The sequence below is a fragment of the Octopus bimaculoides genome, chromosome 3 (genome assembly GCF_046866305.1).
Source record: "Octopus bimaculoides isolate indiv1 chromosome 3, ASM4686630v1, whole genome shotgun sequence".
NCBI lineage: Eukaryota > Metazoa > Mollusca > Cephalopoda > Octopoda > Octopodidae > Octopus > Octopus bimaculoides.
Window position 1 is genome coordinate 19245399 of NC_142930.1, and position 72089 is coordinate 19317487.

Consider the following 72089-nt stretch of genomic DNA (forward strand, 5'->3'; position numbering starts at 1 on the left):
ACAACAACAACAACAACAACAAAAACAAAAACAACAACAACAACAACAACAGGTATACCCATGGCTAAAGAACAACAAACTAAAAGTAGAGAGCTTGATTATTGCACAAGATTAGAGTCTCACAGCCAGATCCTATCACCATCAAGGATGGAACTGATCTGCAATGCAAAGATTCCATCCACCATATTGTCTCTGAATGTGTGGAACTGGAAAAGACTGAATACATTCACAGGCGTAATGAGATAGTTGTATACCTTCTCTGAAAAATGTGCAAGAAGTACAAAATGAAGATGACTCTTCACCTGTCCCTTGGGGACCTTTAGCAGAGTCCATTCAGTTGCAAACAAGGTCTCTAGCTTGTGTATAATTTCTTCCCTCTCTGTCATTAGCCTTGGAGACCTTGTAGAGGATTATGAGCACTAACTTCCTCCTGACTAAAAAGAAAAATAAATAAATGAATGAATAAATAAAAAATAAAACTTATACAGTTCTGACTATTAAACATTTTTTCATGTTAGCATAGGTGTGATGATATTTGCAAATTTGGTCATTTGAATGTTGATGTTTAACCCAGGTAGATCTTGACCGAATTGATCTAAGACTAAACACATTCCAACTAAGAGCATCTAATTGTTCTTTCTTCTAGACAGAGTGTATCTAGGACTGCATTATCCAACGTATCCTTTCTTTTAAAGATGGTGGGTTTAATTTGAGATAGATTTGGCTGCAGCTTCTGGGCAGAAATGCTTTCACTTCTTAATGCCTTTCTTACTATTATTCCTTTATGTCATTTCCCACAACCATTGCAAGCTGATACTATATAAAATGATTAAAACAGGTCTGGGGGAAACATTTGGTAAAGATCAGTCTAATGAGAAAGAGCTAAAGTGTTTGTATTCTTTTTAAATCAGGCCGAATTTTTTTTTAAGTACAGGCTTTTCTTTCTTGCTTGGAAACACTATAAGTGAACTAAATTCTTCAGCGAAGGAAAATGTTCACATTTAAAAATACAGTAATGTTAGCAATTGTGAAATTTTGAAATGCTCACAGTTCTGTCTATTCACAGATGTATGCCAGATTGAATTTTAGAAAGTACATTTAGATTTGACAGGACAGTGGCATAGTGTTCTATTTGATAACTTGATACTTTAATCATTTTAAAGACTTGAGCAGCTGGCAATGCTCACAATTTTCTGTCATAGCAAATCACTAGAAAATAACAGGGTCTAATTTGTTTTTGTCAGTTACTTTATTCTTCTTCACATCAATTTAACACATTAACAGGGAGAGTTATATGTGAGCAGCACAGAACAATAGGCAAGCTTCTAGAAGGTAAAGTTCATGAACCAATTTGGGTCTTGGGTTGAAGTTTTCTTCTGTTCCTTCAGAAAAGCATGAGCATGATACAGTCTTATTCACTCTGCTGTAAAGTGTGGCTTTGTGCATAAGTATTATCAGCTATCACTTTTGCTGGATAATAGAGTTGTGCTAGCAAATGTCACACAGAGAAGAGGTTTGTGCTCTTGGATATACTTTAACAAAATTATTACCAGCACATCCCTATTCTTTAAATAGAGACATACTACAAGAAAATGTGAAATTTGAAAGTCTGAATACGCAAGGCAGTTCAGCATTGTCTGGAATGCTGCTCTGGTAATTTCTGTGACAATACAGTACCAAAGAACATTTTAAAGAAGAATTAGATCATTCATTATATTGTCTCATATTATGGTATAATGTACACCAACCATCTAACTCAATTAGAAACTAAATATGTTGTTTAAGGTTACTTATTAAAGCATTAGAAAATTACCTGTAGGAATTTAATTACGTTAAATTAATTAAACTACTGGAAAGTTGGAAATTTTCAGTTCAAGATGATTGACACCTCTCGTTTTTGATGATTTCTCAATATTTCATCAGAAAAAATACCTGTTTTACCAAATCTAGATTACTTACATGTTGAAGAAAAGCTCATTAAGTATTTGAAGCATTAATAGTTATTGTTGGGTTTAAATGAGTATAAAACTTTTGAAGAAACCAAATCTATTGGCTCCAATTCATCAATTTCATCAAGTTTTGTTAAATTAAGCAATTTAATGAGTAAAGACTTGCTAATGACTGTCAGGTCTTTAAGAAATCTGGTAATTACAGGGTCAAGTTCAATCACATTATTAAATTAGTTAATTAGCTATTTGGAATTGATTCTCTCTATTTAGGATATTAATGTTTTAGTACATGTCAATACTATTATACTGAATCTTGCTTTTAATATTCAGGCACAGTAAGGTGATGAGCTGGCTGAATCATTAGCACACTAAAGAAAATGCTTAGTAGCATTTCTTCTAGCTGTATGCCCTGAGTTCAAATGCTGTTGAGGCTGACTTTGTCTTTAATCCTTTTGGTGTTGATAAAATAAATACCAGTCAAGCACTCGGGTTGATAAAATCAATTTGCCCCCGCCTCAAATTCAGGCCTATAATAGGAAATTTGTGCCTGTAACAAAAAAGAAAAAAAAATTAGAAAGTGTTAGAGTGGATAGGCCAATCCTACCCTGGCTTAATTTCCAGGATTGATAAAATATAGCACTAGTCAAGCATTAGGGTTAATATAATCTTGTGGTCTTATGCCAAAGTAAAATATCAGTATTAGTCCACACAAAGAGCTCTTGTAGTAGAACAGAAATACTTAAGTGTCTTAAACAAATTCATAAGTGTTTTATTCATAGTTCAGTCAAAAATAACAATGATAATATTAACAAATCTAGTAACTAATTTCTTGAAGCATTCACATATATTCTTGAATTATTTATCCTTCAAATATATTTCCAAGATCCTTAGTGAAATAATAAAAAAAAAAGAAAAACTACATTTTTTTAGTCATGCAAAGTTTTCTTAACTATTTTATTTACAAAGTTTTCTTAACTATTTTTCACAATTCTCTCTTTCTTTTTCTTTTTATCAATTCAAAGATAAAAAGAAAGGATTAACTTTGTTTTCTCTGAAAGCTTTAGACAGACTAAACATTTCCCCAGTTTTAGTTTCATGGCACTCTAGCTTAATCCATTTTATGTATCAAACAATTTTGTGTAGAGCACCAAAAAAAAAAAAAAAAAGAAAAAAGAAAAAAAAAAAGAAAAAAGAAAAAAAAAAAGAAAGAAACCTTTATGGTAAAGTAATTTCAAATAGTTCATGTCTTGGACGAAAACATACCAAAGCAAATCAGCTGTATAGTCAATAGTCTAAAGAATATTTCAAACATTATTTTTGTACATCAATTAGTGTTTAAGAAAATAGATGTATAGGACTATTGTGTTAGTGTGTTGGTGTAAAAATTCAGTATGGGTCCAACAGCCTTATTTTCTCAAACTGTTATCATGATTACATCACATGTGTATGTGTGTGTGTGTGTGTGTGTGTGTGTGTGTGTGTGTGTGTGTGAGTGTGAGTGCATGTCTCTGTGTGTGGGTATATACATACATACTCTCCCCAGACACAACAAAATATATGTATGTATATATGTATGTATGTATGTATGTATATATGTATATATGAATGTATGTATGTATGTATGTATGTATGTACGTATGTATGTATGTATATGTAATCAGGCACATCTTTTTATGCCTGTCTTCCATGCTGGTATGGCTTCGACTGTTTGACAGGATCTAATGGATCCTGTCATACTCCAGTGTTTGCTTTGGCATAGTTGCTACAGCTAGATGCCCTTCCTAATGTCACCCACTTTATAGAGCGTACTGTATGCATCTTTTGTGATATCAGCCTAGTGAGGTTGCCATATGACTTGCAAGACTAAGCATATATGTTTAATCTTGCAAAAAATTAATTACCTACATACACTATAGCATTCACGATGAAATTAATGTAGTTCATGCTTAATTAAATATGATGCAGGCGTAACTGTATGAAGACAGCATTGGATGTCAAAAATATCAAAGAAGAAGCCACTTCACTCTCATGTCCAAGTACACTTAATTGTAAGTAGACATCATAGGGTGGAATGGTTCACTTAAGAGTGGAAGCATTGTAAAATTGATGAGTGCTTTATTAACTTCCAGAGCTGAATTCAGATTACATTGTGGGCATAAACCATGGTAGAAATATTAACAATACAGCTCTAATATAAGTTCTTTTATGGCTGCTTTAGAGTGGGCTGATGTGGAGGCGCAATGGCCCAGTGGTTAGGGCAGCGGACTCGCGGTTTCGATTCCCAGACTGGGCGTTGTGAGTGTTTATTGAGCAAAAACACCTAAAAGCTCCACGAGGCTCCGGCAGGGGATGGTGGCAAACCCTGCTGTACTCTTCCACTACAACTTTCTCTCACTCTTACTTCCTGTTTATGTTCTGTCTGTAATTCAAAGGGTCAGCCTTGTCACATTCTGTCACGCTGAATATCCCCGAGAACTATGTTAAGGGTACATGTGTCTGTGGAGTGCTCAGCCACTTGCACGTTAATTTCATGAGCAGGCTGTTCCGTTAATTAGATCAACAGGAACCCTCGTCATCGTAAGTGACGGAGTGCCAACAACAAGACTGGGCTGAAAGTCAAATGTTTCTAAGAGAGTAAAGCCATTTGGCTGCAGTTTAGTTTCATTCTATATTGTTAAAGAATGTTGGTATATTCCTGAATGCAGTATTACTGTTAGAACAGCAGAGATAATGGTTAAATACCCTTACAAGGTGGAAAAAGTTGTCAACAAACAGCCATAGGACTTGAACCCACATCACCCAAGACTCTGGGCTGAGTGCTTTACAATTAAGTTAAACTGCCTGCTGACACTTTTATCCACTGATTATCATACAATTCACATTTTGCCTAAGCTGCCATGAAATGGGACTGAACCTGAAACCATGTAGCTGAGATGCAAACTTCTTACCACACAGCCACATGTATACACATTCATATATATGCATGTGTGCGCATGTGCACATACACACACACACACACGCACTTTAGCCCCTATCACATAAAATCAGCTCTGTGCTTGAGTAGCATTTCCAGTTATAGTCAATTTGTTTTTAATGTAGGGTGTTATGGCCTAAAGTTCATTACTGAAAAGAGACACAGCTGTAATATTGAGAAAGTCAAGTGACTGTGTAGACTTCCTTTTAATAGCTGATAATGCCCTGTATGCACATTTGAGCACATATGTGTATGTGTGCATGCATACATGCTGTGGTAATAGCATATATATTTTGTGGTATAAAATGTACGCGTTTTGTGTGTATTCCTGTATATATATATAGTGATGAGCATGTATGTTCTGCGGCAACGTGCATCACAAGCAATAATAGTGTGTACATGTGTATGCATTTAGTAGTGACAACAATGCAGTGTGTGTATGTGAAGGCTTAGCTGTAATTGTGGAGTGTGTATGACTAATGAATGATTTTTCTGTGTGTATGCATGTTTTGTAGATAATGTTAGATGTCACTTTTCTTAGTTCTTATGACATTTATGCCATTGAAAAGGCATAAATGTCACATGTTCTCATCAGTCATCCCCCCAGGCTTTGTGCCTGTATCAGTTATTCATATAAAGTTCACTTTGACATGTGAGTGATGATAGTAATGGTTAAGCAAGGTTATAATGAAAGTGTTTTCATGAGGGCTCAACTTGAAAGAATGTTAGCTAATGAGACACTTGTTTGTAATGCAGTACTTCTGCTATAATACAGCAGTGAACTGTATATAATGATGGTACCTATTTATTGGTTTCAAATTTTGACACAAGGCCAGCAATTTCGGAAGGAGGTGGTAAGTCGATTATACCGACCCCAGTGTTCCACTAGTACTTATTTTATCAATCTCAAAAAGATGAAATGCAAAGTTGACCTTGGTAGTATTTGAACTCAGAACATAAAAATGGATGAAATACCCCTAAGCATTTTGCCAAGTGTGCAAATGATTCTGCTTGCTTGATGCCCTTTGGTACCTATTTATTGCAAGATCATAATGGTCATTTTTTATTTTCCTTTCTTCATTTCTGAAGTCCTCAACTCTCGATTGGGTCATAGGGGTGCTGTCAAAACATAATGTCGTGTTTTGGGCATTTAAAACCTGATAGGTCCCTCCTCTCTCTAGATCTGAAGGCAGCTGATTTCTTCCAGAAGCATCTATAAGACTGGTACTTTATTTATCAACCCTGCAAGGATGAAAGGTAAGACTGATCTAAGTTGAATTTGAACTTGGAACACAGAGTTAGAACAAATATAGGTTTCAAATTTTGGCACAAGGCTAGTAATTTTAGGGGAGGGCTATGTCAGTTACTTTGACCTCAACATTCAACTAGTACTTATTTTATCAACCCTGAAGGGATGAAAGGTAAAGTTGACCTTGGCAGTATTTAAACTCAGAACGTGAAGACAAACGAAATGCCGCTAAGCATTTTTCCCAGCATGCTAACTATTCTGCCAGTTTACTGCTTTAGTCAGAACAAATATTGCGAGGTATTCTCTTAGAATCTCTATTAACTCTGCCAACTTACAGCTTATGTAGTAATGTTATCAACTGTCATATGGGTAGGTGAAAGACTAAACTGAATTTCATAAAAATCAAAACTCAAAGCTTTTAGATTTTGATTGAGACTGTGTCTACTGATTAATGTGGTGCAAAGTAGGGCTATACTTACTCATTGCGGCTAGGAGTTAATAGTACTTATTTTATCATCAGGTAGGATAAACGGTTATGATGTCAAATTAAATATAGGCACTTACTGGCTATGGTGTTGCACTGTACCTCATTGTCATCGTCATTGTCATTTAATGTCCATTTTTCCATGCTTGCATAGGTCAGACAGAACTCGATGAGACAAATTTTCTATGGCTGGATGCTCTTCCTGTAGCCAACCCTCACCTCTTTCCAAGCCAGGTCTCATTTTCCCATAGCTAGACATATTTTCACATAGGATAGGAAGTGAACAACCATGCTTGTATGATGATGCTCATTTATAACAATTACTTACCCACATACAATGGACTTCTTTCAGTTTCCATCTACCAAATAAACCCATAAAGCTTAGGTCAGTCTAGGGCTATGGCAGAAGACACTTGCCCATGGTGTCACACAGTAGGACTGAACACAGGATCATACAGTTGGGAACCAAGCTTCTTAACCACACAGCCATGTCTGCCCCTATACTACACCTATATTGTTTTTTTGTCAGTTAAACTGTGTTGTTTGTGGAATATGTTCAGTGTTTGTGACAGAATATAAGTAATATGAATATGAATATAACCATGCCGGAGAACTGTATTGAAGGGTTTTTAGTCAAAACAAATCAACTCCAGGACTTATTTTAAAGTCTAGTACTTATTCTTTTGGTCTCTTTTACCAAACTGCTGTCAAGTGGTGATAGTGTGGGGGACAAAGGCAGACACACACACACACACACACACACATATATATATATATATATATATATATATATATATATATATATATACTCTTAATAAATATCAGGTTAGGAAAAAAGTTTAGAAATTTTTTTTACTACCAGTGGCCTAGCATGTAGAAAACTAGTCAATAGACTATATATTATTCATATAAATACAGTGTACATTTAAACACATAAGAAATGACCATCAAAGAACACCTAACGCGCTAGCATGTTAGGTGTCCTATGATGGTCATTTCTTATGTGTTTAAATGTACAATGTATTTATATATATATATATACATTTATGCATTTGTTTTGCAAAATTCCTGATGTGAAATCATGTGTTGAAACAGATATTGTTATATTTGGCTGTATATATATATATATACGTGTGTGTGTGTGAGCTGTAAAAAATAAAAACCATGCCAAAACTGACCTCACCTGTGCTGGTACCATGTTAAAAGCACTCAGTCCACTCTGTGGGGGTGGTTGGTGTTCGGAAGGGCATCCAGTTGTAAAAACCTTGTCAAAACAGACGGAAAAGTCTGGCGCAGCATGATGCTGAGCAAGCTCCTGTCAAACTGTTCAAATCATGCCAACATGGAAGATAGACATTAAATGACTATGACGATGATGATGTATGGATCAAACAGTTTGATTCAAATTCCTTTAGTACTTCAAGTTTCAAGCATGATGCTAGTCTTCAGCCATTGGAATTAGAACTAGCATCATGCTCCTAATAAATGTGTTGAGTGCCCTTCTTTTATTTGTCTGCACACTTGTATTACATACAGACATACATATATGAAGATGCATGGCTCAGTGGTTAAAGCATTGGGCTTACAATTGTGTGGTTGATGAGTCCAATTTCCGGACTATGCTCTGTGTTGTGCTCTTGAGCTAGACATTATTTGACATTGCTGCAGTTCACTCAGCTGTAGAAATTAGTTGCAAAGTCATTGGTGCCTTTTGTCTTTCCCTTAGACAACATCAGTGATGTGGAGAAGAGAGAGTGATATGCATGGGTGACAATACATGTCTGTACTCTAGGCACAACAGCCAGGAACTGACACAGCCTATTGGCGCGAAAATTTTCACATGTGCAGGAAGGGTGACGTCATCTCCCACTCAGAGGATTTTGGTGGAAAAATATAAAGTTGGTTACTTTTTGAACACACCGCATATATCTATATATGTATATATAATGTTATATGTTTATATGTGTCAAGCTTAATCATGTTTCTTTGCATCACACTCCCTCTTACAGTGTGTGTGTGTGTGTGTGTGTATATATATATATATATACATATACAGGGTGCAATGAATATATTGTCACCTAAATTATGCAGAAATGAAAATAACAGACATCTCATTTTAACAGATATACTTACTAAAATTACATAGAAATATCTTGAAATACTAAAGAGTAAATTTATTTAATAAAATCGCCATTGACTTCAATCTCAGCCTTCAGATGACTTCAAAATCTCCTGCAACTCTTCTGGTCTCCTTGTTTAAGCTGGTGAATGTTGTTATAATCCTTGCCTTCAGTTCATTTTCGGTGTTATCAGCAGTTTTGTTGGTCTCTTGCTCAACTGTGCCCCACACATAATATTCAAGGGGGTTGTAGTCTGGGGAGTTATGTGGCCAGATGTTAGGGGTGATGTGGTCACCGAAATTGTTTGACAGCCACAACTGGGTTCTCCTGCTTGTGTGGCATGGTGCAAAGTCCTGTTGCCAGACATAGGATATTCCAGCAGCCACTCTCTTGACCCAGGGCAGTACTACCTCCTCCAAGCACTTGATGTAGGCCTCTGTGTTGAGTCTGAAGCCATATGTGAAGATGAATGGAGGCATAATGACACCGTCACTAGTGGTCACTCCAAACACCATGATGACTGGATGTTTGATTTTTATCACTCTTGGTACATGCACTGTCCTCAGATTGACTCGCAAACACTCTGAAATGCTTGCATTAGAGCTTCTGGTGCAAATGCCAAGTGGTGCAACATGTCGTTTCCAAATTTCTGACAGAGTGAATTGCATCATGGTACTGTTTTTCTCACAGATGGTGTCCAACTGACCCTACTATACTGTGTAGTTGACAAAGTCAAAACCAAACAATGCACATGCATGAAATTAAGAATATAAAATGGTGACAATTTACCCATTGCACCTGGGTATGTGTATATGTGTGTATATATATATATATATATATATATATATATATATATATATATATATATATATGGTTGAGCATTGAATAAAACACCTGCAGGAGTTGGTTTAGAGTTTAAATCCCATTCAAATCCACTTTGCTTTTCATTCTTCTGAAGTCAATAACAATTAATCCTTTCAATTATAGGCACAAATAAATAATACCAATTGATGGAAATAAGTACTGGGCTTCAAGCATAACTGTGGTCCAATGTGTGAAACTGGTAAAAAAAAAAAAAAGAGTATGTATCATCATCACAACCTACCAAATTGTGAGTTTCATAATCCATTGAGATATGAGACTCACAACTTATTTTAGAACAAGGACCAAATTCTAGACTTGTTTCTGTAGTGTTATTTAAATCAAAACAGTCTTTTCTCCTTCAATTTTTGCTCACAGGAGGAATGGAATGGTATTGCAAGTTAATGAGACAAATCAATTTTGTAATATTGCTGCTGCTTACAGTGGCTATTTATTCCTATTATGGTATCTCTTTACAGTTAAATGGGCTCAGCTATTTGGAAGTTAGGCATGTCATTTAATGTCCATTTTCCATGCTGGCATGGGTCAGACAGCTTGACAGGAGATGGCAAGGCCAGGTTCCATATTCTGTTCTTGGTTTGGTTTCTACAGCTGGATGCCCTTCCCAATGCTAACCACTTTGCAGAGTGTACTAGGTGCTTTTCATGTGGCATTATCACCAGTGTTTTTTACATGGCACTTTGGTCTTAGGATATCAATTCTGTTGTGGGTGGATCTTGTAGTTATATATAAAAAAACATGGTGAGGATAAGACACAAATTGCTGACTTCTCAGCTGGGTTTCTTGTATTCTAGTACATCAGCAATCCATGTTCTCTATAAAGACCATTATGCTTTGTTGAAAAGGAAACCAACTTTAAACTACAACAGTCAATATATGCTAGTAAAGTCTAGCAAGCATAAATGGCTTCCTATTATTATGAACCTACCTTACTTGATATGACACTGATGAAAGTGTCTATGCATAGAAAGAAGTGCAGAACGACACATATACATTGAAAGAGCTGTACTTCAGTAAATTTTAAGTGTAAACCTCTTGGAGACATATTTGTCAAAGTACACTTGCTAAATATTTGTTGCTGTTTAGTTCCAGTTCAACCTGGACTGAGCAGACCAATGATCAAAGACAATCCAATAGTGACCATCCTGCCTCTTTGTTTATCAGGAATGAACATTTTCCAATGTATCTTTATTTAAGATGGTAGGATGTGGTTTGTGTAGGGAGATTTGACTGCTATCTCTTGGTTGAGCAATCTTATTGAGTTCTCTTGTGACTTGAGGCTAAATATTTTAGAAAAGGTGATGTCTCCATCAAAATTTTATGTAAGAAAATCAAACATTTCAGGTTTTGGTAATTATTTTCAAAACATGTATGATGACAACAACCTCCTTTGTGAACAATTTGACTGAATTGATCCAAGTTATTTTACTGGCATTATTTTATTATTCCCTTGCCCATCCTGACAGATGGTAGGCAAAGTTGGCTCTAGTAGAATTTGAACTCAAAGCAATTATGTGCAAACTTAGCCATTTCTATCATTCTTTATTCTTTTACTTGTTCCAGTCATTTGACTGCGGCCATGCTGGAGCACCGCCTTTAATCAAGAAAATCGACCCCAGGACTTATTCTTTGTAAGCCTAGTACTTATTCTATCGGTCTCATTTTGCCGAACCGCTAAGTTACGGGGACGTAAACACACCAGCATCGGTTGTCAAGTGATGGTGGGGGGACAAACACAGACACACACATATATATATATATATATATATATACATATATACGACAGGCTTCTTTCAGTTTCCATCTACCAAATCCACTCACAAGGCTTTGGTCGGCCCGAGGCTATAGTAGAAGACACTTGCCCAAGGTGCCATGCAGTGGGAATGAACCCGGACCATGTGGTTGGTAAGCGAGCTACTTACCACACAGCCACTCCTGCGCCTATGATATATATTGATATATTTTTTTAAACTGGGAACAAATTACTAGTTATATGAGATTGTGGTGCTTTTCTGAAGAATATAATGGAAGTCCATTTCAACAGACATTTGAAATTTTGTGGCGGTCTCTATTCATTAGATTTCATCTCTTGCATTATGGCATCCGGGGAAGAAAATATACGAAAAAGAATCATTCATCAGTACTTTTTATACTTATTTTAGCGACTCAGAGAGAGAGAGAGAGAGAGATGAAAGATAAAGTCAACCCAGGCGGGATTTGAACTCAAAACATAAAGGGGCGTAACTAAATACTATGCAGTATTTAGTCCAGCAGTCTGCTGCTTTTGTCACTTTCTAGTGACAATAATAATAATACCGAAATAGCACCTTTTAAAGAGCAGTTAGCTAGATACTGGTCAAGATGTAAACATATATGGGTCCAAATCAGCAACCGGACATCGGTCACTAATTCTTTTGTGTGTATGAGGCCAAAATAAACATGGAATAATGTCTTTTTTTGTTTTTAAATCATTACATCAGCTGAAGCTCGAAGAGGTGGGAAAAAGGAAAAATATTAATAATGAAATGAGAAAAAGAAAAGGGAGGTATAATTAAAATAAATAAATTGAAGTAATTACAGAATGAATTAAAATATATTTTTATAAGAAATTAAACTGAAGGAAACGTGGTTAGGTGTTACTAATTTTAGTGATTGATTGATTGGAAAAACCTTTGATAGCGTCCAGGTCCAGGAAAGATAAATTTACAGGACAGATAGTTTGATATGTATATTTGTGTGCGTGTGTGTGTTTGCAGATACACGCTCGCATAGAAAAAGATGTAGGAATTTATTTAGAAGAGGGGAGTAATGTATAATGAGGAAAAAAAAAATAAAATAACAACACATGCACAAAGGCAGGAAAAGATAGAAAAAAGTAAAGTAACGGACGTAGTATGAAGCATGAATAAAAATGATGTGAGAGAGAAGAGAGGGCAGAGAGAAGGGAAAAAAAAATTGTGTTGAGTGCAAGGTCAGCCAATCAGTTGGGAACGGCTTGCCAATGTCGGCACTTACATCGTCTCTGGCAGGACGGCGCCGCCTTACAAGCTAATCTGCCTCTGGTAAGTCGAACGACACCTTTCACATATTTGGACATAGTTGGGTTGTGTGTGAAAAAATTTTTTTTTATTTGTTTATTGTTACTTTTTTTTTGTATCTAAGAGCTTGAGATAAAAATTGGCCAGGGTCAGTTCAGTGGAAGAAGAGTTGAAACAGATGAAATCTGGACGAGCGATAATTTCACAACTGCATTTGTTTTTGTTTTTGTTTTCTTCGGTTTTTTCCGGCCCGGAAATGTCTTTCTGGTGTATGTTGTTTCCAGGAATGAGGTGTGTGAGTGGCGTGTGGTATGTGATGGCGTGTGCTGTGGCGACGAACAGACAGAGTGCCGGCAAAGGGCGGCCATTGAGAGAGAGCTACAAGAGAGAGACACACACACACAGACCAGATGAGATTACAAGATGGCTGATCTATCAATTCACATCGAGCGAGCATGCCTTCTGTTTTCCTCTCTCTTCTCTTTCTATCCCCCTTATGCATAGTTGCAGCTGTCAATTTTCCAGGCTAAACATCGCATCGTCACCTTACATTCACTGTCCAAGCAATGTTATAATTTCATATTTCCTCATGCCTTCTCCTTCATCATCATCACAGCAGAGACGATCGTTTACGAAATTACTTTAAACTTTAATCTTATTGACATATTTCTTCTTTCTATTATTCTATAACTGCCAGTTTTTTTTCCCTCTCTCTTTCTCTTGTATTCAATATTTTCACCAAACATCTTGTACATTATTTCAGTAACTCCAATATTTTTTTTTTCATATATATTCCAACACATCAATCTTCTCCATATTATTCTTAACGTTTCGTTTAGTGTTCTTCTTCTCAGAATTTAGTTTGTCAATCTCTCCAGAGAGACTTTTACGGAAATTTCCCACCGTGATGGCGGAACTTGTAAGACTTCAATCAAAACAAGCAACATTAACAGCAAGGTGATGGGTGAGAGCTGGAACCGATTTATTATGTTGGTGGGGCATAGGAAATTTAGTTTCCTTCTATCAATTTCTTAATTACTTTCGTTAAATTAGATTGTCATCTCGACATGTGTTTTATATTCCTCCTCTTGTTTCTTTCGTGTCATTTCGTTACAATGTCTTGGGGTATTGTTGATCTTTATTTTCTTCTGCAAATATTTGCTTCATTAAGATATCTTTCGCTGAAAATCACTTTGATGTTTCTCTTTGGTATTTTTTTTTTCTTTTTCGTATCTTAAATGAATTTAAATCATATCTATAACGTTTTTCTCTATTTGGATCGACTAATGATATGTCTTACTCCAATCAATCATAAGTCTTAGAACATCGTAAAGCGATTTATCAAACTTATCTATTTTGCATCCCTATAAAATATATTTCATTCTGTGTTTGAAGTATTAAATAATAATGAATCACGAGAAAAAGAGATATTTTTTTTCTCAATAAAATTATTAGGACCAAAAGAAGAGGAATAAAATGAAGCAAACGTCAAAATATGTTTGAGGAAGAATCTCTGTAAGGTGTCATGTCTGAAGGTTCGGCGAACTGTCGAAAGTAGCTGCATTCATGTCCACTGAAGGAGAAGGAGAGACATTCCTTCCGAAACTGATCCAAACTAATTGTAATCAGTAGTTTCTATTCTCATTCAGATTCTGTCCATTTCATTTAAATACCATTCCTTTTGGTTTAGGTTAAAAAAATAAAAAATCTTTCAGTCTTTCCAGCCGGAGAATAGACTGAATCTGAGAGTCGTCTTACCAATTCCTTCCTTGTTCGCTTCCTCCAGCCAGACTCCGGACCAAAGTTATGGTCACTTCGGCCGGAATGTCCACTTCTATATATTCTCCTCCCTTTCCCACTACTCTCTTTCTTCCATTCCCTCTCTGTTCCCTCCCTCTCTGTTAATATTTTATGTAGAAATCCTACCATCATCTAAAGCTGTTATTTCCCCATCTTTTTTTTAACCACTCACGTACATAGACACTATCACACAAGCATACTTATTACATATATGTAAATAATATTAAATTTTTATTTGCTGAGAATACTGTAGGAGTTGCTGAAGAACCTAGAGTTTCGGTTAAAAACATTTATCAAACTTATTATAAAAGTGTGACTGTGAATAAATATATATATTTCACTGTTACACATTTGGTATTGAGTTCTTCATCAAGACAATATTTCAATTGGTTTTAAACACACACCTATGTATGATTAGACACCTATACGTTTCATTTACACACACACACACGCATATACACACGTCGATATATAAACATTACTTAAGTATACGCATACATATATATGTAGGCGTATGTATCTACATATATTTACATACATACACTGACAAAACTACACAAAATACACTCATTCATATATATATATATATATGTACCCTGATATGCATCTATATACACATGTAGATGTAAGTATGTACATATATGTGTGTATACATGCATATATATTCTTTGTATATATATATATATATATATATGTAAATTTGCACGAAGCGTAATGATGCTTATACGTACGTACACACACATTACTTAAGTTTTGGCCAAAAAACCTGAGGTGGCCAACTCGTTCTTAAATGACAAATTGTTAAATGAAAATAGTTTTTATTTCCTTCAAATTACAGTTCAACAATTATTTACCGATTAAAAACAGTTTTTAACCATTCTGATAAATATATTAATAAAAATCTTGAATTTACTTAGGTTTTGAGACAAAAACTTAATGTCAGCCTTACCTATATATTATGAATTGTCCATGCCAGCCAAACCAGTTTATAATAAACATATGATGTATTTTCGAAATTGTTTTAAATTTTATTTTTCCCCTCCTACTAAAAAGAGATTCTCATTATTCTCATTGTTTTATGCATACAGAAAGGCCACACTAACGTTTGTTTCATTTCTTGTCTTTCTATCATTAAATCATATATGTGCAGTTATTTTGTTTTTGTTTTTGCTATTCAAAATATTTATCATTGCGGCTGAATGTGGAATGTTTCTGTGAGAAGATACAAAAGTGCAAAAATTAAAAACAAACATTATTAATAATAATAATAATGATAATAAATAATGATGAGTTTGCATTATTAGACCCATTAAATGAAGTATAGTGTAATCATTGATTTCTTACATAAGCATAACTACATGACTGTGTGTGTGTTGTGTGAATTCCTGACATAAGGAATTATCATTATATATTTGGACTAGTGTCCACATCTCGGTTGTCATATTCATGTTTCATTCTCTGTATCCACTGTTTTCTTCAGCTTTGCTGCATTAGGTTACATACGTGGAATTTTGAACTACACCTGTTATATTAAGACTACAATGTTCTCATTCCATTATCCATACCACAGATATTCTATTAGTTATGATTTAAGGATTGAAATCACATCCTGTAGCTATACTTGACACTTAATCAATGTTTTTATATATTATCCCAGTGACCTGCAGGGCAATTAGTTAAAGAAAATTAAGAACTTTAAACATAACTTTTCATGGTTGTAAATTTCATGTTCTTTTTTAATTAAAAGCTCTTGGCTGTATGGTTAAGAACCCTGCTTTGCACCCATATAGTTTCAGGTTCAGTCCCACTGCATGGCACCATGAGCAAGTGTGTTTTACTATAGCTCTGGGTTGGCCAATGTCTTGTGAGTGAATTTAGTGGATTGAAACTGTGTGGAATTCTGTTGTGTGTGTGTGTGTGTGTGTGTGGATGGGTATATATATATATATATATATATATATATATATATATAAATTTAAGGAATGGAGGAAACACATGTTATAATTGCATACATTATTCCTACATATGTTTCAAAGGATTACAACCTATGTGTTCCATAGGGATCTGTGATGTTAAAATTGTAACCTTCTCTTCAGGGAATGCATGGGAATCATCTTAAACGTAAGACATTATGACCGAGTATGAAAACAATAGATGGATAAGGTTATGACGTGATTCATTTGAAAAAAACCGTTAGAGAATTGGACGCTACCGGATAGTGGGTTTGGCAACACATACATATAAATGTATATACATACATGCATACATAATTATATATATATATATATATATATATATATATATATATACACACACACATATACATATATATATGTGTATATATATATATACACACACACATACACACATATGCCCACATTTACACATATGCACATACGTACCTACGCATATACAAATATACACATGTGTGCATGTCCCCATACACACATATATACATATATATATATATATATATGTATAAATAGAAATAGACACATACACATACATATACATGTACGCCTATCACAGTTATTTTGTGTTCTTTGCTACATTGGTTTCTATTAACCCATTTATTCTATCCGAAGAATTTTTATTCATTAAGATAGAAGAAATACATATAATTATATATATATATATATATATATATATATATATATATATATATATATATATATATATATATATATATATATATGAGGTTGGGCAACCATGACTGTGAATATGGAGTTTGCCATACGGTTTTGGATTCTGTCTCACCCCATGGGATGTTTTCTACTTGTAGCCTCAGACTGGTCAATACTTTGTAAGTGAAATTGGTAAGAGAAAAACTGTATGGGAACTTATCTTGTGTATGTGTAAATGTTCTCTACTTTCAAGTGGCAGTCTGAGCAAAATGATAACGTCATACTTATATTCTCTATTATTAGTACACCTCTGTAGCTCTACACTTTTGAAGACCTGTGGAATAAAAAAAAAAAAGACATTAACTGAATAAAACAAATAAAAGTTGGTGATAGGAGGGGTATCTAGCTGTAAAATTCTACCCTAAGTCTCTGTCCAACTCTTTGTGTTTGGATGTGTGTGTTTTCCACTTTTCCACTTCCCTCTTTCCCTCATCTTCCCATTCACTTCAGTCATCTTATCTCTCTGTCATTCATACATCTTATCTTTTATGAATGGCTGTCCCTCATACACCCCCATCATTATCATTTTTCATCTGCTTTCCACTCTGGCTTGGATTGGGTGCTTTGTCAAGATCCAATGGATTGCAAGACCTGTCTTGCTCTAGTGTCTCAATTTTTGGTATGAGTTCTACAGCAGGATGCTCTTCCTAACATCAAGCACTTTGCAGAGTGTACTGGGTACTTTTTCGTGTCATCTACACTATTGAAGTATCTTTGTAACTTGCAAGTGTAAAAAGGCCCCTTGGCTGAGAGAATTGGAGACAGGGAGGTGGCTTTATGTGAGTTGTTGAGAGACCAAAGTATAATAAGAGGAGCAGGAACAGGTCTATTGTGGCGTAGATTCACAGATATGTTGCAATATACATGGGTGAAGGTAGCTGTATTACCAGAAAGAGAAGTAAACATGGTGATAATAAGATGTTAGAGTGTACCTTCAGGGTGACATGTTTTTCCTGTATATGTCAGGTAATACACTTCCTGTATTACCTGGCTGATATATGGGTGACTAGCTCTAGCTAGTCACCCACATAATCAACCTACTTCATGGGATATTTTCAGCATCTCAGCAACAAACTACTCGCATCAGTTATTAGCTGTTGAGACACTACATCCTTCAAAACTTCCATGCTTCTGGAAATTCACCAACATTACACCTGATGCCCCAACCCCCATTTTTTTTTGGAAAACTTATTCACTGTTCACTTTCTGTGCATATTCTATGTACTGTTCATGCAGTTTTGGTTACTTCTTTTTCAGATGAGTTGTAGTGCACCTGAGTGTTGTACACAATAAGTTCATTATTATTATACCTGATGGACCAGCTGCTTCCCCTACCTTCATACCTTTAGCCACTTCAATGAGTGTTACATTTGGATGCTGTTGTGGGATTGTCCCACACACTCTCCACATTCACTTTCCACAATCATCCTCTCCAGAAAGTCTTTTATCTCCGTCCCTGTAGCTCTTATTCTAAAGTCAGTAACCTCTGCTGAGTGATAGATTCTTCACCAGGGAAGGCCTTAGTATTTATGATCATCTGTCTATCATATTTTCTGGGAAGAATAAAAGCTATCTAGTTTATATGTTTACTTGTATGGAAGATAATCAGGTAGCTGGCTGGATTTGTGATATTCATGCTGTAGATGGTTAGTTCATTTGTGTCACAGCATTACAGAAGCCTTGATTCTTCCTCATTCCTACAACCATATCCATTGCCACCATGAACTCAGGAGTAAAAATCATGATATTACCTAATATATCCATCCAAGTCATCAGTCAATAAAATAATGTCACTATCAATTGGTATTAAGTTGGTTTTCAATAGGGCCCTTTGCTGATCTCTTAGTTCAGTAATATCCTGGAATTGATTTATTTGGCTATATAATACCTTAAAGGCTGAAAGAATTGCTGAAGCATCAAGTTAAATGCTTCACTGTATAGAGTTTTTTCTCTCTCTACATTGTGGGTTGATAGAATAAATAAAGAACTAGAATTGATTTTAATTCTACAAATTTGCGCCATCTACTTATACGAGAAATTATGTTTGTTGTTATGGGTTGGCAGAATCAATAGTGTCAGATAAAATGCCTAAATGCCTTGTTGCTCTGAGTTTAAAACCCAATAGAACTGACTTTACCTTTAATTATTTTTTTTCAGTGTTGATAAAATAAATACCAGTTAATATAATTCCCTCTGTCCTTATGCCTATAACAGGTGGGTTCTCATCCATGTGTGAATGGGTAACCAGATTTGCTTTTTGTGGTCTTTTTGAATTCTATATATTTTAAGTTATGCCATATTTTTTACATGTTTACATATCTATTGTATATCATTCCTGACTCTTCCTTCAGTTTGTATAACTTTTTCTCTATCCCTCACTTCGATTTATTGTCTCAATGGACCATTAGTGGTAAATAAGGGAGATAAAATTATTGGCAAAAATGATAAAATGGTTAGAATGGTTAGCATTTTGTTTGTCTTTATGTTCTGAGTTCAAATTCCACTAAGGTCAACATTGCTTTTCATCCTTTTAGGGGTCAATAAAATAAGTACCAATTGAACACTGGTGTCAATGTAATTCACTTATCCCTCCCACCAAATTTGAGGCCTTGTGCATATGGTAGAAAAAGTTATTATAATTCTGTAGCTCTTCACTCCCCCACACACCCCTTTTTTTGCACTATCACTCATCTTCTATTCCCTACCTTCTCAACTCCTGTATCATTGGTAACCCCCAATACTACTTAATTTCTACAGAACTCCCTTACTCTTCCTTCTTCCCTGTCTTATTATCCCCCTGTCTCCCATTCCATTTCTTTAACCATTTTTCACTCTCCCATACATTCTTGATACCTCTACCCACCCACACCTCCTGTTCTTGAGGGTATGCCCTGATTCCTCTTCCACTATCTTTATATCTTTCCAGTTCCATCTCAACCACTCTGACCCTCTTCAATAATCTGAGTAGCCATATTGCTCCTCCATAGTAAGAAACCTGTTCTGTTTTGCACCCAACCCTCACTTTAATCTCTCATCCCATAGCATAAGGCTACCTCTCTCTCTCTACTTTAGTCACACTCAGTTGCAGGTGATTTTAGTCTTGCAGGCTAACAGTGGCCTCAGTACTGATGGTCTTATTAAAAAACACCCCATACATGCTATAAAGTGATTGGTGCTAAGAAGGGCATCCAGCTGTAGAAACTGTGCCTTAGCAGACATTGGAATCCAATGGAGTTTTTGGACTCATCAGATCCTGTCAAACTGTCTGCCCCATGCCAGTATTGAACATGGACATTAAATGATGAGAATGTGTGTGTGGAATACTCAGCTGCATACCTGCTAATTCAGTGAGCAGATAATTATACAACTGAATATTTGTCGTTGAAGCCAGCAGAAACCCAGTTATTTTCCCTTGTTATTATTTCTGTTGATATATCTCTATCAACAGAAAGTGATGTCTCCTTTTTCTTTCTTGTTTCTTTCTTTCTTCCTTCTTTTTTGGGGTGGGGGTTGGGGTGTGTTTCTTCATTCAATTTCACTATTTAAAAAAAAAAAAATTATTCTGCAGAATGTAATTTTAGTGTTTGAACAAAGTGCTGTGGTAGAATGGTGGACAGTGGAAGCCAAGGTTAGTTCACATGCGTTAGTAGCAGTCAGGGATCAGGTTATTGTCACGTTTCCCACCTCTCAGCTTCACTTTTCCCAACTCCCTTCCAATGCTTCCCACTCTCTCTCTCTCTCTCTCTCTCTCTCTCTCTCTCTCTCTCTCTCTCTCTCCCTCTCTCCCTCTTTCTCCCTATAGTCATTGCTGCATCCTTCACAAAAGTTAGCCAGTTTTTTTTTTTTTTTCAAATGGCATGCCATCCTTTTTTGCCAGTACTCTCCCTCCCTCCCTATCTCTTCTTCCTCCGTGCTTGAGAAAGTAGTAGTAGCAGTATTTCCTGGAGCCTTTCTCTTTTAGGTCTTCTTTCCCTATAAAGTAGTAAAGTAGTAATTCCAGGAATCCACCACACCTACACCCCGCTTCTGTTGACTGGTGGTGGTGTAAGTGGCTATATTTTTACAGTTGCCTTTACATAAAACCTTTCTACTTAATATTTATGATGTAACTTGCCTCTACTCAGAATGGAGCTGAGTGCAGGGTGCTTTACAAATGAAAATAGCCTTTATTTAACTTCTTTTTTTTTGTCTTTCTTTAACATTATTTAAAAACTATTTGCTTCATTTATTTTGGCTGAAAAGCTTGACATCTCTCTCTCTCTCTCACTTTCTCTCTCTCTCTCTCTCTCTCTCTCTCTCTCTCTCTCTCTCCCTCTTTCTCTTGCAACATTTTATTATATAATATTCCAAATAAAGTTAATGTATGACATGGAGGAAATTAATAAATGTTATTGCTAGGCATATTGTACATACAAAAGGCAAAGCCCCTCACCCAACAATCAATGATATATTGGTGTTATTAATAGTAATTTTCAGTGATGATGATGATAATAATAATAATGGTAATAATAATAATTGTTTCTAATGTAGGCAGAAGGCCTGAAACTTGGGGTGGGTGGTTTAGTCAGTTACATCGACTCCAGTATGTGACTGGTACTTTATTTTACTGACCCCGAAAGGATGAAGGGCAAAGTAGACCTCAGTGGCATTTGAACTCAGAACATAAAGATCTGGATGAAATTCTGCTCAGCATTTTGTCTGATGTGCTAACAATTTTGCTAGCTTGCTACCTTTGTTATAATATTGATAATAATAATCCTTTCTACTAAAAGCACAAGGCCTGAAATTTGGGAACAGAACTAGTCAATTACATTGATCTCAGTGTTACACTGGTACTTAATTTATCAACCCTGAAAGGATGAAAGGTAAAATCAACCTGAGCAGAATTTGAACTCGGAACGTAAAGACAGATGAAATGCCACTAAGCATTTCATCTGGTGTGTTAATGATTCTGCCAGCTCGCTGCCTTAATGATAATGATAATAATAATAATAATAATAGAAATAGTGATGATGATGATTTTAAATTTTTGGTTCAAGGCCAGCAATTTCAGGGGAGTGGGTAGGTCAATAACATTGATCCCAGTGCTTGACTGGTACTAATGAAAGGATGAAAGGCAAAGTTGACCTCAGTGGAATTAGAACTTGGGACATCAAGACAGATGTAAATGTTACAAAGTGTTTTACCTGGTGTGCTAATGATTCTGCCAGCTTGCCAATCTCCCTCTCCTTTAGGCACAAGTCCTGAAATTTCATAGTTGATATTTCTTCTACAGGCATGAGTCCAAGAATTTCATAAGGAGGGGCTAGTTGATTACATCAACTCCAGTATTCTACTGGTACTTATTTTTTTGACCCTGAAAGGATGAAAAGCAAAGTCGACTTCAGTTGCATGTGGACCCACAACATGAAGATGGACAAAATGCAGCCCAACATTTTGCTTGGTGTGCTGATGATTCTTAATAATAATAATAATAATAATAATAATAATAATAATGGTGATGATGATAAGCGCTTACATCAAAAAGCCAGAAATTTTGGGGTTAAAGGGACAACGTATTTTTCGACCCTGAAAAAAATGAAGGGCAAAATCGATTTTAGTGGAATTTGAACTCAGAAAGTAAAGAGCCAGTAGAAATGTTGGTGAGCATTTTGCCTGGTGCTCTAATGGTTTGCAAGCTCATTACCTTGATAATAAAAATTCTACTTCATACTGCTTAAAATTTTGGGCAAAGGGGCTACTCAGTTACATCTATCCCAGTACTCAGTACTTATTTTATCGATCTCAAAGGGATAAAAGCAAGTCAACTTCTGCAGAATTTGAACTCAGAACCAAAACATAGGTAAAATGCTGCTAAGCATTTTGTCTGTCAGTTCTCTGCCTTAGCAACAACAATAATAATTTTTTTTACCAGTGCTGTTAATAATAAATTTCTCAGTAAGATTTTCTGTATATTAGTTTCCTTACCCATTTATTTTTTTTATTAGATCCTTTTTGTTTTCTTATTTTTCTTTAAATTTTCAAATAAAATTAAAAATCCTTTTCCACCATTACTAATAAATTAATTGTATGGTTGCTTGTAAAACCATGCTGTATAACATCACTGAATTTCCATGTTAGCACAGGGAGATGGATTTTAGTTGGAGTGCTGTTTTGTATTGCATACTTTATGGCCGACCTTTTCTTGTAAAGTAGAAGTGGACTTTCGTATGCTGGCAACTGTAAAAATAGGCTATGGTAAAGTTTGAACTGGGTAATTGTGTTGGTCTATGTTAGTGTGTGTGTGTGTGTGTGTGTGTGCATGTGTGCTTATGTCCATACATAAATACGTACATACATACATATGTGTGTGTTGTTGTACGTGTGCATGTGCTTATGTTTGTATATATATATATATATATATATGTGTGTGTGTGTGTGTTTCTGTGTATACATGTGTACATATGTGTGTGCATTTGAAAATATAACTATAATGTATTTTTAAGTTACCTCTTTATGTTTTCCTAACTTTCAGATTTTTCTTCTTATTTTTATCATGGCTTCTATGTCAGTTTTGTGTATTATAATGTAATTCAAAGTAGCTGTTAAAAGTGTTGACAGAATAGGCCTATAGTGCATGTGTGGGTTGGGGGAGGAGGAAGGTTAGAGCTGGAGTTATGGAGAGGATTGCTATATTGGAAGTCTTGTCAACTCATGGGGAAATGGACAATAAAACCAGTTATGGTGATAATTTTATTTATGTCAGTATTTTTGGTATTAGTTTCCTTAATTTCTTGTTTCAAGTCTGGTTTGGTGCTTTTTTTTTTTCATCACTTTGGAAACCACTTTAAATGTGACGTGATAGTGACTAAATCTTGGTGTTGTATAAATATTATAGCTATAACAATGATGTTGCTGGATCGACACAATGTTATTGAAAGGTTTTGTTTGTTACACTTTGTCTTATAACCTGATCCATCCATCCATCCATCTTCTCTGAACCACTGTTCCTGAGAGGCTCGTAGGGGTAGAGTCTTCAGACACCTTCTCTTAGGATCCTATCAGAAGCAACAGTCATTAGACTTTCTGGCTGCATTCCAAACTGAGACGATCAATATTATCCAACCATTTGTTCTTGGTCTACTCCTAGGTCTCCTGTTGGTTGGCTCAGCTTGAAGAATCTGTGTTGTAAGTCTTTCCTGCAACACCCTAATCATATGCCTGTTGTACTGACGTTGTGACCTCTCAAAGCAGAGAAGTAGTCTCTCCAGGTCAAGTCTCTGATCTCTGAGCTATGTTCTCTGTTGAGTAATGTTACTCTAGAGATCCTTTGGAGGAATCCCACTTTGGCTGCTTGTATTTGCGATCATACTCTTTCAGTTATTACCCAGCATCCATGACCATGGGTGACGATATGCTTGAAAACTGAACTGAAGGTTATGAGTTTGGCTTTTTCATTAATCTCTCCTCTTCTGAGGATTGAATACTGGGGCTGGCATATTACTGTGCCGGCACCTGAAATTCTAGCATTTGGTTTAGCCTCCGGCATCCCATCGCTTGTGAATACAGCCCCAAGATACTTAAACTTTCTCATTTGTCTCAGTGAAGTTCTGCTGACATGCAGAGAACACTAGGGAAACTTTTTTGAGAGGACCAATGTGTCAGACTTCACAACACTAATTCTCATGTTCCAAGTACAGAAAATGGAATCACAGTCAACATATATGTTTACTTTTTGTTTAACAAAATACAATGGTAATTAATGTAATATACAAATTTACTTGTCCATCTGACATTTGTCAGCATCATACTCAATATATAGATGTTATAAAGGTGGTTGACACTCTCCACTAACTGTGTGTTACACATAATATACACATACTATTTATTTAACCATTATCCAAGGAAAAAAAGCCCCACAAAAAAAAACTAGATAGATATAAGCACTTTAGAAAACAGCACTGATATTGAGATGAAAACTACAGAAGCTCTCTTCAGTCTAGGAAAAAAGTTGGAAAACAAGTAGCAGCCTTGTTTTGAGATTAAGGGTATCTCTTGAGATTTTTCAGGTGGCTTCTTCCATGCCTGTGCTTCAGAAACGTTTCCAAACCCAAGCTTTTCTTCATAGCTCCATAAACTTAACTTTGATTTTATGTATGAGTTCATAGGTTCACTACAATTGTCATCATCTCTGCTTTAACATTTATTTTTCTTACTGCTATGTAGTGTTGCAGCAATTGGTTGACAATGCCTTACCTCCTAAATCTTACACTATACGAGCATAAATTTATAGGGTAACGTTTATGTAGTTGCATGACCATAGGCCCAGGCATGGCTGTGTGGTTAAGAAACTTGCTTTGCAGCCACATGATTTCAAGTTTAGTTCAGCTGTGTGGAACCTTGGGCAAGTGTCTTCTAGTAAAGCTTCGAGCTGACCTATGGCTTGTGAATAAATTTGGTTGACAGAAACTGTGTGGAAGCTTGTCATAAATTATATATATATATATATATATATATATAAATTAAAATTATAATACAGGGTATCAAGAGATACCACCACGCTGAAAAAATAGCAGTCAAATCCTGACTCCAAAACCACAATAAATATCCGCAAGGCACGATTAGCGAAGACGAAGACCAAATAAACCAGTAAAAATAATAAGATAATTTCAAATCCTGGATTTCTGGCTTTGCATAAATGCTCTGCCTTCATCAGTGAAATATACTCAAGTACATAAATACAAATACATGTATATAAACAGTATACTTACATATACGGACGTATACATACATATATATGCACGTATGCACACGACTAGCTTAAATAGCCCGCCTAAACAACTTCTCGTGCGATCCCGGACAGGATATCAGCGCAGTAAATACACTGACAAAACTAATTTATATAAATAAATTTATATTTATATAAATATATATATATATATATATATATATATTCCCGAGCGTTATACTAATACATCCATTTGTTGTTTACACCACCTGTCTTTGTCTGTTGTTTTTTTTTCGTAAATTCTCCCATATATACTGAGATACCTGGTACCTTGCTGTACACAAGAAGACTCGTCCTCCACAGCAGAAGTGTTAAGGCTACATTCCCTCGGGAAGAGGATTGACCTGCAAGAGTCCTTTGTCGGTGCCACATAATAAGCACTCGTGCTGGTGCCATGTAAAAGCACTCATGCTGCTGGCACATTAGAAATACTCAGCACATACTGTGAAGTGATTGCAATTAGAAAGGGCATCCAGCTGTAGGAACCAAGGCAATTCAGACTGGAACCTGGTTCAACTTCCCTGCTATTCAGCAAAAGAAATTGATAGCATAAGTGCCAGACTTGAAAAAAAGTAAGTATTAGGGTTGATTTGTGTGAATAAAACCCTACAAGGTGGTGGCACAACATAGCTGCAGTCCAGTGACTGAAACGAATAAAAGATAGAAGTGTTAAAAAAAAAGAGATGGACACAATGAATACTCTCTTTACTCTTTTACTTGTTTCAGTCATTTGACTGCGGCCATGCTGGAGCACCACCTTTAGTCGAGCAAATCGACCCCAGGACTTATTCTTTGGGAGCCTAGCACTTATTCTATCGGTCTTTTTTGCCGAACCGCTAAGTTACGGGGGACGTAAACACACCACCATCGGATGTCAAGTAATATTAGCAGGGAGGACAAACACAGACACACAGACACACACACACACACACAAACACACACACACACACACACATATATATATATATATATATATATATATACAACAGGCTTCTTTCAGTCTCTGTCTACCAAATCCACTCACAAGGCTTTGGTTGGCCCGAGGCTATAGTAGAAGACACTTGCCCAAGGTACCATGCAGTGGGAATGAACCCAGAACCATGTGGTTGGTAAGCAAGGTACTTACCACACAGCCACTCCTGCGCCTATATAATTTGTCTGAAGAAAGACTGGATAGTTTTAGCTGGAATGCTTTTGATCATAGGCCTGTTCAATCAGAGTTGGCCTGAGGTTAAACAATATAAACTACTAATAGTTAGGTGGGTTTACTCATGTTGGTTTTACATCATTTTATCCAGCGATCTGATCTTGCCACTTCTTCTCTCTCATCATTTTGATAAGAAAAGAATGAGAAATTAGTCTTGTGAGGTATTATTATTCTTTTCTACTTTAGGCACAAGGCCCTAAATTTTTGGGGAGGGGGCCAGTTTATTAGATCGATCCCAGTACGCAACCAGTACTTAATTTATCGACATCATCATCATCATCATCATCGTTTAACGTCCACTTTCCATGCTAGCATGGGTTGGATGATTTGACTGAGGACTGGTGAACCAGATGGCTACACCAGGCTCCAATCTGATTTGGCAGAGTTTCTACGGCTGGATGCCCTTCCTAACGCCAGCCACTCCGAGAGTGTAGTGGGTGCTTTTACGTGCCACTGGCACGAAGGCCAGTCAGGAGGTACTGGCAACAGCCACGCTCAAAATGGTGTATTTTATGTGCCACCTGCACAGGGGCCAGTCCAGTGGTACTGGCAACAAACTCGCTCGAATGTCTTTTCACGTGCCACTGGCACAAGTGCCAGGAAGGCGACGTTGGTAAAGGTCATGCTCAAATGGTGCTATTTACATGCCACCGGCATGGAAGCCAGACAGCTGGTGCTCTGGCAACGATCACACTCGGACGGTGCTCTTAGTGATTTACTGGTACAGGTGCCGAATTTGAACTCAGAACGTAAAGACAGACACAATACTGCTAAGCATTTCACCTGGCATGCTAATGTTTATGCCAGCTTGCTGACTTCGTGCTGGTGCCATGTAAAAGCACTCACGCTGGTGGTACATTAGAAATACCCAGCACATACTGTAAAGTGATTGCCAAAAGAAAGGGCATCCAGCTGTAGAAACCAAGGCAATTCAGACTGGAACCTGGTGCAGCTTCCCTGCTATTCGCTGCCTTGTGAGGTATTATTATTGTAATGCTGGTGAGCTGGCAGAATTGTTAGGGCCCCAGGCAAAATACTTAGCAGTATTTTGTCTGTCTTTACGTTCTGAGTTCAAATTCTGCCTAGGTTGACTTTGCCCTTCATCCTTTTGGGGTCAATAAATTAAGTACCAGTGAAACACTGGGGTCGATGTTATCAACTAGTCCCCTCCCCCTCAAATTTCAGGCCTTGTGCATATAGCAGAAATAATTATCATTATTATTATAGAAATAAAGCATAACATAACCTCTGTTATTATTCTTAAAAACCTATACATTACTGTATCCCAAATATATTACCATCAAATTCTATTAATAAATTACCAATTCTCACCTTTTATTGTATATTTCCATAACTTGAGTTAATTGTGTGTGTGTGTGTGTGTGTGTGTATGTGTGTGATGGTGCATGGCTTAGTGGTTAGGGTGTTGGACTTGTGATTGTAAGATTGTGGTTTTGATTTCTGGACCTGACAATGTGTTGTGTTCTTGAGCAAAACACTTCATTACACATTGCTCCAGTCCACTCAGCTGATGAAAATGAGAAAGCCTGCAATGGGCTGGTGTCCTGCCCAGGGAAGAATATATACACCAGAGGAACTGGTAAACTGGGTCCTATGCTCTTTCTAGAGTACTGTGGACTAACCCATATATAAAGTTCCTGGCTTTAAGGGTATCCATGAAAGGCCTGGTTGGAGACCCTACCTTTCCAAGTTCTTTTACAGGGCATAGAAAAACTGAAGGAATAAGTGTGTGAATCTGAGAGGCTAATATGTTGAATAAAATCGTAATTAACTGACCCTCCTGTATTTTCTTTTACCCAAAGCCAGGAACTTTTCAGCACCCCCTTGTAAATATATGTGTGTGTGTGTGTGTGTGTGTATATATATACATACATTCTTGTATTAAAGATATAATGACTGGAATATCTTTGTTTTATTTCATTGTGCACAGGCATGACTTTGTAGTTAAGGAATTCACTTTGCAATTATGTCATCTCAGGCTCAGTCACCCTTTGTGGAAGGTTTTTCCTACTATAGTCTCAGGTCAATGGAATTGACAGAGTGAATCCGTTTGGTAGCCTGTCATGTCTTTATATATTCATTTTTAATTAAAGGTGCACAAAGTAGCATTGATTGAAACACAGCTGTGCACATTTGTGCAAAAACACATTCATGCACACTTGGATGTGGAAAGACCTTTGCTGTTAGAAATTGTCTCAAGAGAAAAATTCTCCATATAAATTCTTTGCATAATGATGCAGAAATGCAAGCTGATGACATTTTGCATAGCTTAGTAATGTGTTTTCGTATATATTGTCTATAAGGAAAATTTTCCTTTATAGATAATTTCTGTAGCAAGGGTCTTTCTATGTTTGAGTGAACATGAATGTGCTAAACATAACTGTACACATCTATATTTCAATCAACACTGCTTCATGTGCCTTGAGTTAATTTTGCTTTGCGCACATCAGTAAATGTACTCTTTGCTGTTTACATATAAGAACTGCTGTTCTTAGTGGGCTATGAGCAATGAATTAGGTATCCGTAGCTGATGAAGCTTAATAACACAAAATCACATTTGTGTCTTCAGTCCAATGATGTCACTCATGTCGTAGCAGTGTGTTTTCACAAGTTTTTTTTTTACAAGGAGTGAAGGCACGTGGCTTAGCGGTTAGGTTATTTGGCTCATGATTTTAAAATCCTGAGTTTGCTCCAGTCCACTCAGCTGGCAGAAATGAGTAATACCTGTATTTCAAAGGGCCAGCCTTGTCACACTCTGTGTCACGCTGAATCTCCCCGAGAACTATGTTAAGGGTACATGTGTCTGGAGTGCTCGGCCACTTGCATGTTGATTTCATGAGTGGGCAGTTCATAGATCGGATCAACTGGAACCCTCATCATTGTAACCTGTTGAGTGCTAGTTTTACTAGGAGAATTTCTTTCTTGGGGCAGATTCTGCACATAAGTGTACCTAAACATGTTGGATATAATTGCACACACCTATATGTTGTTTGCTTTTACTTTTATTTTTCAATGCTAGCATGCAATAGACAAATGTACTTTTGAAGCATTGATTCATAGCTGGACGCCATTCCTGTCATTAACCTTTACTTGTTTTTCAAGTATGGGTTATATTATTCCACACATCTTTGAAGACCCAAAGCCATTGAATGATTCAACAGGGTAAATGATAGCAACATCACCACCCATATTTGTGATTTTTGGAGAAGCACAAATGTAAATAAACACACAGACACCCATATGTGCATGCAGACACAGACACACACACACACACAGAGTGGGCTTCTTTCAGTTTCCATCTACCAAATCTACTCACAAGGCTTTGGTTGGCCCTGGACTATAGTGGAAAACACATGCCCAAGGCACCACACAGTGAGACTGAACCCAGAACAGCTTGATAGGTCAGCAAGTCTCTTAACTATACATCAAGGCTGTGTGTGAGTAAGTGAATGTCATTTTTCACTTCTTTGCATGAGACTGTCTATGCAGAAACAACAGTGTCATATTTGCATTCCTTGTGAGCAAAACATCCCAAAGCTCAGTAGAATAAAAAGTTCCTTGTTTGGAAAACAGTTAAGTGTTAGTGACAAGAAGAGCAAGTGGGTGTAAAATCTTGTCTCAAATATGTACATATCCAACATATGCCAGCTTGGAAGATGACTCATAATGAATGAATGAATGAATGAATGAAGAGAATAAATGATTCAAATTCAAATAATTAGCCAACGAATGAGTGCTTTATTTCTCAGGCAATGTTGGATATCCTTTTAGTACTAGTATGATACTGGTACTTATTTTATTGAGCTCAGCTTTAAAGAACAACACTTTTTTAACTTCTTATTTCACAAATTTGGTATATTTTTGTCCTAACATTCTGTTTTCTATTTTTACTGCTACAGGTGTATTGACCACCAGTTTGTATGTGGGCATGCTGCTTTGTAATAGGGGTTTCAATGTGGCTAGTTCTCCCATAGGGACCAGCTACATATACAACATAGGTAAGACATAATCACATATATTTTATATTTAGTTAAAGCTAATTTCTTTTCCTACTCTCTCTCTTAGACCTTTTTGACATTTCTAATATTTTTGACATTGTTAGTATCATTGTCATCATAATTTTCATCTAAAGCCAATCAAAATTATTTCCCTTTTTATGCTGCTGCCATTATTATTATTGTCTTTAAGTCGGTGAGATGGCAGAATTGTTAGCACGCTGGATGAAGTGCTTAGTGATATTTCACCTGTTGCTATGTTCTGAGTTCAAATTCTGCCAAGGTTGACTTTGCCTTTCATCCTTTCGGGATTGATAAATTAAGTACCGGTGAAGTACTGTGGTCAATGTAACTGAGTCATCCCCTCCCCCAAAATATTAAAATTTGAAACCATTATTATTATTGTCATGTTTTCCTAGGCTGTGTCTTGTTGGTTCAATCTACCTTATTCAAAATTCTGTTGTTTGAATATATGTATCCTTCAGTCAGCAATGCTTTATTAAGAATGAGAGCCCTTTACTTTTCTTATTTTAAATCCTTACATCCTTCAGAGATCAATAAATCATTGCCTGTCTAATACTGTTGTTAGTTAAATCAAATTCACCTTCCTCCATGCTTTGTGGGTCTATGCAAATTTAAAACTTCTATTTAGAATGTAAGTCAGCATTAATCAGTGTGAGTTTGATGGTTCCATGCTCCATCATTTGTAGTGTTCATGCCCAAAATATTTAACTTATCACAGATACAGTCAACTTGTTTGCAAATAGATTACTGCACATAGGTGCAAGTTACTGCTGTTAGGTGTGGAAATACTAGGTAATTGATAATTATTTTGTTACCTTGTACTAAGTTCAAGACCCACTATATGCCTGATAAAAGTGATGGGGAATCACTTAGTACTGAACCAGAGTTTCCAATCCCCTTGATAAACTTCGCCATTGCATGAGGGTCTTTATGTAATTATAATATAGAGTAGTACATACAATGTTAAGCTTATCATTCACAAGTTGTGAAATATTTTCGGCTTCCTCTAGAGATAACCAAAAAAAGGATTATAAAAAGTTATGGATTATATTTAAATATTTTGTAATTGTAATAATACATTGCTTAGTAGACTTTTTACATTAACCCTTTAGCAATGAGATTACTCTGTCAAATGTAGTACCTATTGATTCGCATTGTTTTGAATTAACCATGCATTATCTCATAACTTGGAGATTTCAATGATATAATTGTGTATTTTTAAAATGACATTGTAGGGTAGGTTTGAGAGGCTGGATCTGGCCAGTTTGAACATAAAACAAGAAGGGTATTTGGTCCTGATATGGCCAGTATAACTGCTAAAGGGTTAAGAAATTTAAGAGTGTTTATGAAAGTATTTTGTATAGATGATGTCCTTTTTAAATTAAATTTTTTGATTTCAAGTGTTTAGGTCTAAAATAATGACATAACATATTGGGATGCTGGATCACAATTGAAGATATCTTTAACCAGTAAAACACTGTGAAAAAATGTAAAATTATTTGACTGTGCTTCGAAACATTTTAATCACAAATTCCTCTTCACACCACCTGTAAGAGTAAACTTTACCTTCCATTATTTCTGTTTTCTGCTTGGTATATTGGGCTTTCAAAAGTTAAGTTTCTTTGCTAGTGGTATAAGTGTCAGCACCGCTGATGAGATAGATAATGTTGATTTCTTTTTTCTTTTGTATCCTATCAACTTGATCAGCAATAAATATCTTCTTTTAGAGTCAATGAGGAACCTCATGGTCACTTGATCAGCTAGAAACAACAACTAAGTCTCATTGAAACCATACATAAGTGTATTAAAAAGTAAGACGATAATGTTGATATAGTCCTGCATGTAGTATACTTGAAAAAGCGACAATACAGTTACTGTTAGACTGCTTTTGATCACAGGTTTGCTCAGTTGTGGCAGAACTGGACTTAACAGCAACAACACAAAGAAATGGTTATTTTCATTAAGATGAATATGGAAGTTTCTTTCACAAATCCCCCTCCCTTATATATATATTTATATATATATATAAAATTTGATTTTTTTTTGTTTAATTTGTAGTGTTTAATGTTTGTTTACCAGTGTTCTTTTTGCTTTTTCTCTACAGCCATGTTGATGAGATCCCTTAAGAGTGAAATAGGAAAATAATGATTGTTCGAGTGTATGATGGCAACATGTAGAAAGAGAGAAGTGACTGATGTTAGACACAGTGTGGGTTACTTGCCATCTCTGTTCACTGTTGAGAAAACTCAGCTGAGCTCAAAAGAGCGTGTCAGCAGGGCAGACACTACAGAATTGATTAGTTACTCATCAGTAATCATGCCTCCAGCTTTTGCTGATTATCGAGTTGGCCTGGCCAATGAAGATGAAGAGGATAAACATGCTGACTGCCACCAAGACCCACTGGCTCCTCATCAGCAAAGCAACTCTATTCAGTCCCACTTAGTGGAGGTCAGTCATAATCAAGTACCCTCGACAACTGCCACATTGTTTACTGCTGCTCATCACACATCCTCACCATCTCCTGCTCATGCCATTATAGGCATTGACCATTTAGCTAGTCATGAAATGTCCAGTGGTTTGCTGAGGACAGACAGTTCTTGCAGTGATCTGGATGTTACCACTATTAATGACCGAGATTTCACAGATAACAAAAGTAAGTAAATTTTTCTTTATACTTCACCATTCATTACATTTTCTATATGTGACTTGAAAGCTGTGTAGTCAGAGTGGTATTCCACAGACTTAATAGTTAAGCATTCACATTGCCTAATTGTCCTCATCCTACCTCTGTGAAAGATAGATACCATGCTCGCTCTATCACCGTTTAATTGACTTGTTAGAAAGTTTATGCCAGTTGTAAAAATAGTATTTCTTCATCTCTATTAGATTTATAATGGGTTGAAATGAGATTGTATTTCATTTACATTTTATTCAAAAATATTGGGTATGCTAGTGGAATGAAATGAAAGTAGCAATTGAAACCAAGTTGTAGGTATGATTCAGCAAGGGCTTATCTTTAGATTACTATCATTGCTACAGAAATTAATTACTATTGACAACAATGTTATTGAACACTTTTAGTTTTGGGTTGGAAGCTTTTGGCTGATTGTACAAGTTTACAAACCAACCATTCTTCTGATACTGTTTTCTGCCGTAGTGGAGAAGATAATTACCATTGGGATTGGTGGTCATAATTGCTGATTGGCTTGATATTGATCGATAGGATAAAATTTATCCGTCTCATAATGGTTTAAGTCCAGCCTATGGCTAGAAAAGTAACTGAACAATATGATTTGATCATTTGTGAATTTAGAAGCAAGACATGGTTTTCAGTGGTTGATTAGATGAGTCGGGAGCTCCTACAAAGCTATTGAAACTGTATAGTTCTTTGGACAAGGTACTGAATTCTTCCTGATTATTCTCCTACACTGATAGAAGAATAGTGATAAAGGAATATTTCCTTCTGGTATGTGTGTGGATTTTAAGTGTTGATTCAGTTATATGTGGCTGTAGTGCAATGGTGTTATCTTTCTGATATCATCATTTTCTGTCAGTTCTCATCATTGTTGTTGTCATTATCATCTATATCCACTTTGTTCAATTGAGCCTCTATGTGGTTGCTCAACTTGCTTGAACTAGCAACTGAATCTCCCTCAAATCACCATCTACTGTCTAAAAATGGAAGAACACAGATAATGGTGTCTTGAATTTACACAAAAATGGGAATAGTCATGGCTGGAGGTCAACATGGGGATAAATAGCAATTTCACTCAGTCTTTAAATTGAATACTTGTGGATCAGCTTATTTCTTTCTAACCCATGCTAGCACGGAAGGCAGACATTAAATGATGATGATGATGATACTTCAGTTTCTCTACATTTAATTTATTGCCATTGTTTCACTATCAATGTGTATATATATATATGTATATATATATATATATATATATATATATATATATATATATATATATATATCATCATCATCATTTAACGTCTGCATTCCATGCTAGCATGGGTTAGACGATTTGACTGAGGACTGGCGAACCAGATGGTTGCACCAGGCTCCAATCTGATTTGGCAGAGTTTCTACCACTAGATGCCCTTCCTAACACCAACCACTCTGAGAGTGTGGTGGGTGCTTTTATGTGCCACCAGCACAAGGGCCAGTCAGGCGGTACTGGCAATGGCCATGGTCGAATGGTGTTTTTTACATGCCACCTGCACAGGAGTCAGTCCAGCGGCACTGGCAATGACCTCGTTCGAATGTTTTGTTCATGTGCCAGTAAGGCGACGCTGGTAATGATCACGCTTAAATGGTGCTTTTTATGTGCCACCGGCATAGAAGCCGAGCAGCTCCTTAGGGAATTCTTTGACCAATTGCTTTGTCTAATGTTTTATTTGTTTTTTTTAAAATCTTTATTCTTTCATGAGCCCCTTATGTACTTGCACAGACCCCCCCCCCCATATATGGACTTCAATGTCTTAAAGGGCCCACTTGCCATTGAGCAAGCTTATAACCTGGCCAGACTGCCATTGTGTATGTATATATATATATATATACTCCATATGATCAGTGTATGATTACAGAATGAGAAAAACCCTTTGTTACTATAAAAAAATACTAAACCTAAAACAGAAGATAAAGATGAAGATTTATTCATTGCAAAAAATAAAATGTGATGATAAAAGGCTTAGAACAAAATCAAAAATATGTAACACTTCTTTTATTTTTTTATCTTTTACTTGTTTCAGTCATTGGACTGTGGCCATGCTGGGGCACTACCTTAAATTTTTAGTCGAATGTATTGACCCCAGTACTTGTTTTTTAAAGCCTGGTACTTATTCTATCAGTCACTTTTGTTGAACTGCTAAGTTATGAGGTCATAGATATACCAGTACCAGTTGTCAGGTGGGGGTGTGGGGGTGTGACAAACACAGATACACTCACACACACAGACACAATAGCCTTCTTTCGGTTTCTGTCTACCAAATCCACTTAAGGCTTTGTTCAGCTATAGTAGAAGACACTAACTGAAAATGCCATGCAGTGGGACTGAAACCTGAACCATGTGGTTGGAAAGCACATCAATATAAGCATAGCCATGCCTGTGCCTATATTGATGACAATTTTTGGTATTCATTTGATAATAATTATAACATAACATCGTTTTGCATTTCAGGTTGTGTTCCTGATACTCTTGGTGCCGAAACTGTTGTAGAAACCAGCTCACTTGATGGCAACAAATTACTTAGTGCTGCCCTCTCGTCAAAACGTCTGGCTCAAGTGGACAACTGTTCAAAGGGAACTATTGACTCCAGCTACTTGATGTTAGATGATGATAGCAAAGTTGGTAATAAAGTTATCCAGGCTGAAGATTTGGTGGAAATTCTAGAAACCCAGACTTTGCAAGCGTTTCTAGCACAAAGGGATTCTGGCATCTCATCTCACTCCATTGCTCCAGAGAGGTAGGTCATATGAAATGCACTTCCATGATGCTTTTTATCTTAATCATTTTATAGTGGCAAACACCATAGCTCTAGTAGTAATCTCCAAGCAATCTAAGTATGTGACATTGATTTAATTTTTGGATATAGCTATTTTAATATATAAAGAAAAAATTGACTGATTTTTCATTTAAGTTTTGGTTTTGATTGTCAGTAATTTTTAAGATCCAATTTAAAGGATAATTTCAGTTTTGTTATTTTGTCATTGTCTTTACAGAAATATTGATCCTTGTGTTGGAGGTGGCCACCCTATGACCAAAGGAATGTCAATTGTATATGTTGGTGATGGTGGCATGCAACTCGTACCAGCCGATACCATGGAAGATAATAACGTGCTATCAAAAGATATGATGAAACGCGAACGTGACAAAATCAAGAAACGTGAACAGAGAGCGAATCCAATGTATAGGTAAGGTAGACCACTCTTGGCAACGTTTTGTGGTTCGAACTTAATGTTCTCATTGTTATTTCCCTTCTCTTAAAACAATTTCTATTTAGAAGTACAATGTAAATGTAAGGAATTAGTATAACATTCGTGCTTTTATCAACGTTGATAGCAATAATAGCTTATGATAATCTTCTAATTTATTAACACTGTCATGTCACTGAAGACTTCATCTTTTAGAATTGCTTCTGTCTCATTCTGCAATATTTATTTTGTTAATTTCAGTAACTCACAATCTGTTAATTCCATCAACTATAGTTAGGTCTTGGTTGAAAACAACCTTTTCCTTCATAATATGAAGCATAGAAGAGTGGATGTTAAAACGATGATGATGATGAATGTTTCTTCAGCTGTTTATAAATAGCAATTTATCTGCATGTTCTCTCTTTCCTTGTTCTTCCCTCTTGCTGGGTAACCACGTATCTCCTCTACAATAGCACTCCTGTTTTTGCCCTCATTCTTGATCACTGTCTCCTTCTCTTACTAGGTAACCATGTATCTCCTTTACAGCAGCATACCTGTTCCTGTCCCTTTTCTTGTTGACTCTTTCTCCCCCCACTATCTCTCTCTCTGGTAACCACGTATCTGCAGCAGCACACCTGTTTCTGCCCTCATTCTCGATCACTTTCTCTCTCTCTTCTTTTCTTGCTCTCCCCTCCTGCTAGGTAACCATATATATCTCCTTTACAGTAGCACACCTGTTTTCTCTCCTCTTTCTTGTTAACCCTCTCTCCCTTTCTCTCTATCTATCTTTCACCTCCCCCTCTTTCTCTGGTAGGGTAACCATGTACCTCCTCTACAGCAAGACATCTGTTTCTGTCTCTCTGTCACACTCTAACCTTCCATCATCTGGCACAAGATCACATCCTCCTATGCCCCTTCCCCTTTCAAAGATTCCTTGTGTTGCAAAGTTCCTTGGTGACCCTGCCAGTGCAAGTGCCACTTAGAAAAGCATCCAATCCACATTGTAAGTGGTTGGCATTTGGAAAAACCATGTCAAAACTGACCTCACCTGTGCTGGTGCCACGTAAAAAGCACTCAACCCATTCTGCGGAGTGGCTGGTGTTAGGAAGGGCATCCAGCTTAAAAAACCATGCCAAAACAAACACAAAAGTATGGTGCAGTCTTCTGCCTGGCCAGCTTCTGTCAAACCATCCAACCCATGCCAGCATGGAAGGAGGACATTAAACAATGATAATAATGATTTATCCTAATGTTGTTTAGCTCTCACTCAGCTGCGATTTTTCAAAACTACAATTGAAGGCATTCTAGTTGTGACCGTACCTGTCATTTTTTTCAAGCATAGTGTAACTAGGACTACACTACTCTGTCTGTCGTTTCTTCTTTTAGATGATGGGCTGTAATTTGAAGGTGATTTGTTTGTTATTTCTAGCAGGTCAAGAAACCATATAGAGGCTTACTTTCCCTATATTAATCTCATCTATGAAGCATTACTTACTTTCTAACATCTGACAGTACAAGTATGTTCTACTGTAACTGGTTTATGAATTCTTATTTTATTGCAGCTTTACCTACTTGTGAGTAGTCATGTAGCTCCTTTATAAAAAGAACCTGCTCTGTCCCCTTTGCTTATACTTTAACCTCTCATCTCCTAGCTTAAAGCTGACCCCCACTTCCTTGGGGTTCATAGCCATGTGAGCTGAATGGTGACTTCACTAGTGCTGGCGGCACAAATGAGAGCACTCTGTACTTGCTATAAAGTGGTTGCATTAGAAAGGGCATTCAGCCATTGAAACCATGCCAAAGCAGACACTGGAGCTTGATGTAGTCCTTAAACCAATTGAAACTATCAAATCCATACCAGCATGGAACATGTATATTAAATGATGATGGTGATGATTTCATTTTTGGATCTATTTGTTCGTTTATCAATAAGGAAGTTCTGTTGCAAGAAATAGTGTTGTTATTCTGTGGTTAATGGTTAATGTTGTGACAGTGCTTATCCTTCATCATCATCATCATCGTTTAACGTCCGCTTTCCATGCTAACATGGGTTGGCCGATTTGACTGAGGACTAGTGAATCAGATGGCTGTACCAAGCTCCAATCTGATCTGGCAGAGTTTCTACAGCTGGATACCCTTCCCAATGCCAACCACTCCGAGTGTGTAGTGGGTGCTTTTACGTGCCACCGGTACAAGGACCAGTCATGCAGTACTGGCAATGGCTAGGCTCAAATGGTGTTTTTTAAGTGCCACCTGCACGGGAGCCAGTCCAATGGAAATGGCAACGACCTCGCTCGAATGTTTTTTCACGTGCCACCGGCACAAGTGCCAGTAAGGCGACGCTGGTAATGATCACGCTCAAATAGTGCTTTTTACATGCCACTGGCACGTAAGCCAAGCAGCTGCTCTGGCAATGATCCCGCTTGGATGGTGCTGTTAGTGCTCCACTGGCACGGGTGCCAGTCATCAAATTTGGTTCGATTTCGATTTCACTTGCCTCAACAGGTCTTTGCAAGCAGAGTTTAGTGTTCAATGAAGGAAAAGTTGGTATGGGTGCCAGTCGTCGAATTTGATTCGATTTCGATTTTGATTTCACTTGCCTCAACAGGTCTTGTTGAAGTTATTTTGGTTCATCAACCCTGAATGCTAAAATCTGTAGCTTTGAATGTCTCGGACTACATTCTTTGGTTCTTTTATTTGTTTCAGTCATCTGACTGTGGCCATGCTGGAGCACCACCTTTAATCAAACAAATCGACCCCAGAGCTTATTCTTTGTAAGCCTAGTACTTATTCTGTCAGTCCCTTTTGCCAAATTGCTAGGTTATGGGTATGTAAGCACACCAACATCGGTTGTCAAGCGATGGTGGGGGTGGGGGACAAACACACACATATATATATTTATGACAGGCTTCTTTCAGTTTCCGTCTACCAAATCCACTCACAAGGCTTTGGTCGGCCCGAAACTATGGTAGAAGACACTTGCCCAAGGTGCCATGCAGTGGGACTGAACCCAGAACCATGTGGGTTGGTAAGCAAGTTACTTACCACACAGCCATGCAAAATGTTATGGTGTCATTTGAGAGAGATTGAACTGCTATTATTAGCAGGGTGGGTGACAGAATAGAAATTTCTTCATTGGGTCAGCTTCATTAAGGTTGCTGTTCTTGTACTTGTTGAAGGTTTTGTTAGGTTCTTGAGGATTCTTTGTAGATGTTACTGCTGAGTAATCCTTGTAAGATTTGTCATGATAGATTTATGATATGTGACCCTCTGATTTTATTATATTTTGATATATTACTGTCTTAAGGGCTGAATTTTGTAAAAATTGGAGTTAGCCTACTCATCTGCTAGTTGAGTCACCACTGGTTTGCAGCCAACTAATATAAAGTATTAGTTAGAAGGCTAAAACCTAGTTTTGTAACAGTTATACCCTGTAGTGTAACTGCTAATGTGATTCATTGCATGGCAAGCAATAAATATGTGGTTTGAGTCCCTTCAGTCGCTCTCTTATTCCTTTCAGTTTCAAATGGGTACTTATGATGTTTAATATTATTTCTCAAGTTCATATAAAATGAATTAAATTACTTTTTGTGTTTATTTTATTTATTTATTCAATTAATTCATTTATTTTTAGAGCAAAAGAAAAGGAGAAGGCCAAGGCAAGGATGCGCATGATGAGAGCTGATCCCAACTACAGAGAACGTGAAAGACGTCGGGATAGGATCCGAAGAAAAATCTCTCGTCAACAGAATAATGAACTGCGCCAAAAAGAAAAAGACCGAGATAAAGAATATAAACGACTTCATCGGAATTTGCCGTTAAACAGTGTGATGAATGAGGTTGAAATTGGTACCAATGAAGATAGTATGGCTGGAAGCAGTATAGGAACAAGAATTGGTTCTGGTGGTGCAAAGACCGTATTAGAATTACATCCTGAACATTTTGCTCTACGACACTCAATGTTATCTGATACGGGCTTAGGCTCGACAGATAGTAATAGCATAGATGATGGGGACAGAGTAGGTGGCCATCTTTCTGAAATTGGGGGTTTAGTCCCACAGCTTAACTGTGTAACACTTGAAGGGGCTCGTGCTGAAGCTGTGCTTGCTTGTCCTGTCACTTTACAATACACATTAAATACAGATCAACGCCTCTTGACGTGAACATAATGTTGCAGATGTGAAATGACACCTTCAATTTTCCACCTATTGCTAGGCCCTTCATTTTATTTATTTTTATCCCCACGTTAGATGTTTATATGGGGTAACAACTACGGTGCAACTCGTCTTGGTTGATGGTAGTGGCGATAAATTGACTGTACACTGACATAAACACACTTGTGCCTGGGACACATGTGTCTTTTTCCTTCTCCCATGGCTTTATGAAGCTGAACAATGGCTAATATTACTATATAGATTAATCACACCAGTGTTGATCTAACCTGGATGAATGTTATGTATTTATGTAGAAGTGTGTATGTGTGTATATGTATAAAACGCGAGAGCGAGAGATTAGTGTGTCTAATTGTGTGTGTGTCTGAGTATATATGTGTGTGTGTGTGTATATATATATATATATATATATATATACACATGCAAGTATGTATGTGTGTGAATTTTCATTTACATATGAAATTTGGAGCAGTGCAACTATTTGTTCAGTTAAATTGTGCATTACAAGAATCAGTGCTTGAATTGTTAACAAAAAAAAAAAAAAGAAAAAGTAAAGAATTATGTCCTGCTGTCTTACTTTCTGCTTGCTGGCTCTTCATCTCTTGTTGAGGCTCATATACTTTATATCAAACACAGCTTTTATTATATTTGTTTTGCTGTTTAACTTTACACAAAGTTAATCATTAGTTTTTGCTTTGTGTTTGTGGCTGTGTTTTTTTGTTTTTTTGTTTTTTTTTAATTTCGTTCGTGTCTGCTTTGATCTTGCAAACAAAAAAATCAAAATGGTAAAAAATATATAACAAAACAAAACAGGATTTTACTGCACAAATTTCAGATTAGAACACAAACCAAGAATTAATCTTATTTGTTTGCATCAATTTCATCTGTACATCATTTGGTTTGTTTTCTATTCATCAATTCTAAAATCGGCAGTTTATCAAATCATATGGCTTTTTTAAAAAAATTTTTTGTTCAAGACCTCTCAGTTAGTTGTCCAAATGATGATCTAACATGGCCTTTTTTCTATTTTTTTTCAATATATTTTTAGTCTGACAAATTGTGCAAAGTTTCTCTGAGGCGTTATTCATTTTACCAAGATCAGTAGAGAATAAACAGATTGTTGTTGGTTACTGTTGTTGTTGTGTTTAAATAGCAGTTAAATTAATTTAGTGTCTATTTTGCTAATGACTCCTAGATGATCATCTATACAAGCCTCCCAAACCCAAAGCTATTCGTTATCTGTAGTTATATTTTGTGGATAAGTACGTAATATTATTATACTGGTGAACTATAATTCTCAGAAAAGCTGGTATCTTGAAGTTATTTCTAGATAACTCACTTCACCATTATCTTTTAACGTCTGTTCTCTATGCTGGCAAGCAGGAGAGCTGCACCAGGTTCCAGTTATATTTGGCTTGGTTTCTATGGCTGGACACCCTTCCTTATTTATGCCAACTACCTTAAAGTGTAAGCTAGGTGCTTTTAATGTGGCACTGGCATGTGACAAACTCCTGATCTCATCTACTTTGCCTCTCCCTTTTTTTCCTAACAAAATCATGTAAGTTAGTAACGTCAATATAATGTTATGAAATGTGAGTAATACTGAAGCTGAACTCTTCAGGGATGGCATTATTAGGTTTCAGAAATTAAGTATGTTGGATATTTTATAATTCAAGTGATTTGTAGTCATATATTTAATGCTGTTATACTGCAAAATATACATGTAGATTTTAGCCAACCCTATACGTATAAATAGATGAAAACACATTCTTATGCACACGTAGAAAACACAGGACCAGCTGAACTAATATCAAGTGTTTTGTGATTTTATCATTGACTAAACAAAGATATTGTATAAACAAGCAAGGTGTCTTTTACAGAATTAGCTAAAAACCTTTTGGCATTCTGCAGTATATTATAGCATTTAAACAAAATACTAATACACCAGTAATTTATTTCTTGACCTGCCAAGAATGTGTTTTATGGACAAATTGGTCTATCTAATTTATTAAAAAAAATCTAAGTACAGGATTGAAACTAATCTGGTTGTACGGTTTTTTTTCTTCTGTCTATGAAATTTATAAATAACTTCTATTTCATGGTGGTGGAGGAGGGGATGCCAGTTGTAAGCAGTGGCTAACTATTACTTTAATTTTGGTAGGTAGCTCACAAGGATGTTGGTGAGTACAGGTAGGGTTTCTCAAAATTGATTGCTCTCTGGAACACCAGAGGATACATATTATATGCCAGCTACCCATGGTGTTATTTACAGGGCTGGGTCCCTGTCCTATCTAGTAGCAAACTTTTATTTGGGACACTTTTTCCAGTGTGCCTTTTTGACAATCAGTGTGGTATTACAAAAAAAGTAGGTACAATAGAAGTCAGAACATCAATAGATTATTGTCATCTCCTGGTTGGAAGCTTATTCTGCATTTTTGTATTAGAGGAAGCTCCACTAAAGGCACTCAAGGGCCTGGTTGAGGTAGTGTTCAAATAGAATGAAGTTATTTTTGCTTGGCCTAAACACACAAAAGGATTGTTTTTCTGAACACAAAATCGTCTTAACACTAGACAAGGTTTGTTTGTGATTTGGGAGTAACCAGGACTCCTAAATAAGATGCCTCTTGCTGGGAAAGCTACATCCTCTTCAGTTGGTTCAGCACAAATGCTTAGTCATGAATGGGGTTGCACCTAGAAAGTTCCCCTCCAAGGCACAAGTCTGAGTAAGGTTATTTTTGAAAGACTAGCTACCCATGCATACCAGCCTCACCTCTCTATGCTACTGATATTGTCCGAAGGAACGGGCAAAGGCCAATACAGCTTGGCACCAGTGACGTCGCAACTCATTTCTACAGCTGAGTGAACTGGAGCAACGTGAAATAAAGTGCCTTGCTCAAGAACACAACAAAGTCCTGTCCAAGAATCGAACTCACTACCTCATGATTGTGAGCCCGATGTTCTAACCACTTTACAAGTATATACAGCTTATATTCTATTTAGAAAGTCTATGTTTTTCACCCATCTATTAACTCCAGAGACTGGTGGGGGGTGGGGAGAAAAAAAAAGGGAAGAAGTCACAGCTTGTCAAGTACCAAAAAGATTCGGTTTTTGAACCTGGAGCCACAGGAATTTGAAAAAAAACTTTCACCAAATGTCCATACCTGCTCTCACTTGTTTAGACCCAAGACCAAGAACTGTGACTATCACATCTCTTAAAATGTATACAAATGGAGAAAAAAAAATGTGATACATAGTTTGATCATAAATTACATGAAATATTTAATGTAAACCTCTATGAATACAGAATATGAAATTTAGTTTGAATTGCCTATAAATGTCAGAGTAAATTAACACAAGCTATACTCAGTGATTCCCAATCCTTCTCACTTCAAGGCACACTGGGGATCAAATAAGACCTATTAAGAAAAACTGTTATACAGTAATGAATTTAGTTTAATATATTAACTTTTATTTGTCAGTTATCTAGCTTAATATTTCACCTTTGTAGAATAAAAGTGTTATATTTTAGGATGAGTGGAGAGGCAGTAAGGGAAGTTGTGATGTTTAAGCTTTTCCAGAGGGCATTAGTAATGTAAAGATTGTGAAAATTTCAAAGATGATTGCCTTTCGTTTTATGATAGTTGTTTTTATAAGCTAAGTTGGCAATGATTTTATTAGGAAATAATAAACACAAAGACAGAGTTATCAAAGAAAGAATAGGTTTTTTATACCAAATTTATTCAGTAAATGAGCAAGTACATAGCACTTGATACGAGGTTTGTTGAAGTCCAGGCTGAAATGATATTGTTGGCAACTGAGCCAGCACATCAGATCTATACAGAATTTTAAGACAACTGGACACAAAAAAAAAAAAAAAATGATGTAAACACTGAATGGGGGAAAAAAAAACAAAACAAAAACTAACAAATGACACACTATATACATACATATATGTATAGAAAACAATACACATAAGGACACAAACATTAGTGGTCAGAAAACAAGATGATGCTGAATGTCTTGAAACTGGTTGCAAGGAAGAGTTACAGAGATAGCTATCAAGGCAGATCAATAAGGTAAAGAATAAAGAAAAACAATAAAAAAGGTTTTCTTCAGTCTGCCTTATGTAAATGCCCATGTAGTCTTAGATCTGATGTAGAATATTGCTTGTTAAAATTAGAAATAATAACAACCACATTATAATAGATAAAAATTTTGTCAAGAAAATTAACAGCTTTCAGCCATTTTCTAAGGAAAATTTCAGATTATAATTACTCTCAAACAGAAGGAAAAGGCAGAGGATTGAGCTATTTCTTTGGTTTGTATATTTTTAAGATGAAAATGTAATTAAAAATATACACGACCATTTGGTGTTGTTTGAAGCAAAACAGCATTGAAAACCAGTCTTGGCACTAGAGCTGTTTTAAAAGAGATCATCAAATCTGCCCTGCAACTCCTTTAAGGAAAAATAGCTGGCTGACAATTCATAGTTCAGATTTGGGCTTGCTGTCAAGATCATCTAATTCTACATCACTTAAATCAATGTCTTCTTCTTGAGGAAGCTGTAAAAGAAAGAAATACAAAGATGTATTCAAAGAAAACAAAACAAACAAGAAATGTGCTTTTCAAAAAAACTAACATATTAATTAAAAAATTTAGATACTTAGTTGCTGGAGGCGCAATGGCCCAGTGGTTAGGGCAGCGGACTCGCGGCTTCGATTCCCAGACTGGGCGTTGTGAGTGTTTATTGAGCGAAAGCACATAAAGCTCCACGAGGCTCCAGCAGGGGATGGTGGCGAACCCTGCTGTACTCTTCCACCACAACCTTCTCTCACTCTTATTTTCTGTCAGCCTTGTCACACTGTGTCACGCTGAATATCCCCGAGAACTACGTTAAGAGTACCTGTGTCTGTGGAGTGCTCAGCCACTTGCACGTTAATTTCACGAGCAGGCTGTTCCATTGATCGGATCAACTGGAACCCTTGACGTCGTAAGCGACAGAGTGCCAACAACAAACTTAGTTGCTAGATCAAGATTGACTTATCTACTGTTGTATCAGACCCTTGTTAAACAGCCATATATGGCCTGAGCCAGTAATGTGAGAGATCAAAGTCTTGTGACTTAAACTCACGATTTTAATACCCAACTGATTTAACAATTCCATTGAAATCTTGCTTATAAAACCTTTACTTCAGGATAAATTTCTTAATTGGTTTTAAGGGTATTAAAACTTCTTTTCTTACACTAGATAATCATTTAAAACTAGCAGGACCTGTGGAAATTCCAGTGTAAGTCAGCATATTTGAATATATGCTATATTAAACACAAGGAATTTCAAAAGATTCTTTTGAAATCCTGTCATTTAATCAAAATAAACTTAGGTTCCAATTATTTCCCTTTTTTAATGTTTCACAGATGTGTGCTTTATAGTTTAAGGAAATAAAAGATGAATTAAAATAAAACATTTCTGTATACTCTCTCCATCTATCTATATATATATATATATATATATATAGATAGAGAGAGAGAGAGAGAAAGAAATTTTCTTATAAAGTATGTTTTTAAGTATACTTCACAATATATGGACAGTATTAAGAAGTGCTCATTGCAAGCTAAATCGAAGGATAAGGGAAATTATAAAACTACATCTTTTACTGTCCAACCACCAAGGCTAAATGAAAGTTATATACCAATTTATTTTCATTTCAGTTCAGTTCCATATCTATTGATATATCTATCAGCATATCTGTAAATTCGCCAATGTAGCTACCTAGCTAATTAACTACCATGTCTGCATTCCCCTCTGTATCTGTCTACTCTCATAATACTGTGAAGTATTTAAAAAAAAAAAAAATTATCGCAGTGCCCAAGCATAGCTACAGCTTTTGGTCTGGAACAGGAGAACGATAAAAGTAACATCCACAGCTATTTACTAAAGTTATTTCACTTTAATGTAACTATCAATCAATATATCTTTAAATGCATAATTTTATAAATTTTCATGACATTGTTTCACTATGTTAAACATTTTGACTGTGCCTGTGATTTCAACTCACAAATGCAGAATAGAAATCTTTCTGGATCTTTTTTAAAACGGGGGCCACATTTTTCATTAACGAAACACTTTGAAACTTGCAACACTGGTAGAATGTGTCATATAAAACATCTTTTTCTCTTAGTCTTCTTAAAAAAAAAAGAAATCCATCAGTTATTCCATGTTAAAGTTGTATTTCTGTAATTTCAACCAATCAGACGTCCATTCAGCCGATATACATTAAGTGCCGACTACATAAACAAACGATTCTGAAACAATTAACCCTAACCCTAAGGTTAGGGTTAAAGCAAATTTAAAATGAAAAAAGCAAATAAAATGAAAGTATGGAGATTAAATACGCTTTACATCGCTTAATCAGCCAAAGGAGTAAATATAAACAACTGAATACTTGTCAGTGATTGGTTGAAATTATCTAAATAAGACAATTTTTTACATGAAATAAATTCGAATACAAAAATATTTTTCTGTTCTATAACACAAAATAGATAAGTATACGAAGTTTGAAAGTCTTTCCGTACCAAAAACACTATGTAAAACATTAATGAAAAATGTGGCCCCCGTTTTAAAATAGATCCATCTTTCTTATATTCGTGTTATTACCTCTCTTGGCATAAGCATAACGTACAAAACAGACAGCAAATACATAGCATAATACAGATTTTTGATTGATTTGAAATTATCTCGGCTTCAAAAAGAGGGACAGATAATCTCAACACTTCTCAAAAAAAAAAAAAAAAAAAAAAAAGGAAATGCCACAAAAGAAAAGATAATCTTAATTTTTAGCCTACAGATATACCTTTACATCCATCTCATCTCACTTCAATAATGGCCTTTTCTGAACCAGCTAGCTGATCAAGACCTCTTCAAATTAAGGCCACATAGCTCACTCATGCATATTACTATGCAATTTCCATACTCTATGCTAAACACCTTACCCAGTTCAGCATTAGAAAATCTTACATGGGTACTGGAGACAAAGGGAGCAGCAGATGCATTTGTACAGTTTTTAGTCTTATCTCTAAATTATTAACTTTAAAAACATTTTTAAGTGTAATATGACAATCTGATTGTTAGCTATATTCACAACAATATGTTCTACTATAGGCACATCATCATCATCATCATTTAACGTCTGCTTTCCATGCTAGCATGGGTTGGACGATTTGACTGAGGACTGGTGAACCAAGTGGATACACCAGGCTCCAATCTGATTTGGCAGAGTTTCTACAGCTGGTTGCCCTTCGACCTGAAATTTTGGTGAAGGGCTTAGTCAACAACATCAACCCCAGTGTTCAACCAATACTTACTCCATTGACCCCAAGAGAATGAAAATCAAACTCAGCAAAATTTGAAACCAGAACATATGTTGCTAAGCATTTGATCTAGTGTGCTAATGATCCTGCAACCTCACTGCCTCAATAATTAATAGACGAATGCAAGCCAACATTGTTCAAGGTTTGTGTATACATACATGTTACACACACTGTTACCTATTACCTTATACTTATAGTACTCACTAATGGTAGGGTGATTCTAGGCAGTAACTTACTTGCACCATATACAAGATCTTTTTAATTTTACACATAAGTTTAATATCTTGCTTTTTATTTGCTGAGAGAATACAACACAAAGTATAAATTTCTAAATACTTACTTCATTTTCCAACTAATGTATATTTTATTAAGCCAACTGCATTTAAACTAGGACATTTTATCTAAAAATATTTCAAACTTGAGGTAACAATATAATTATGGAATAAAACAGAAATGATATACATACTTCTTTGTCTTGCCCATCCCATGCATCAATATTCAAAATTTCAGGTAGTTTGGCATTTCGAAGTGGAACAGTTGAAGACTTTCCATACAGCAAGTCTCTGTAAAACATCATTAAACATCAGCAGGGGAGGAAAAAAAGCTTAAGAAATGTTAAGACATGAGTCTGACTGTAACTAGTGTAGTGTAAATGTCCAAATTAGTTTTTATTACACTTTGCATGATGCTAACTTGTTCACATAGTAACACAAAATAAATTTTAAAATAACAAAAAAGACCCCCACCCCCCATTACTGACTATTATATTTCTCCTTTATTTCTATTGAAAACGAGCAATGTACTTTGTAGCTGATCTGGATAATTAAAAACCTACAAGCTCAGATTTCCACACTGATACGATGTATAATTATATCAACAAAATCCATCTCACCCAAAATAAATTGGTTTCAACTTACCTGAAAAATTCATTCAACCCTGATGCTGAGAATGATCCTTTAAGTGGAGAATATTTCATACTACGATAGTTCAAAGCAACCATTGCCTGAAAACAAACGTCTAAACATGTATAAATTTTACCCAGCAATGTTTTATCAATAACTTTACTTTTAGATAAATTAACTTGTAGCAAATACCGTTTTGCCTAACTCTTTAAATTGACATGCAAACTGTATTATTTTGATAACATGCACTAACATTCCCAGATCTGCATTCATGATCTTCCTTTAACATGGTTATCTTCCACTGTCATCACAAGCAGCTGATGCTTAGCAGTGTTTATCTTGCATGTACTCTATTCATAGTTAATACAAAGATTTCATTTATCAAAAGTAAGCTGTTGACATCTTGAATGCAATTGATAGGTCTACGAATTTTTTGGTGGTATAATGCGTTAATGTATATTTTTCCACACAAGAGTTTTGAAAGAGATTTTAATCAAAAGTTGATGTTGAAATAATAAGTCAAATTACTCACAGGGTAGCCAAACCCTCCAATACCAAATGCTTCTTCTAACTGGGGTTGGGATCCAGCTTCAGCCCAAACCCATCTGAAAGAGAAAATAAAAAAGAGGATTAAAATTAAGAGAAGTGAAGAGGAGAAATATAGTTCAAAATTACTGTTATGAGTACAGGAAAAATTCAGATGTTAAATAAGTAAAAAATTATCATTAGAAAAGCAAGATTAATTTGAAGCATAGGCTTTCTACGCCAGCATACATTGAAAAGATTCACAGAGATTATTGCATTTTTTTTAGATATGTAAAATGTTCTGCTAAGAGGCAGAGTGTTTGAATTTGGGGAGAGGGTATAAATTCATTATATCAATAATATAATTAGAATGGTAGTTATTTTATCAATTCTAGAAGAATGAAATCATCTGAAGCCCAGCAGGATTTGAACTCAGAAAACAGAGATGAAGTTTTAAGTACAAAGTATTTTGTCTGTCATCCCAAATCATTAACACTATAACAATGATTGTAATTAATAATGTTTTGACAAAACATACTGCAAAATTTTCTCAAGAAGTTACATTTATATAAAATCTCAAAACTTAAAATATTTTCTCAAGAGTGTAAAACCACACAAAACTTCCGACTAACAGGTGAAAATAAAAGGCGACAAATCCAGTCTATTTTAATTCAAGACAGGGAAATGAAATTTTGAATTATGCACTGCTGATCAAAAGGAATGTTTTGTTTGTGTGAACTCAGTCTTTTCCTCCCCATAGATGTTATGCATTGAAGAAACTAACATAGCAAGAAAGGTTAGAGAGATTAGAGACATTACACATATCAAAGTTAGAGGGAAAAAAAAAAAAAAAAAATTACCCCCAAAGATTTCGCTTGTATTTTTCTGACATTTTTTCCACTATGGAAATAAAATTGTTTCTACACTCTGACTGGCAATCATAGATGACTGGTAAGATGGAAATTACACACAGCTGGCTTTTCTCACAAGCATCTTTGAGCACACTGGCAGTAATTACCTGAAGACAACACATAATATTAGTATTAAAAAAATATTAGATACCCAAGTCACTCTCAATTATTTAATAAAGAACAGCCTTTTTTTGAATAAAGCTTGTATTAAAAAAAATAAGTTCTTTAAACCTCATAGCAAGTTTCTATTAAAGAAAATATAAATTTAGAAGATTTACAAAAATCGAACTATAAAGTTTGTAAGTTCAATACAGTGAACCTGATTGACAAAAACAATTTTGAAGTATTATAAATTGATTTTCTTGCAGCACGTTTCAAATAAACAATATGCTTAAATCAACAGGTTTTTAGATAAAGTAATTGTCAACTGTTAGTAGTTAAATATTTTGTCATGCATTCCTAACTTCCAAGTTGCAAACATAAATCATTCAATATATGCTAGAAAATAAAGTGAGCTTACCTCATTGACTGGTGGTGCAGGGACATTCTCAGCTACTTTTTCCAATGACCAAGCAACTATATCACTAGATGTCCGGCCACCATCATATTCTTGAGCAGAACCATCTTTCACACCAGCTGGGAAGAACTTAATTGTTGGGAAACCACGGATCTGAAAGAAAAAGAAACACACATTTATGATTAGAGACAAATTTGTTCAAATTCAGACAAACTAGAGCAATAGTAATGTACCTAGGTCAGGTGCACTATAGTCATTATAATAATACAATTACGCAATCACTATATTCTTAAAAAACATACACTTCATATAAACCAAAAACAACATAAATTAGTCAATTACTTGATAAGAAGCCAAGTAATGAGAAAATATATGTTTCTCAATAACAAAAACAATTTTCAGCTGATGCATTCTAGACACTGAATTGTTTACAAGTAGCATGAGGAAATAAAGTTTATTGTAGTAAGCATTGAAAAACTAAATGGTAGTGTCTCATTAACTAGCAAGACTAAGCACAAATGATCTCATGGTTAAAAGGTTTTAATAGACTAGCATGTGGAAAGCTGGTTTCTCGGATGTTCATCATTTGACTATCCCTTGCTACAACAGAAGATGAATAGAGGATATAAAAATTAAACACTTACACCATATTTCTCAGAAGTTAATGTGTGGACAGTAGCATCGAGAGCACCTAACTTAACTTTGCCTTTCAATTCAGTAGCTGCACTTTGCCACTGAGGTGCAAGATTCTTGCAATGGCCACACCAAGGAGCAAAGAACTCAACCAGCCACATATCATCACTCTTCAATACCATCTCTTCAAAGTTGGAATCTGTAAGCTCAATAACATCATCAGCACTGCCTGTCTGAAATGAGAGAAATAAATAAAACCGTTTATACCAAGATCCAGTAAAGATATATCCTTTTGCTTAAATAAACTAATTTTCACAATGAATTGTACTGTCTTCATTGTGTTATGGGTACTTCTCTACCTTGAGGGCAAAATTCAAATCCCATTGGGGCTTGAACATAAAAGGCCAAAAATGTTATTATTTGCTCTGCTGTTCATATAGTTCCTTATTCATTGTTTGGCTACTCCCAGCCATACAGAACTGACAAAAATATTGATTGAAGTGATCTGATCATTTGTGTTAGATTTTGGATGTGAAGTGAAACTTGTGTAAGTAACCAGTGAAATGCTTCTTGGGTTAAGAGTAGACACAAGTGATAGTTTATGATGTTTATTGTAACAGTTTAACATCTCCAACACAGGTGATATTATTGATAAGAACAAGGAGTACACAGATTTCAATTAGATACACTTATCTAAGGAGAACAGTAACTCAGTTCAATGTAAACTGAATTGTTTTACACAAAACTTCAATTTGAAACAATATTTCTTCATGCAATGAAGAATTTACAAGCAACTGAGACCTTTAATATGAGGAAAGTAATGTTATGGATAGCATAAAGATGTAAAGTTTTGGAATATAGAGTCGATAACCTGGTTTTGAATTGCAGCTGCAAAGCATGAAAATTAATCATAACCATCTCCTGCTTCATTAATCAAATGATAATGACACTTTGATGGATAATAGTTATATAAAGTCAAATAGCAAACATTTAATGCAAGATATGTAAAAGAAAACATAATCTAGCGACCAGTAACAAAAAAATTAGCTTCAGTTTTAATCATTAAATTATGAAATCTGAACAATTAGTTACGTATTGTAGTTTACATGATGATAAATTTGCTTAATTAATTAACAGCTGCTTCAAGTTACACTTTAACTATATGACTGAAACATTTTAGTTGTTAAATATATAAAACACAAAAAGATAAATTTTAAATATGGTAATTAGACTATACATAAGATTTTCCCGTAACCACAAAATCTAAATGGCTTAAATGGTTAAAGTCTATTCAGAGAAATTATTTTGATATTTGATCTCTACATAAAAATTCATTATGAGAGTGCTTTTCAGAGATGTTTTAACAACAACCTTATTTCTCTCCTATAAATATGTGGTTGTGTGTCTTATGAAAATACTTATTTCGTTTTAATCAGTGGCAAGGGCTGTGTGAGACAGTTGATATCTCACTTTCTGTTTCTATCTTTTTTACCCTGCAAAATCTGGTTGCAATTAAAGGAAGGTCCAGAGAGAGAGAAATTATTAGGAATGTAGCACAAGCAATTCAAGGACAGTTTTTGGTTACAAAGACCAAAATTGCTTTCTAATTACATTTAAAAAATTGAAAAGATTGCATTTCAAACATCTTAGAATTTAGTTTATTTTGAAACACTGTAAGAAAGTTCCAGAAATAGATTACTCCTAATTTTAATTTTAAATACTGTAAACAAAATCAAGCCAAAACCAACAAAGATTATTTCAATAAATACAAACCTTATGTCCACCACTGCTGCCACCACCACTGCTACTGCCACCACCGCCACCACGTGTTCGTTGAGATATCATATTAGACAGATATTTCTTGGCAGCTTCTACAACACTATTTGCAGTTCGACCACCTTCAAAGACAAACCATAAATATTTTCTGATATCATAAGCACATTATCAAGTTTATAAATGAACTATTACGCAAACAAGTGGCCTACTCATGTGACAACTAATTACACAAGAAAATCTAAAACTATGGGTAGTTTAAATTATTTCTCAGATACATGCATTGCTGTTCTTAAAGGGATGCTTTTTTTTTTACCCCTATTATTACCTTACATATCACTTCAAATGTCATTTTTACATTGGCTCTCTTTACATGACCATCTAGGTTACCTTTCATTGGCCTTCTAACATGACTAAAATACTGTAGTCGTCTTTTAACGTCCGCTTTCCATGCTAGTATGGGTTGGACGATTTGACTGAGGACTGGTGAACCAGATGGCTACACCAGGCTCCAGTCTGATTTGGCAGAGTTTCTACAGCTGGATGCCCTTCCTAACTGTGCATATAAATATACCAAACTAAATAAAAAAACAATATTTGCACATATTTAAGATATAATTTTCTTTGCGTGCTCTTCTCCCGTCTCTACAGACCCTCTTCTTTCAAGCCTCTCTCACCCATCCTTCATCCCTATGGTACCCAATAGCCTTTCTTCTTCTGCTTTTCCTTTATCTCTTTTTCCCCATCCTCAACATTTTTAACATCCGTTTGGCAACGTCTGTGCAGATAGGTGTATAGGAAAGTGGGTTATACATCATTAGATGTATACCTGACTTTCCTATATAATATTAAGAATATAACGGAACGCTGAACTCCAGACTATCAACTTAAACAACATTTATTTAAGGTGGAATATATATACATCTTTAGCTCTTGTTTACTGTTATGTCTTCTGTGTGTGTGAGCATGGTTGTTGGGACGTTGGTATGTAGATGTAAGCCAGCTGTCTAGCGTAAGTTCGAAAGATGGAGAGAGACAGCTAAACACGTCCATGCTCAATCACTGGCCAGCAAGAAAGAGGCAGAATGAAGCGGGAAAGCTTGGTTGTTGAATTCCACGCATGCGCACGGCGTTACTACAGGTGCATCATCTTTAGCATGACATATCACCACTCGCCATGATCCTTAGTCAACTCCTTCAGGAGATTAGTTGTCACTACTTTGTCTCCCCTCTACCATGGACTCCACCAATTTGGGGCACTTGGCACTTCTTTATACAGCCGACATCTTTCGTGTCAATCACATGCTGTACCAGAGGAGTCTTCTCTCTTGTACACATTTGATTCCTCATATATTTTTTTCTCAGTTCTTTGTGCACATGAACATTACACACTCAGCAGCAAGTGCCTGGCTCATTTCTTTCTAGCCTTTGCAAATCTGCTGTATTGAATGTCCACAGTGCTTCTATGCAGCAGTATTGCACTTTGTATATAAGCATCAATCTACCCTTTACTTTCATAGAGAAACCCATACCAGTAAATGTCACAGCATCTTAACTTTTTCCAGCTGTTCTTATTCAGATTACTATACTTTCAGAAGAGCCATCTCCACTACTGATTACACCATTTTGGTAACAAAGACTATTAACTACTTCTAGAGATGTTTCCAAGCATATGAAAGAATCCATTTCACAAGTAGTCTTATAACTGACTGCTGCTATGCATCTGTTACATATGAAGTTTCCCTTTTTTATCAGACTGCTTACCATCCCACTATGCTTTGTGTTGTGCATCTATAGTTCACATTGAATACATTTACTTGATTTAAGAGATTTGCCTTCAGTCAAGAGACTTTTCTTTCATGTTTAACACAGTTTTAGTCTGTAATAAATTTACTTTTAGGTTTTACCGTGTCTGGAGTCATCAGTATACAAGAATTCCCATAGACAGCAGCTGTTAATTCTTTTAGCATTCAAATCACTGTCAAATGTAATGTAGATTTATTCGCAAAGTTTTGAATTAAAACCATGCATTATCTCATGTCTTCAACATTTCACTGATGTGATTATCCATATTCAGAATGACATTGTATGTTAGGTGTGAGAGGTTGGATCCAGCCAGCTTGAACATATAACAGGTAGAATATTTGGGTGAGATATAGCCAGTTTAAATGCTTTATGCTTACATCTACTTGTCTCCAAGTCAATTTCATCTAATCTACTTGTCCCTGTGTCAACATCGTCATTGATAAACCGAAAGTTTTGAACTAGAGAGGGAAAGATGGGTTTCTGGTGGCAGGTGGATATCAAAAATGTTACTAGAGGTAGGTGACATCTGCAGTTTAAATAATATTAAAAAAATGTTTCTTAAAAACACAAACCTTGATAATCTTCTGGCTTAGATTTATGCTGCCCAAACACTTTAATAGTGGGGAAACCTTGGATACCATATTCCCCAGCCATTCCTCGGTGAGCATCAGCATCAAGTTGCCCAAGTTTCACAATACCCTTAATAGAAAAAAAAAAAAAAAAAAACACACACACACACAGCATTAAAATTTATTTTCAGACATATATAAAGAATAAACCTTAGAGAGTCATATACTTATAATATAAATTAATAGTATCTGAGAACACTATTTTCCACACTCCTCTGAAAGACCCCTGCCCACCACCACTGCAATCAATCATCTTAATAGTACAAAAATCACAACTAGGCAACTATAAGTAGTCACCTACTGATTTATATCCTGTTACCAACACTGTAAACCACCCAACTTCCTATAATAGATATCATGTACAGCTACAATTTCAGTCCTGTAGGCTGCAAATGCATTGTGTAACTGATGAATATTTGATTAAATTGTAATATGGAGCTCAACTTGAGGAGTGAAAAATCTCAGTGATATCAGAACATTACAGTACTGATGGACTTTGGGTACTGTTATTGCTACCTTTACTTCCAGAACACATTTCTGATGAATCAAGCAATGATCACATGAGTCATATTGTAAACACAACTTTTGCTCAAAACATGTTAATATCAAATAAAAGATAAATAGAGCTATCTATACACATCCTTGAGCAAAGCCTGTTGCTTTTCTCAAAAACAGGTTCTACAACTAAGAAACTTATGCGGGGTGGTGGGGTGGGTGGGGGTTGGTGGTGGTGGTGAAGGAGTAGGCAAACAAAACACAGATTGAAGAGATTCAATACATCAAAATAAGAGATATAATGATAGCTGTTTTAACAATGATAGAGCATGCTAACATGAACAAGTTCTTATCTCAATTAAGGAATAAGTTAAGTTACTTATTTCCTAAATTTTCTGTTATTCATTTGTATATAATATGAACTTTTTCAAGAACTCCTAAACCCCAGAATTAAGTGTGTGCATTATGAGAAAACTAAATGTTAGTCATCTTCTCAGTTACAAGCGCAGAATCAGATGACAGAACCAGAAGTCAGTTACATATATTGACCAAAATAACTGGTGTAACTAATTTTGAAGAAAAGGCAGAGAGTTATTTATATGTGTCATTGAGCAAGGTTCATTAATGACTTTGAATCGCTATAATAATGGTAACATTTTTCTATGATAGTACACTACCTTAAATTAACATCATCTTTTTTTTATATGTACACGGGTCAGATAAATTTCATTGAGCTAGATCTACAGCTAGGAACTCTTTCTGAGCAAGAGAATATTTTACTTTAGTCCAGTCAATTTTTTCAACAGTGACATATGTTTACAATTAGCACATGATGTCAAGATATTTTTTTCAACTCTTTCTCTATATGTAAAAATCTAGGCAGCAGGTGAATGTTAAATGATGATGAAATTTCTGTTAGCTTGCTTTCCTTGATTCAGCAGGCTGTGTATTTATGGTGAAAAATATTGTATGTGGTTTAAGGTCTATTTTTCAGCATAGGAAAATTTTTCTTTTGCCCTTATTTATAATTGTTTATATTTCCAACTTGAAAGGTATTTTAATATGTTGGCCACTGATAGAATTTTTTTGAAAACTTTTATCCTTATATTAGAAGTATATATATGTATATATACATACATGCTTGAGTAAGCACATAAATGCGAAACAAGGTGGAGTAATATGCTTTATTAAAAAGCAGCATATTTGTATGTTTGTATTTATGTAGACATACATGTAAATTTATGTGTGCATTTTTATATGTGTATGTTTTGCAAGTTGAATGAAGTATCTAACCTTTGTTAGATACTTTTTGAATGCCATCATTTCACTCTCTCTACCTCTATTTTTTCCCTTTCCCTCTCTAATTTTCCGTTTCTCTTTCATGTATCAAGTCATCCCATAGGTTCTGTCCGATTTTACCCTTTTTAAAATTGAATGAAATTTAATAGTATTGTAGAATGTCTAATGGAATTAAAAATTATTTTTATGCATGTACATTTAAACTAATTAAATATTATTTTACAGAATAATAAAATTAAAACTTCTTTGATTAAAACCCTTTCTAACATGGAAATATCCAAAGAGCATTTATGGCAAATAATGCTTTATGAATACAAAAAAGGAAACTCTGCAGCCGAAGGGACTCGAAACATACACTCAGTTTATGGGAAAGAATGCTTGAATGAAAGAACTTGCAGAAGATGGTTTGCAAAATTCAGAAGTGGAGATTTCAGCCTTGAAGATGAAGATCGAACAGGACATCCAGTTGAGTTTGATAAGCTCCTTGAGGCATTACTTGAAGAAAATCCTGCATTATCAGTTGAAGAATTTGCAATAAAGCTTAGTTCAAACCATACAACTGTTCATTGACATCTTCAACAACTTGGAAATGTTCCTAAGCTTGGAAAATGGGTGCTTCATAGATTGTCTGAAAGCAACTGCAAATCCCGAGTTGACATCTGCTCTTCTCTCCATTCTCGTGAACTCATTTCACCCTTTTTGGATAGACTTGTGACTGGTGACGAAAAATGGATCTTCTATCAAAATGTTAAACGTCGTAAACAGTGGCTTGGTAAAAGGGAAAAGCTCAACCACAACCGAGAAGGGAACTTCATGGAAAAAAGGTTCTTCTCTATCTGATGGGATTGCAAAGGAGTAATTCACTTTGAATTGTTACCACCTAATGCAACAATCAATGCTCAAGTCTACTGTCAGCAATTAGAGCGTTTGAACCAAGCTTTGGAGAAAGAAAGACCCGTTTTAGTGAATCAAAAAGGAGTGATGTTTCATCAGGACAATGCACAACCCCACACAGCAAAGATCATATCACTGAAGATTGAAGAGCTTGGTTGGGAAAAAATTCCTCATCCACCTTATTCTCCCGACTACCATTTGTTTCGTAGTTTACAGAATCATTTGTGGGACATAACTTTCGCAAGCCAGGAGGAGGTCGAAACTGACATTTCATAGTTCTTCACTTTGAAACCAAAAGAGTTTTACATTGATGGGATTAAAAAGCTTGTAAATAGATGGAAGGAACTCAGATAATCAAGTAAAGTACATTGATGATTAAATTTCAATTAAATTTAACATTTAATCACGTGTTTTCTTTATTTAAAATTTGGACAGAACTTATGGGATGACCTGCTATTTCTTTTTCTTCTCCCCACAACTTATTCTGATTTTTTCCTTTTCTTTCTTTTATCTGTAACAACTTGTACAAGCACACACCAGGAGATTTTGTGTGTGTGTTTTCATATATATGCATTTGTATATATTTTTGTCTTGCCTATATATCTGTAGCCATGTACCTGTGTCTGTATGTTTAGCGTATATACGTATATTATAGATTGTTTGGTATGCATTATCATCATCATTTAACGTCTGCTTTTTCCTGCTAGCATGGGTTAGAGTAGAACAGGTAAGCTGGAGAGTTGCACCAAATTCCAGTCTGACTTGGTAAAGTTTCTATGGCTGGATGCTTTTTCTAATGCCAAATATGCTTACCTTTAAAATTTCAGCAGCTTTAGCGAATTCAGGTTTAAAGGATTGGCAATGTCCACACCTAAAAAAAGATTAACCAAAAACAAACATTATTATTATTAGTAGAATTGTGTGGAGGTGTATGGCTTAGTGGTTAAGGTGTTGGACTCATGATTATAAAATTATGATTTTGAATCCTGGACCAGGTGACACATTGTGTTCTTGAGCAAAACATTTCATTTCATGTTGTTTCAGTTCACTCTGCTGGCAAAAATGAGTATTCCTTTGACGGACTGGTGTCCCGTCCAGGTGGGGAATTTATACACCATGGAAACCAGCCCTTATGAGTCTGCATTACTTGAGAAGGTAGCTTCTGAAGGCAAGCAAGCTGGCAGAATCGTTAGTAGTCCAGACAAAATGCTTAGCGGCATTTCACCCGTCTTTATGTTCTGAGTTCAAGTTCTGCTGAGGTTGACTTTGCCATTCATCCTTCCAGAGCCTTGTGCCTATAGTAGAATTGTCTGAGCAGCCATACCATCAGAGATATTCCTGTTATGACTATCTAGATGCATCCTTTCTGTTTTGAAGATTGTGGAATCTTAAGAATTGTCAAATTACACTCCACTGTTTTAAGATAGAGTGTAATTTAGGAGATATGGCTGTTACATTTAGCTGGTCAAATGACTATGTAGAAGCTCCCTTAGCTAATACATGAAATGGTATTAAGTTTATGAGATACTTTAATAGCAATGTTTCAAACCCTTCCATGAGCTGGGAGCAGGAAACCATAGAAGTATATTTCTATGAATCACTACAAGGTTTGCAATGTCTCCTGAAATGCAATGGGTTAAAGAAACATTGTTGATGTCAAGAAAACTAGGTTTAAATGAAAATGAAATCTCATTTAGTTTATGCTAAAATGAGGGAAAACACAAAAAACTAATGCTATAATCTCATACCAAATGACATGAAAAATAGAATTTTTAACAGCTGCAAATGTAACTACTGTAAAACAAATACTTATAATAAATAGTTTTAAAAAAAAATCAATATTTTACTATTATATATTTGACAGTTGAGATGTTAAAAGCTAAGTTATTAGCAATGAAATAAAAAAGTAAAATACAAGAGTTTAGTTGTATTTTGTTATAGTATATAATTAAAACTACAAAACAACATTATGTCTGGTGCAATAAATAAACACATTCTTATGTGCAGCTTGCTGCATAAACAAGCTTTCAATGTGCCAACTTTCATATGACTATATTGGTGCCTATGCCACAGGTGTTTACTACAGAAGTTCTTGATAAATTTGGGGCATCTCTCGCGTGATTGTTCAGATTGGCTGTATCATAACAGCACTAGACAAAGCCATTACTACTTTAAGTGGTCTTAAAACTGAATGAAGAAGAATGGAATAGAATGGAATGGAATGCTGTTGGGGTTGACTTTGCTTTTTATCCTTTCAGGGTTGATAAAATACCAGTTGAGCACTGGGGCTGAAGTAATCGACAAACCTCCTCTCTTGAAATTTCTGGCCTTGTGCCAAAATTTGAAATCAATATTAGACACCATGCCCAGATCATGGATAAAACTGATACAACATTTTGATTACAGAAATAAATGCCCTTGAAATAATTCAAATCTTAAACATATTTTATGAGATGGATGAGTCTGTAATATAATCTTTTAGTTTGTCTATGTGATTAGATTACTGAGTCATGTTATTTGTGAGGATTACAGACCCAAATGCTTCTTCCAAAGTTGATTTAGACTATTTCTATGAACCCAAACCCAACTGAGAGTTGTAAAGTAAATAAGGACAGTCACAATAATTAGTAAGTTAGTGATGGATCTGTACTAGTATCATCTCCATCAAAAATAAAATGTCGTGAGATGAAGTAGAGACTGACGTTTTGGGTAAGAATTTTCATTTGAGTTACGAGATACACACTGACATAATCTCTAAGAGTGTAAAAGATGGTGATTTTGGCAAAAACTTCTACTGACCCTGAACTGTAATGAAACGGAATGTAATAAATGCTGTAGGCTTTTGTCTAATGTTTTAAATGTGAGAAAACTTATAAGTGAATGAAATAAAGTGATCATACCATGGTGCATAGAACATAACAATCCAAAGAGAATCACTGTTTACTACTTTTGATTGAAAATTGTCCGGTGTAAGTTCTATAGGGTTGGAATAGACAGCAGCTCCAAAGAACAGCAGTAGGAAACCTAAAATAAAAAAAAAGCAAAGCCATTTCATTCATTGAGAGAGAAGGAAGGTGAAAGAATCAACATTGTTAAGTATCTTTGATTCATCAACAATAATTATGTATGAAACTCACCATAATTGTACTGTTCACAAAATGACCTCTTGTGAGTACTACCTCATTATACACCTGCCTGTTTGGCACACAGTTCCAAAATTTTTCTTTATTCCCCATTGACTTCACAGATACAATAAGAACAATCTTGGCTCTATTGAACCAAAACTGGGACACTAGTTATGTCCCAATCACTTGAATTCCACTTCATCACTTCTTCCAGGAAGAATTACATTGGTGTACAAGTTAACTGTTGATTGAATGTGTGGCCAGACAACCATTACATGGCACACAAACACACTGTAGCATGAGTGCCAATGGACACAATGTAATATATGAAAAGGTTTATCTGCAGTACTTTTAATTATAATTGTATCAACACGAATCATAAATCTTACAAAGTCAATTTTTTGTAAATTTGATTACTCTCAGGTTTATACTTTGATCAATGGCATTTGTATAGTTTGATCAACGATACTGAATAGTTTTACTGGCAGATGGTATTACTAGGTGATTAATAGTTTTTGTTTCAGAATAAAGTAATTATTAAAAATGAAGTCTAATGAGTACGCTGTTCCAGCAAATAACAAAAGCACTAAGTTAAGGATACTAATTAACAACAAATTTTCATTTTTTTCTTGTATTCTAGTTTCTCTTTATAACAAATACCTTTTAACTAATGTCATAGCAAGTGTCAAGGCGCAATGGCCCAGTGTTAGGGCAGCGCACTCGCGGTCATAGTATCGCGGTTTCGATTCCCAGACTGGGCACTGTGAGTGTTTATTGAGCGAAAACACCTAAAGCTCCACGAGGCTCCGGCAGGGGATGGTGTTGAACCCTGCTGTACTCTTTCGCCACAACTTTCTCTCTCTCACTTCCTGTTTCTGTTGTGCCTGTAATTCAAAGGGTCAGCCTTGTCACACTCTGTGTCACGCTGAATATCCCCGAGAACTACGTTACGGGTACACGTGTCTGTGCAGTGCTCAGCCACTTGCACGTTAATTTCACGAGCAGGCTGTTCCGTTGATCGGATCAATTGGAACCCTCGATATCGTAAGCAACGGAGTGCCAACAACATACCAAGTGAAGAGTTTAAAGGAGAAAGTATCCTCAGTTTAGTGAGCATTGGAGCATAGCTGGTTACCATCTTACTTCAATCAAGTTCTAAGCAGCTATGACCATTTGACAATGAATCTAAAAAGGATTTAATAATTTCATACATACTAAATAAAAGCACTCTTCCCTAACATGTATGTTGTTGGAAGGATTTTGGAGAATAGCATATTTGTAGGAATTAAAAAGTTTTTCTCAAAAGGGATTAATCTCAACTGAGAAATAAGAATGGACAGTATAAACAATGAGATCAACAAGGCTAACAGGACTGCATCTTTGCTTAGAGTCAAAGACAATTATAAGGGAATTCCAAATTCTCTACATTATTACTGTCCATTGTTTAGCCTCAGAAAATATGTCAGAAAAATAAAGGCTGTGTAAAAGACAAAATAATTTACCAGTATTATCATTAACACAGCAGACGAATCATGCAACTGGAACTTAAAAACTACTTTAGAGTGAAGGTTCCTTGAATGTAAGTGTTTTTGAAATGATTAAATATGAGTTAATGCCAGAAACATTATAAAGCAGTAAGAATTTCTAACAGGGTGATGTAGATAATTTCCACCATTCTTAAGTGATTGTATTTCAATACACCTCAATGACCTCTCCAGGAAATAAGTTGTTGACTTAGCCATGAAAGGCTAAACAGATAAAACAAATGCTTCTTCCTTGTGACAGGGCACAAGTCTAAAGTGTATAATACATCCAGATTATTGGATATCTGTTCATAACAGTTAAATGAAATAAAGCATATAGAATTATAAAGAAACTTAAATAACCCAAAACATATTAAACAGAAAAGTATTAATTTTCATATGCAAGTGGAGAAATATTGTGCTTATGAAACTTGCTTCCCAACTATGTGGTTTCAAGTTTAGTCCCACTGCATGGCAACTTGGTGAAATATCTTCTTGAATAGCACTTGGCTAACCAAAGGCTCGTGAGTGAATCTGATAGATGGAAACTGCAGGAAGCTTGATGCTTGTGTGTACCCTGTCTTGTCATCACATGATGATTATTAACCAGTGTCACCATCATACAAGCAGTGTTGATTTAATCTTACTGAAAAACAGGTCTGGCCAAGAAAAAAATATGTGGCTGGAAACAGGTAAGGTTTGGTGATGGGAAGGACAACTAGTTGGAGAAAATCTGTCCTAACATTCTGTGATCATGCAAACACAGAAAAATGGATGTTAAAGATGAAGATTTATAATATACATTAAGGTTGTTAGGAGTATAACTGTTGAACATTTCCACATAGTATGGATAGAATGGATGTAAAGTAGTTTTCACAGCTAAACACCTTTCCTCTTACTAATCATTTTATCAAAAATTAATGGACTTGTAAAGTTATGTGAAAGCTTACCAACAAGTGCTAGGGATAAAAAGAAAATGATTTGGCACATAATTGGTTCAACTGATCTGAAAAGAGGTTAATGACTTGGCTGATCAATTTGGTGAAAGCAACATGGGTTTGTCCAACCTCTGTGGCTTATAGTTCTTGGTGATGTCATTTTACTTCAGGGAGTGATGCAACTTCACAGGTACAAGAATTTATTAACCACAATACTAGGCTCAATCCTATACTAGAAACAGTAATGCCTATGGTCACTCAACCTGCAAGAAATAGCAGCTAATTCTCCATTAAACAACATAATGGACACATTATATAATGTGATTTAGAGCAGTGCTTCTCAAACTATCTGATGTGGTATATCGGCAGTTTTTTACCAATGTGCCAGGGACCGGTAACATTTTCAGTAATATTAATTTATACTCTTTTACTTGTTTCAGTCATTTGACTGCGGCCATGCTGGATCACCGCCTTTAGTCGGGCAAATCGACCCCAGGACTTATTCTTTGATAAGTTACCTTCATGCTCTCGATTTGATCATATATAAATATTAAAGGTAACTTAACACAAAACATATTTTTGTCACTGCGAATATTTTAATATTTAGCTTAGGTCCCATACTTCAAACTACAAAGTCCACCTAAAACTCACAAAACGCATGCTTTATAGTAACGAGAAAATGTGCTGGTGCATTCTTGCATTTGAGAAAAGTATTCATATAACGTGGATCCAAGAACAGAAAAAAGGTTTATGACAAAAGTTGTTTAGCCATAAGTCAGTCCTGATCAAGCAAACCTAATACAGAAAGCATTTAAACCTCAAGACCTTTTTTTTTGTCAAACAGCGCATCTCGGACTGCATGTCACAAATTTTTCTTTTTTAGATGGTAGTGTGAAGTTAGAGGAAGATTTGGTTACTATTTCTACCTGGGTGACTTACTCTAGACAATCCTTCACTGGTTTGACAGTTTCACAAGAAAAGGTAATGATATATAACGATCATCACATTGCTAAACACATGAAGTCCGCAAATACTACAAAAATTCTTGCAGGAGCTAGATACTTCAAGGCAAAATATGAGACTGTAGGGTGTTCATGTTTTCTAGAGGACGTGAACAAAATAGGCGTAATGGAAATAACCGGAAATCGAAACCGAGTCGGAAAGTCGGTATGTGGACAGGTTACTTTTAATTTCCGATGAGCTTCTGTGGGGAGGCGTAGAAACTTGTCTTTAAATTAGTATATAACAAGTACATCAAACTGAAAGGTTTTAAACTCAGAAAGATGAATCAAAATATAATTTCAAATAAATTATAAAAAGTTAAGACAACTTCTGTTACAATATATAACTGAAATATTTAAAATTAGATTTGACATAGTAAAAAATCAGAGGTAAAATAATTTCAAAAAGTAAAACTTTTGATATCTTATATACGAAGAAGAAACAAGAAGTTTAGCAAACCCCCAGAATATTCAAATTTATTTCATAACAATAAATTAAACAGTAAAGGGTGATAACATGGATTTTGGAGAAAGAAATTATCACAATGTTTTAAAAAAGACAATAAACAGCGTAGCGTCGAACAAATTGGTTAGCAGATGTTTGAATGACAGCGTTTTCACTTAGAAAATGGTTAAGAACCAAGAGAATGGGGTTACCAAACAGTTAACTAAATTCACACGAAGTTTGTATGCCTAGATACATTCTAACATGTTTTAAGAACTATCCTATAGTTAGCAGTAATCAATCGTCTTAATTAAAAGTTAAGCGACTAAATCGCTTTATAGAAACGACTATGATAAAGGGCGAAAGTTGAATTAGATGTAATTAATCACACAATGCATAAATATAAAGATCGAAAGTATATATGTCAGTAAGAATTAGAAAAATGTCTGTTATGATCAGTTTAATATTTACATCTAGGAATAAAATGTGCATTTCGCTGAATTTCAAAGCCCATTGGTCATTTATCAACCTTCAGCTATTAAAGGAGTAAGGAAAAGAGTTAAGTAAGAAGGAACTAAAGCAGTCATACATTTCGCACTAGTATCAAACAGATATGACAGAAACGACTCCAAAGTATCAGAATTTGAAAGATGATACGGTTCGCCGAAAACTTGCCGCTCACTATATACAATATATATATATATATATATATATAAGCATGCATACATAGATACACACATATCGCAGAGAGACATTGAAATATAGATAAGGAATAATCAATGGTTTAACAAAATGACTACTTACAGGAAAGAGGCAAAGCCTCCATAATTTTAAGAATTTAACAAGAAAGAAAAGAAAAACAAAAATTCGCAAACAGTTGAAGTACTGGTCTTGTTAAGAATGACGGGATTTTTTTTCTTCAGCCGGGTGGAAATGCTCTTCTCATGAATGTGTGTATACAACCGTATGTATGTATTGGCTACCAGACTCACGTGGTTGCCTGCCATTGGCTGTTTTCATAATCTGACGTGGAGAACTCACAGAAGTGACACATAACACTTTACTGTCCAAGTTGCGTCCCTGGAATGAATACTTGCTGAAGCTAGTTCAATCCTAACGTTGTTGACTATAGTAGCTAGGGACCTTGTTAAATTTCTACCAACCACTTAAAGTATTTCAGATTTTTACCAGATTACTTTTTAAAAAAATGCAATTTTTGCGCGCTGATGATAAAAATTGCTTTCATAATCTTTTCTAGGAATTACATCATTGTAGAAAACTTGAAAAAACAAATCTGGTGAAAATTTGAAATACTAGTAGTAATTGAAAGCAATTTAACAAGATTCGTAGCAAGTTTAAAAAAATAATTTTTTTCTTTTCTAAATTAATAAATAATATCAAATGGGAAAATGTAGCGAAAGAAGACTATCTAAGAATATGTTATTTCTCGCATACTCATATCTCTCTTTTTATCTGTTTGAACTCTTTAGTTTTTTGTTCTTGTTCCGTTATGTTAAAATTTGACTCGTTATTTCTTTCTTCCTCTCCGTCATCCTGTCACCGTTCTTTTTCGCCTCTTAGGTACACAAGTAACGCACGAAGACTCATTTCCACATACGGATTTTCCCCTTTTCTTCTTTCCTCATCTATTTCCTCTTCTCCCTCCCTTATTCTTTTCGCCTTTCTTCCCTTTCTCTTTCTCTCACCCTTCTCTATCTTTTTAATGAACGCATGCACACACACACACGCACACACGTACGTGAGCGTACACAGCGACAAGTAGAACGTGAAAAAGAAAGTAAGCGGAGATAGGGGAACTGATATAAATATGTTCTCCTTTTGTATGAGTTAAGGTCCTTTCCTTCCTGGAAATGAGGTTAGACAAATTGTTGGGATCTTTTCCCTTGAATAAAATTACTGCCGTTGTTTGTCAACAACAACTATCGGCGGTACTGTTATTTATGACATTGTTCGTGCGTTTGTACTGGTTTTAGCTTTAGGGTTTTAGAGTTAGGGTTCGGGTTTTAGGGTTAGGGTTTTAGGGTTAGGGTTAGGGTTATGAGCATTTTTGCCAAATTTGGCGAAAAGTTTTGTGGCGGTGTATTGAACAGATTTTCACCAAATTTGGCAAAAATGCTCATAACCCTAACCCTAACCCTAAAACCCTAACCATAAAACCCTAACCCTAACCCTAAAACCCCAAAGCTAAAACCAATACAAACGCACGAACGATGTCATAAATAACAGTACCGCCGATAGTTGTTGTTGACAAACAACGGCAGTAATTTTATTCAAGGGAAAAGATCTCATTACACCGCCACAACGTGTCGTTGACAAACCACAGCAGTAATTGTATTCACCTCAATAGACGTCAGTGATTGGTTGAAATTACCGACATACGACAACTTTAACACGAAATAACTTTAAAAATATAAACTTTTTCTCAACAACACTAAGAATAAAAGAGGTTTTATATGACACATTCTACCAGCGTCCCAAGTTTGAAAGTGTTTCGTTAGAAAACAAATGGTGTCCGCCAAATCAGAAAGATCCGTGATTTAAATTTGTTAAATTTACTAACAGGCGCAGGAGTGGCTGTGTGGTAAGTAGCTTGCTTACCAACCACATGGTTCGGGGTTCAGTCCCACTGTGTGGCACCTTGGGCAAGTGTCTTCTACTATTGCCTCGAACCGACCAAAGCCTTGTGAGTGGATTTGGTAGACGGAATCTGAAAGAAGCCCGTCGTATATATGTATATATATATGTATGTGTGTGTATATGTTTGTGTGTCTGTGTTTGTCCCCCCCAACATCGCTTGACAACCGATGCTGGTGTGTTTACGTCCCCGTAACTTAGCGGTTCGGCAAAAGAGACCGATAGAATAAGTACTAGGCTTACAAAGAATAAGTCCCGGGGTCGATTTGCTCGACTAAAGGCGGTGCTCCAGCATGGCCACAGTCAAATGACTGAAACAAGTAAAAGAGTAACAAATTTAAACCACAGCTAAATATCTAAACACCCACTATTAATAAATAAGGATCTATCACACACACATACACACACACACAAACAAAACATCCCCCTCCCCCCAAAAAAACAAACACACTCACACACACATATACACACCCACCACAATATACAAAACATTTCCAGAGAACAAAAATAACACGCACACACAAAGGAAATGAAAAATAATTCCTTCTAAATCCTTTGAATGACCATCCTTAACCACTGACCATATCCTCTCCATAGAAAGGAGATAAAAAAAAAAAGAAATAATGGAAATTGTTTTGACAATATATTCCAAACACACACACACACACACACACACACACACACACACACACACACACATGTATATATATATTTGTGTGTGTATATATATATATATATATCTAAATTTAAAATCACTTCTTTAACTTTCTAAAAGACATCTCAACGCTTCTAAAGGCAAACTTCGTTTGTTTATTTACGTTTGTCGTAATTTGAATTTAATATACCTATATATATATATATATATATATATATATATATATATATATATATATATATTACGGAGATGCATTTGCATAGCAAGTGACCTGATCTGAGATCGTGTGCTGGAACGAAAACAATTGCAGCGTGGAAGGTGTTTATAAGCCATTTAAAATAACACTCAAAATCCGTTAGATTCACTTCAACATTTAAATTTAATTTGTCAAAATATTTTCGTCGCTTTGAGACCGCGACCTGTTCACTGACAGAACAGGTCGCGGTCTCAAAGCGACGAAAATATTTTGACAAATTAAATTTAAATGTTGAAGTGAATCTAACGGATTTTGAGTGTTATTTTAAATGGCTTATAAACACCTTCCACGCTGAAATTGTTATATATATATATATATATATATATATATATATATATAATCATCATCATCGTTTAACGTCCGTTTTCCATGCTGGCATGGATTGGACAGTTTGACTGAGGTCTGGAGAGCCGCCGGCTGAACCAAGGCCCAATCTGGTCTGGCAATATTTCTACAGCTGGCTGCCCTTCCTAACACCAACCATTCCCGGTGGGCCTGGCGTCGATCACGTTCGGATAGTGCTTTTTATGTGCCACTGGCACGGGAGCCAGTCAGGAGGTACTGGCATCGGCCACGTTCGGATGGTGCTTTTTACATGCTACCAGCACAAGAGCCAGTTAGGGAGTACTGTCATCGGTCACGTTCAGATGATGCATTTTACATGCCACCTGACCTGGAGCCAGTTAGGGGGCACTGGCCACAGCTACGATTTTGGCTTTACTTGACTCAACAGGTCTTCTCAAGAATATCATATCGCCCGACGCATCAATGGTACTCTTAAATGGGCCGGACATGCTACTCTGGCATCGGCCATGGCTGCGATCTCACCTTAGTTGCCGGATCTTCTCAATTACAGCATGTCTTCCAAAGGTCTCGGTCTTCTGTCATTGCTTCTATGAGGCCCAATGTTTGAAGGTCATGCTTCAACACCTCATCCCATGTCTCCCTGAGTCTACCTCTTCCACAGGTTCCTTCCACAGTTAGGGAGTGACACTTGCTCACACACCTGTCCTCATCCATATGTAACACATAACCATACCAGCGCAGTCGTCTCTCTTGCTCACCACATTTTTTTCCTTCTTATGCCCAACTTTTCTCTCAAGGCACTTACACTCTGTTGTGTATGCACACTGACATTACACATCTAGCGGATAATACTAGCTTCATTTCTTTCAATCCTACGCATGTCCTCAGCATTCATGGCCCATGTTTCACTGCAGTGTAGCATGGCAGTTCGCATACATGCATCATACTGTCTACCTTTCATTCTGAGCGAGAGGCCCTTAGTTGCCAGCAAAGGTAGGAGCTCCCTGAACTTTGCCCAGGCTATTCTTATTCTAGCCGCTTTACTCTCAGAGCAACCCCACCCAACTACAGACTTGGTCGCCTAGGTAGCAGAAGCTATTAACTGCTTCTAGTTTTTCTCCCTGGCATGTGAGGGAATCTGTTTTCTGTACGTCTTCAGTGTTTATTGCCCCTGTGCATCTGCCACACTCAAAGACTACCTTCCTGGTTAACATTCCTTTGATATTGCTGCGCCATTTATGTGTCCATAGCTTACACCGGGTACATCGTATGGAGTTTCTACCTACACCTTTTCTACAGATCGAGCAGGGCCATCTACCTGAAGCGGGTGTGATTTGACAGCCTTCTTACTTACCAAGACTTTGGTTTTTGCTAGGTTAACCCTAAGGCCCTTCGATTCTAGACCTTGCTTCCACACCCTAAACTTCGTCTCTAGTTCTGGCAGTGATTCGGCTATTAGAACAAGGTCATCAGCATAGAGGAGCTCTAGGAGCAGTCTGTCTTGAATTCCTCTGTTATTGCCTGGAGGACTATAATGAATAAGAGGGGGCTGAGGACTTATCGTCGGTGAACCCTATGGAACTCTTCTTCTTTATTTACATATTCCTTCCAGAGGAGTCATAGCAGTCCTATTATTATTATTATTATTATTATTATTACTATTATTTTTTTTGCTCTTCACAATTTATCCTCACCGGGAGTTACTGCATCGTAACTCATATTTCATTTGGTGAAATATGAACAGAAATGTTCATCTATGAGCCAGGAGTTGTGTATTTTGCCAAAATGCAAAAGTTCATTGCCTTATTAGAGCTCTCATAGGAACCTTCTCATCAATGGACGCTCGTTTTTAACACAAATACATAGATTTTGTTGGCCATTATCTTCTGTTCAGGACATTACCTGTCCGTTGACCTGTATTTGTCGTTTCTCTAGGTCGCCTGAAGCCATTCGTATTTCAGATATTCCATAACGGTAGCGAAAGCATTGTTTTTCAACAAGATTTCGCGTTTGGGAACTCCAGCGGTTATAACGGCCAACAAAGGCCGGCAATTTGAATCTAATTTGTTTACTGAATTAATTCAATTGCTGGGCACTAAGCGGTCGTTGTACTATGGCTCATCATCCTGCGGTAAATCAAATGATCGAAC

The 72089-nt window shown here is 35.9% G+C and overlaps 2 protein-coding genes across 2 annotated transcripts; one reads left to right on the forward strand and one right to left on the reverse strand.

Annotated features, from left to right (window-relative positions):
- Positions 1–12338: 12338 nt before the first annotated feature.
- On the forward strand, positions 12339–42413 carry LOC106876670 (uncharacterized). The gene is made up of 6 exons (XM_014925303.3): positions 12339–12720; positions 31075–31173; positions 33299–33847; positions 36378–36663; positions 36920–37111; positions 40746–42413. The coding sequence occupies exons 3-6, from the start codon at positions 33355–33357 to the stop codon at positions 41272–41274; spliced, it is 1500 nt and encodes a 499-aa protein (XP_014780789.1). The 5' UTR covers positions 12339–12720; positions 31075–31173; positions 33299–33354; the 3' UTR covers positions 41275–42413.
- A 2572-nt stretch (positions 42414–44985) lies between these two features.
- LOC106876676 (protein disulfide-isomerase A6 homolog) lies at positions 44986–66969 on the reverse strand. Its single transcript, XM_014925310.3, has 12 exons — positions 66872–66969; positions 61936–62059; positions 59849–59906; positions 56291–56417; positions 53913–54037; positions 52151–52372; positions 51510–51659; positions 50939–51096; positions 50086–50158; positions 49569–49654; positions 49118–49214; positions 44986–45845 (listed from the first exon to the last, which is right to left on the reverse strand). Exons 1-12 carry the CDS (start codon positions 66891–66893, stop codon positions 45768–45770), a joined length of 1320 nt encoding a protein of 439 aa, XP_014780796.1. The 5' UTR covers positions 66894–66969; the 3' UTR covers positions 44986–45767.
- Between the last annotated feature and the right edge of the window lie 5120 nt (positions 66970–72089).

Excerpts from the sequence above, each read along its gene's own strand:
- LOC106876676 (XM_014925310.3), bottom strand. The coding sequence starts at position 66,893 with ATGGAGGCTTTGCCTCTTTCCT. Across the intron at positions 56,418-59,848 it reads AAGCTGCTGAAATTTTAAAG|GGTATTGTGAAACTTGGGCA; the intron begins GTAAGCATATTT and ends TTTTCTATTAAG. Across the intron at positions 49,215-49,568 it reads GGGTTGAATGAATTTTTCAG|AGACTTGCTGTATGGAAAGT; the intron begins GTAAGTTGAAAC and ends GATGTTTTACAG.
- LOC106876670 (XM_014925303.3), top strand. The coding sequence starts at position 33,355 with ATGATGGCAACATGTAGAAAGAGAGAAGTGACTGATGTTAGACACAGT. Across the intron at positions 36,664-36,919 it reads CACTCCATTGCTCCAGAGAG|AAATATTGATCCTTGTGTTG; the intron begins GTAGGTCATATG and ends TTGTCTTTACAG. Across the intron at positions 37,112-40,745 it reads AGAGCGAATCCAATGTATAG|AGCAAAAGAAAAGGAGAAGG; the intron begins GTAAGGTAGACC and ends ATTTATTTTTAG.